This window comes from Crinia signifera, chromosome 7 (assembly GCF_055691185.1).
Source record: "Crinia signifera chromosome 7, ASM5569118v1, whole genome shotgun sequence".
Lineage (NCBI taxonomy): Eukaryota > Metazoa > Chordata > Amphibia > Anura > Myobatrachidae > Crinia > Crinia signifera.
The window spans coordinates 14,396,927-14,469,015 of record NC_139223.1 but is presented as its reverse complement, the minus strand read 5'-3'; the positions used below and the strand labels follow the sequence as shown (position 1 = coordinate 14,469,015).

Genomic DNA, 72,089 nt, shown 5'->3' with positions numbered 1-72,089 from the left:
AACGAGAGATTTGGGGGGTTATTTTAGTTCACTCTGACAAAATCCTTCTTAGATGTACAAAACCATGTGCACTGCAGGTGGGGCGGATTTAAAATGTGCAGAGAGAATTAGATTTGGGAGAGTTATTTTGTTTCTGTGCAGGGTAAATACTGGCTGCTTTATTTTTACACTGCAATATAGATCTCACTTTGAAGTAAAACTCCACCCAAATCTAATTCTCTCTGCACATGTTACATCTGCCCCACCTGCAGTTCACATGGTTTTGTCCATCTAAGAAGGATTTTGTCAGAAAGATGAACTAGAATAAGGCCCTAGGTTCATAATTTGATCAATGCATTTTAGCCTGCAGCCCCCTTCACGGGACCCCACTTTTCAGCAGGTCCTAACACTATCGCTCAAAATGGCTATAATACACATAGCTATCACATCAATGTTTGATACCAGGCATGCTATCTGGTCTTAAGTTCACAGCAGACTATGCTTTTATAGGTGAGCAGTTACCAACACACCGGTCACTAATCATCTAGGGAAATGGTTAACATAAGCTATGGAATCTTAGTTAAAACATGGTGCATGAGAGAATGTGACCACAATAAGACTCATTTAAAAATTAATCTAATAAACAATATATACACTAAACATCGGCACTCACCTTTCCTAGTTTTGGGGTGCCCTATGGCTTGTGACCACATTGTTTAAACAGACATTATAGGGGCTCTGTACACACTAAAGTAACTGATAATAAAAAGTGGAGATTTGGTTAATGAATTGATCAATGCATTTAAGCCTGCAGCCCCCTTCACGGGACCCCACTTTTCTGCAGGTCCTAACACTATCGCTGAAAATGGCTACAATACACATAGCTATCACATCAATGTTTGATTCCAGGCAATGTTTGATTGGAGGGGGCTGCAGGCTTAAATGCATTGATTAATTCATGAACCAGATCTACACAATTTATTATCAGTTAATATAGTTAATGGGCCCCACACACATCACTATGTGTGTAGGGCCCATTAGCGGAGAAAAATCAGTCCATCAAATTATTTTTCTCCCCTTCGGTTATAAAAGTCCGTCAAATCTATCTTTTATTTCCACCGCTGATCGACGAATATGGAGCAGGTGCTGACATATTCTGATGTCAGCGGCCTGCCCCGAACAGGCAATGCCACGCCTGGGGGGTGCTTCCCTGCTCCAGCTCTGTCTCCACCCCCTCTGGAGTGAACAGCCCAGCGAGTATGAGAGTAGCGCAGGAATAGCAGAGTGACAATATGTATATATGGGCGCCATGTTTGCTAACAATATAATTATACCTTTTTCCTTCTATTATAGGGAAGATGTTGAGAGGAGGAAAAACTCCCTACAATGAAGCTTCTGGCCCCTCCTCTGTGTCCGTGGTTGGGGGTTATGGAGCCCCCCCACTCACCAGTCCCTCATTCCTTACCGTCTCATGTTTCCAATGTCATTTTTCTACTTTTATAATTACTGTTACATATAAGATTGGCTGAGGGCACAGACAGGGGAGGCTATGAATAAAATATGGAATTTGGGTTCTCTCCTCTGGCTCTTAATGAAATTTTTATATTTGCGTAATGAAAATATCGGAGAAAAAGATACTGTCGTGACACATAGGGGTAAATTTACTGAGCAAATGGGTACAAATGTACCCATTCAATGTGAAATACGCCCGGGACCCGGTGACCGGCAAATTTTCAACGGCCGAATTTGTCTGATTTGCCATTTTTATGAACAGCAATGTCAGCCGAATTGGTCTGTATGAATGAATACACCATCGATGGGACTCAGCCTTATATAGCCATAGAGTTCTATCTGATCAGCAAATGTACTATCATTCCTACTGGAGAATCCGGCTACGACTTCAGCCGTAATAGTCCTCATTTTCCAGGCGGATTTGGCTGAAGCCTGCACAGATTAGTCATAGGGTCCATCCTCCCGGCAATAACCAGCCCGGGCCTCTTTGTGCGGGTCCCGGTGAAAGTCTCCTCTACAGGCATCTCCTGTAGAAGAGATAATAAATGTCGGCAAGTATGCTCCTAACTGCCATGCTAATGGCTGGGTTTGTAAATTGACAGTTGTGGGCTGATTGGCTAGTGGTTTATCACTCTCCATTTTATCACTTTTCAAGGCTTAGTACATCTCGCCCCATATCCAGCTAGTTTGAAACAGATCAGTCTCCCTGCAAAAATTGATTTCACTTTCAGTTAAGGAGTAAATTGGTCCGTTGAGTGGCCTCTAGTGGTCACTGACGGTACTTCCCTTCATAGGAGGTAAGGAGCCTTTTATATACATAGATGGTCTTAATAATGGTCAGTGTACACAGTAAGCATAATATCAATAATCAGCTGCTGGGAGCAGAGTTATCAGCCGCAGAAACACGACTGATGTGTGAGACTGTTATAGGGATACCATGAACCTGTACACACAGGAACATGAATATGTCATAAGGAGGGGTCTGGCCACAAGTCCCTCATATTGGCCACCCCCTCTGTTTACCAAGGTCCGGCAGAGTTGTCAGTGTCCCTGGCTGTCTATGCTGTCTATGCTGTCTCTTGTACCTTGTACCTGAAACTTTGAAATAACATATCAAATGACTGTTCGGCTTCTGATTGGCTGAGATAGAGCACTCTCAGCCAATCAGCGGATGCTTGGAAGGAGGCCGCTGATTGGCTGTGAGTGCTCTATCTCAGCCAATCAATCAAAAACCTGACAGTCATTTGACACGTTATTTTAAAGTTGTAATAGCCGCCGCTGCCCGTCAGCTGCGGTGCTACAGTGCACACACTGATCAACGACGCCCGCTCCACTGTCACCGGCACCCCCTGCTGTTGCCCTCGCCGGGCACTCATTTCAGAGCCGCTGCTGCCCTGCACTGCACACACTGATGATTACCGCTGCCCACCCCACTGTCACAGGCAAACCCCCCCTGCATTTGGCGCAGAGCCGCTGCTTCCCCCCGCCTGATCCTCACTGGCATAGCCACTGCCCGCCCCTCTGCTCCTCACCGCCCTGCAGCTCCCCTGGTTTTTTTACATGTGATAAATCGCATGTGATTTATCACATGTAAAAAATGGCACATCAAGTGCCAAATTGTATGTGAGCCTCCCGGGGAGCTGCCGGGCGGCTCGCAGGAGAATTGGGTCCGACTTGTCCCTTGGACAAGTCGGCCTAATGTATGGGGGCCCTAACACCGCATAACAAGTCAGGGCTTGAATTATGCTGCTTTCCCACTGCAGACTAGTTTAAAGTACTGGTAATCTTAAATGGTATTTAAAACGGTATTGAGTTTGAAGAAACTCAGGGAGCCCGAGGTGTGCTCCCACCACCACCAGTGCTGTGCCTAAACACGTGCAAAGGGGGCAGCCGTACGAACGTGTGGGCCCTCTCCCAAAGGAGAAAGGCCCCATGGTTCCCCTAACCCCCCTCAACCATAAGGCCGAGGAAGGGAAAAAAGGGATCGGTGGGTCCTCTTCGCCAAAGCTCAGAGAGACCCGCTTTTCCTCCACCCCCGGAAGGGTTTTGGACGGTGGGTCCTCCGCACCCGAAGGTTTGGAGAGACCCGCTTAGGCTTCCCTCCGCCTTGCGGCTCGGGGTTGCCCTCGAGGGGACCGGGACTCTCCCCAAAAGGTGAAGAGTCCCAGCCACGTTTGGGGAACGGAAGGCCTGTTAGGGACAGCCGCACTACCCAAATCAAAAAAACGTGACAAACTAACGAAAAACGTGAAGTGCTCAAAAGTGCAAATCAAAGAAATAAATAAAAAGAGGCCCTAGCCAGAAGGCCGGGGTGGGGGTGTGAAAAATTGTCCTACCCCATCCAAAAGGACGAGGTAAGGACGTGTAGCCTAACCTAGAGGGAAGTGCGCGGTGCAGGTGCCATTCAGTGCATGGTGCTGGACATCACCAGTGCAAATCAGGCACCCCCGGGTTACCCCGGGGGCACAGTGCAGCCTCGGGCTCCAGGCAGCCGACCAATCAGCGTCCGACCAAGTTTTTCTCCGTCTCACCAGCAGGCATTTTCCAGCCCCCGGCATGGGAATGGGTACTCCACTGGGCTTTTCGAAAGACTCCCTTAGGGGCTGCACCCCCCTCGGAAGAGCAATTTACTTAGTCCCAGTGTTTCTCCGCTCCCAGGGTTAAGATACTAGGCTGAGCTTTTCGCTTTGCCCAGGATGGGGGCCAGCCCCAACCTGGACCAATCTACTCGGTCTCAGCTTTTCTCCGCTCCCTGGGAATGGATACTAGACTGAGCCTTTCACTGCTCATCCTTCGGGGGCTACAAACCCCGTCAGGAGAGTCAAACTACTAGGCCCAGTGTTTCTCCCCTCCTCTTACCAGTGGATTTACGGAAACAACACCTCCTACCAAAGGCAGAGGTGAAGATACTCAGTGAGACTTTTCACTGCTCCCGGGAAAAAACAGAGGGGTCCCACACCCTCCGCCCATCAGAGCAGCTACTCAGTCCAACCTTTCTCTATTCTCTGCCAGAGGCCAGTCCATACCCACTGATAAGAACAGATACTACACTTGATCTTAGCCAAAAGGCCGAGGTATTTAAAACGGTATTAGCATTCCCACTGCAGCAGATTACCGTTTTAAATACCATTTAAGTACCATTCCCATTGCAGTGAACCGTGTATAATGTAGAGTGCCTAACCCCCCCCTTCCCCCAGTGTAAAGAGTGCCTAATCCCCCCCCCCCCCGTGTAAATAGTGCCTAACCCCCGTACCTGCCCTGTGCCCCCACCTCCCCTCCCCTTGTACTTACCTGTGGGCAGTGGGGAGGCAGCGGGGGTCATTGCAGGGTCCATGCGGGGTACAGGCAGTCCCAGTGCCTGATGAGACCTAGTAGTTCTCACTTTGCGCATATGTAATGAGTGCACGTGCATACTAATGAGCCGCTCATTACATATGCGCATATGTAATTAGCGGCTCATTAGTATGCACGTGCAAACATTACACATGCACAAAGTGAGAACTACTACCGTAGTTCTCATCAGGCACTGGGACTGCCTGGAGGCTAAATAACGTTTAAGAGGCATTCCCACGGCCTCTTAAACGTTATTTAGCCGTGTAGGACTCTGCTTTGAAAACGGGTTGAAATACCGTTTAACTTTAAACGGTATTTCAACTCTGGCGCTTTCCCACTGCAGCCTTAAACGGTATTTTGCCCTCAAAAATCGGCAATATACCGTTTTAAGGCTGCAGTGGGAAAGGGGCATTAGAGAGTTAAACCATTACTCTGTTGCCATTTGCTCTTGTGCATCTAACAGAGTTTGATACAAATTGTTATTTATTCTATCTATGCAATAGTTCTCTGCATTACCAACTAATGTGCATTTCACATGATCTCTGGTGTTACGTACTTAGCAGCATACAGGTATATCATACTGACAGAAATTTCGGTACTTGTGTAGTTTAACGGCGCCCGATATATCGGATGCGACATCGGCCGATAGATCAGATGTGATATCGGTCGATATATCGATGCGATCCAAAGCGATTTTTGACCTGTTCATAACGCCACTATCCACTACGCATGGAGTTGATTTTATATAGTGTGGCGAGCGCAGTAATCCGCTTCCGCTCGCCACGTTTCAGGCTCGGTGGCTCGCCACACTATATGAAATCAACTAGTGGATAGTGGGGGTATGAACAGGTAAAAAATCGCTTCGGATCGCATCTGAGATATCGGCCGATATCGCATCCGATACATCGGGAGCAGTGAAACTACACAAGTACCGAAATTTCCTGCTACCTACAACCTTTTGATGTTTTATACCATATGCTAAACACAACTACATTAACAGTCTTGATCGAGGAATTTAACCCATGATATAAATACCACCAATTGCCTCTGACGAGCCCTAGGTAATTAAGCTTTTAGCTTCACTAGGCACACATCAACAATTGGTTCCATTTTTGAACCAGCGTATATACAGTATAGCGTATATTTACAAGCTCACTGCAAACTGCAAACTGCAAACTTCCAGTGCGTAGCTCACATATTCCAAAGCTCACTGCAAAGACTGGAAAACAAACGTTGGTTTAATAAAACTGGCCTGAATCGTCCAATATGTTTCTTAAAATACATTTTCAATAAAAGTTATGTTTTATTATATACGCCGTTACACACATTTCAAGAGTGACCCACAAATAGTCTTCTTTTTTTCCTTCAGTCGTTTTCTTTAGTTAAACACAACAATGACCATACAAAGTTTTAAAATCCATGTTTTACCAAGAGAGGATTATAAACATGAGAATTCACACAAGGTAAAATAGCATTTGGAATTTATTGCACAGGCAGCACTTTTATTATCATGTATATTGTGCTGAGTGAGAAAAAAATAAATATCAAAGCAAGTAGCTGCAAACAAACAAATCCAAGATTACAGGCAGCAACATTATTATCAATACTTGCTAATACACACCCTTTGGGTGGAGCATGACACGCCCCCTCAACTGTGCACTGTGCGACATTCTACTCCCAACTAAAGGCCCCCATACACTAGGGCGACTTGTCCTTAGGACAAGTCGCCCCAGACTTCCCCCTGAGCTTCCCCGGCTGCTCCCCGGGGGAGCTTGATTAGATTGGCACTTGATGTGCCATTTTTTACATGTGATAAATCGTCTCGATTTATCACATGTAAAAAACCCGGGGAGCAGGGGGGGGGGGGGGGCTACAGAGCAGGGCTGCTGGTGGGAGCAGGGGGGGCTGGGGACGCTGCGGGGGACACAGGCGGCATAGAGCTGGGCAGAGGGAGCCGGGAGCTGTCAGTGCTAGAAAAAAAAGGCTATACAATGAATGGGCAGCCTGTGATTGGCTGAGCGCTCTCTCAGCCAATTGCTGACTGGCTGAGAGAGCGCTCAGCCAATCACAGGCCGCCCATTCATTGTATGGGCTTTTTTTTTTTATTCCGTACTGACAGCTCCCGGCTCCCCCTGCCCGGCTCTATGCTGCCTGTGTCCCCCGCAGTGTCCCCAGACCCCCCTGCTCCCTCCACCACCGCGCCGCCCCACTAGGTCCCAAGTTGGATGGTCGGACGTGCAGCAGGTCCGACCACCCGACGCAGATCCGATGCGCACAGAACCGCGCATCGGATCTGAGGGGACATCAAAACTAGCCGATTTTGGTCCGATTTCGGCCAGATCCGACTGATCTGGCCGAAATCTGACCAAAATCGGCTAGTGTATGGGGGCCTTAAGGTTTACCTGAAACTCACACTTACCTACTTTTCATTTCTTCTCTCCGGGTTTCTTCAGAGGGACTTCTAGGGGCGTAGCCTGATGTCATCAAGCCCCGCCCCGCTATAGTAATTGCCATGATTTGTGGCTCTTCATGGAGGGGATGGGTCTAAAATGATGCGATTTGCCCCGCCTCCTCTCCAAACTCTCCAGAACTGTGAATTATGGAATTTTGCCCCCGGACGTAGTAGTTGCATGGGGAGGCGGGGGTTCCACCAGCATGCGGGAGGCTTGGCCACCCTTCTGGGGGACAGGGAGGGGAACACGATTTCAGAAGCCTCACGGCCATTCCAGGAGGATAAGCAAGTATGCACACACTGGGAATCATTACATGGTGAGCAGCTGTTATCTGGGAGTGCCAGGGAATACGCAGGTGTGGCCAGGTGTGTGAGGGGAAGTCATGTGACGTCAGCTCCGCCCCTGATCAGCCTGATTCTATCACAGCCGCTGAGTAAGTCCTGGGCTACGCACACACTGCACACACTGGGGAATCATTACATGGTGAGCGGCTGTTATCTGGGAGTGTCAGGTAATACGCAGGTGTGGTCAGGTGTGTGAGTGGAAGTCATGTGACATCAGCTCCGCCCCCGATCAGCCTGATTCTATCACAGCTGCAGAGTAAGTCCTGGGCTATGCACACACTGCACACACTGGGGAATCATTACATGGTGAGCGGCTGTTATCTGGGAGTGTCAGGGATAATGCAGGCGTGGCCAGGTGTGTGAGGGGAAGTCATGTGATGTCAGCTCCGCCCGATCAGCATGATCCTATCACAGCCGCTGAGTAAGTCCTGGGCTATGCACAGACTGCACACACTGGGGAATCATTACATGGTGAGCGGCTGTTATCTGGGAGTGTCAGGTAATACGCAGGCGTGGCCAGGTGTGTGAGGGGAAGTCATGTGACGTCAGCTCCGCCCCGATCAGCCTGATCCTATCACAGCCGCTGAGTAAGTCGTGAGCTACACACAGACTGCACACACTGGGGAATCATTACATGGTGAGCGGCTGTTATCTGGGAGTGTCAGGTAATACGCAGGCGCATACCTCCCAACTTCTGGCTGGAGGAAATAGGGACGCTCGCGCGGCGAAGCCGCGCGAGCGTCCGAAAAGGGGGCGGGGCGTATGCAAATGAGGGCGCGGCTTATGCTAATTAGTCGCGACCTCATTTTCATACGAGAATAGACGCTGTGCGCATGCGCACAGCGTCTATTCTACTAGATTGGGGGGTCTCCCAACTGCCACCCCCCGCAGCGGGACAATGCCTGCCGCGGGTGGGACGTCGGGACAGGACCCGAAAATCGGGACTGTCCCGACGGAATCGTGACAGTTGGGAGGTATGCAGGCGTGGCCAGGTGTGTGAGGGGAAGTCATGTGATGTCAGCTCCGCCCCCGATCAGCCTGATCCTATCACAGCCACTGAGTAAGTCGTGAGCTACGCTCAGACTGCACACACTGGGGAATCATTCCATTTGCAGATTTATCAATGGTGGGATTACACTCTGGCGGTGTTGCTAATTTGCTAATACTAAAATAATGTGAATACACAAATTTTCAAATTTTCTTAGTAAAAATAATGCTAACAAATAGGCCTCACTGTAATGGGTGCGGTTTATTAGATAGACAGTGTCAATAGGCCGAACCCAAAAAGTTGACATGCAATATGTTGACAGGTTAAAAAATCAACTGGGTCATAAAGTCGACACTTGAAAGGTCGACAGGGTGAAAATGTTGATAGGGTCAAAAGGCCGACATGAGTTTTTCACAATTTTTTGTGTCGACATGTGCCCCCAATTAGTGTAACGCGTATCTTTCATGTTTCGCTGCGCTCGGCACACTATTATATTCTCCCGCTATGGCGACATGGATGTTGAAGTAAGAACAAGCCGGTTTTAAAAAATCATGAAAAACTCATGTCGACCGTTTCGTAAAAGGACTCCCGGGGAGTTGCCGGGGCAGTTAATGGCTAGTCGGATGCGATAAATCACGGGTTCTATAAAGCACCTGCCACTGACGGCTGCACATACGATTTATCTTGTGCGCAGCAAATCCCACCTCCGACTCCAAACCAATGCGTGCGGGACTGCGCATCGGGTCAGAGCAGATGTCAAACACATGCCATTTGGCCCGATATCGCCTGATTTCTCGGCCCGATCTGTTGGAATCAGGTGAGATTGTGCCAAATATTACCAGTGTATGGAGGCCTCACCTGCCTTTCCTTGAGAGCCATAAAATCCTGGCATTGTAATATCAGATACTGCCCAGTAGGTGGCAGCACACAACCAGAAAAAACATGTTCTCACACAAGCAATAAATTCAGTTGTATCGGAATTTACACACATTCCAAGCACAAGTGAGAGGTATTCACACTACACAGAGGGGGTCATTCTGGTTGGCTCGGTAAGCTGAGAATGATTTCTCCCGGCTTTGCAAATAAAAGTCAGTTATAACTGATATTTATTTGTGGGCCCCGGGAGGAAGACCGGGCGGGCCGATAATGTCCTGTGGTGCCCTTGGCAGACATTGTTCTGCCCACGTTCCCATGGGCGGCCCCAGTCCCTGCCGCCGTTCGCCACGATCCTTGCGAAACAGCTCGGTGAATATGCCAGTCTCCAAAGCCGTTCGCAAAGGGGACCTGCGCATAATATACCAAACATCGGAACAGGGTCGACTTCGCCATATTCTGAGCCAACCAGTATGACCCCCAGAGCCCCTAATGCAGACGTACTTACCTCCAACCAATCTGGTGCTGGATGGGAGCAACGACAATCAGCAATTTGCTCCCAAACCTCAGAGAATGGACAAATCCGTTGTTCAGATGAAGCGCCCAATGTAATAGGGTGAGAGGGCCCAATGCAATGGAGTGAGAGGGCCCAATGTAATAGGGAGAGAGGGCCCAATGTAATAGGGTGAGAGGGCCCAATGTAATAGGGTGAGAGGGCCCAATGCAATGGAGTGAGAGGGCCCAATGTAATAGGGTGAGAGGGCCCAATGCAATGGAGTGAGAGGGCCCAATGTAATAGGGTGAGAGGGCCCAATGTAATAGGGTGAGAGGGCCCAATGTAATAGGGTGAGAGGGCCCAATGTAATAGGGTGAGAGGGCCCAATGTAATGGGGTGAGAGGGCCCGATGTAATAGGGTGAGAGGGCCCGATGTAATAGGGTGAGAGGGCCCAATGTAATGGGGTGAGAGGGCCCAATGTAATAGGGTGAGAGGGCCCGATGTAATAGGGTGAGAGGGCCCAATGTAATGGGGTGAGAGGGCCCGATGTAATAGGGTGAGAGGGCCCGATGTAATAGGGTGAGAGGGCCCAATGTAATGGGGTGAGAGGGCCCAATGTAATAGGGTGAGAGGGCCCAATGTAATAGGGTGAGAGGGCCCAATGTAATAGGGTGAGAGGGCCCAATGCAATGGAGTGAGAGGGCCCGATGTAATAGGGAGAGAGGGCCCAATGTAATAGGGAGAGAGGGCCCAATGTAATAGGGTGAGAGGGCCCAATGTAATAGGGTGAGAGGGCCCAATGTAATAGGGAGAGAGGGCCCAATGTAATAGGGTGAGAGGGCCCAATGTAATAGGGTGAGAGGGCCCAATGCAATGGAGTGAGAGGGCCCAATGTAATAGGGTGAGAGGGCCCAATTTAATGGGGTGAGAGGGCCCAATGTAATAGGGTGAGAGGGCCCAATGTAATAGGGTGAGAGGGCCCAATGTAATAGGGTGAGAGGGCCCAATGTAATAGGGTGAGAGGGCCCAATGTAATAGGGTGAGAGGGCCCAATGTAATAGGGTGAGAGCGCCCAATGTAATAGGGTGAGAGGGCCCAATGTAATGGAGTGAGAGGGCCCAATGTAATGGGGTGAGAGGGCCCAATGTAATAGGGTGAGAGGGCCCAATGTAATGGAGTGAGAGGGCCCAATGTAATAGGGTGAGAGGGCCCAATGTAATGGAGTGAGAGGGCCCAATGTAATAGGGTGAGAGGGCCCAATGCAATGGAGTGAGAGGGCCCAATGTAATAGGGTGAGAGGGCCCAATTTAATGGGGTGAGAGGGCCCAATGTAATAGGGTGAGAGGGCCCAATGTAATGGAGTGAGAGGGCCCAATGTAATGGGGTGAGAGGGCCCAATGTAATAGGGTGAGAGGGCCCAATGTAATGGAGTGAGAGGGCCCAATGTAATAGGGTGAGAGGGCCCAATGTAATGGAGTGAGAGGGCCCAATGTAATAGGGTGAGAGGGCCCAATGCAATGGAGTGAGAGGGCCCAATGTAATAGGGTGAGAGGGCCCAATTTAATGGGGTGAGAGGGCCCAATGTAATAGGGTGAGAGGGCCCAATGTAATAGGGTGAGAGGGCCCAATGTAATAGGGTGAGAGGGCCCAATGTAATAGGGTGAGAGGGCCCAATGTAATAGGGTGAGAGGGCCCAATGTAATAGGGTGAGAGGGCCCAATGTAATAGGGTGAGAGGGCCCAATCTAATGGGGTGAGAGGGCCCAATGTAATGGGGTGAGAGGGCCCAATGTAATGGGGTGAGAGGGCCCAATGTAATGGGGTGAGAGGGCCCAATGTAATAGGGTGAGAGGGCCCAATGTAATAGGGTGAGAGAATCAGAAAGGGAGAGATTTGGGGAGATTTTTCCCATTTCTTAAAGCAGCAATCATTTACATGGCAAATCCAGATGGATGTTGCCGATGCCACTTAAAAAAAAAAAGGTGAAATCTCTCCCTTCCCGATTCTCCCACATTTGGCCCCCGGGGGTGTATAAATCAAACCGTTCTAACCAACTTCACAGAACAAAACTTTTTGTATTTTTGGGGTATTTAGGTGCAAATTGCTGATTGTCATTTTCTCCCATCCAGTTCCAGATCTCCAGTCCAACCAACCAAAATAAGTCCGATGGTTGGAGGAAAGTTGGGGGGTTATTCAGACCTGCAGACTGCGTATATTCCCTGCCTAACGAGCACGTTAACCCCCCTCCCACGCTGAATGCCCGCTCCCCACGACACGATGCGAGCGGATGTGGACGCTAACACTCCCACTCCCACGCACAGAGGAAAAAACATTCGATGGTCACTCGCCAATGATTTTTACCCCCCTCTGCAGATAAAAGTCAGTCTATCCGGCACGGAGATTGGCGAATTGGAGGGGTGCAGTCATTAGATCTACAGTGTCTAGGTCAACAGTCAGACGGTTGTCCACTATTGGGGGACAGCCAAAAGGTCGACATAGTAAAAAAGTTTTGGTACTTATGTAATATCTGGACTCCCATTTTTCTTATGAGACCGCGTCCCCTCGCGGGGCTCGCTGCGCTCACCACGCTTCGGGCACGGTGGCTCGCTGCGCTCGCCACACTATATAACATCAACTCCATGCGTAGTTGGATAGTAGGGGTATGAAAAAATGGGGTGCATTTAACATGGGAGTCCAGATAATACATAAGTACCAAAGTTTTTTTTTTAATGAGCCGACATGTGTCGACAGGCGGTATTTCATACCCTACATGGTGGGAGAATATAATAGTGTTCTGAGCGTAGCGAGCCAATGCAAAGGGACGCGGTGCACTTAGGCGGTGTCCATACTGACCTATGTTGACATAGACACTAAAAAAAAAAAAAAAAAGTGACCTTTTGACTGTCAACCTTTTTACTGCAGCCCTAGACATTGTAGATCTAATATACCATAACGAATTGGGGGCAGGGGCAGGTGTCATGTGGCGCCAGTGAATTTACCCTTACCACGAGCTTGGACCACTCGCCACTGTAGCAGCACCCTCTTACCAAGGCTCGCCCTAATAGAGCACAGGCACCAGGATACTATTGTCAGATTTATGTAAGGACAGTGTCAGTGGAGTGGACGGAAGCCAGACTGGGATGGGTCCAGCAGTCAGTAAGGCGATCAGGCAGTTGGAGACAATGGGGCAGATGTATCAACCAGCGTTAAGTGCAAAAATGCACTTAACGCTGGTTAATTGGGGGGGATTACGATTTTGCTTATGTATTACTAGCGCACCTAACGTGCGCTAGTGACAGCCCGCCGAGTTACGCTCGGCGGGGCTGTCCCTGCAATTCCCCCCAGGGATTAACGGCCAGGGTGATGTATTAACAGCCTTCAAGGCGTTAATTCGCCCCGGCCGCTTCGCCAGCTCAGGGCTAGCGTTGTCCTCCCCCACTATGGGGACAATGCTAGCCCTGCGTCTGGCTTGGGCTGCGCTGGAGATCTCGCGGTTTTAGCGAGATCTCGCGCATGCCCAGTAAGCCGAGCAGGGGGGGCGACGGCGAGTGCACATGTGCGGGGCGGCGAGGGAGCTGATAAGGAGAGCCGTTAACGCTGGGGATAACGGCTCTCCTTATCGGCATGGGGGATGTTAATACATCTCCCCATAACGAGTGCCCGCTTCTCCTCGTTATTCAGGAGAAGCGGGACGTTATTTCAGAAGCGCAAAGGGGGGGGGGGTTAGTACATCTGCCCCAATGTGGTCAAGGAGTTTGGAGGCAAAGGGAGGAGAGAGATGGGGCAGTAATTGGAGAGAGTGTAAAGAATAGGTGAATAAGAGCCGGCTATGGTGTAGGCAGTGGGTTCTGAAGACTCTACGGCACATTCTCCTATGCCTCAGAACCTGCTGTAGGAGAACCAGCGAATGGTAACGTAACCACCCAACATCCCCGTCCGCCGTGACCAAGAGTTATTCGGGGGGGTCGCAAACTATCACATGTTGCCGCTGCAGAGCAATGATGGCAAAATATTTACCATTAGTGCTTTTTGCCTTGGGGCTTCTGTAAGGTTAGTTCTATAAGTGCGGGGGGTCCTGCAGTATTTACTTTTTGTTATGTTGTATAGTGGAATGGGTTCTGTTTCTATTTATGCTCCTGTTGGCCAGAGGGGGCTTTTGCCCATGTTTAGAGATCCAATTATGGTTGGTATACAGGGGGTCTGTTTGTTCCTCTCTTTATTTTGCGTTCCGTGTGGTGTGATAAGCGTACCGCACTGTGTTATATTATGTACGGTCTGTTCCTGTAGATACGCCTGGCTGGCTCGGCCGGCTATTTGGTGACATTTGTTGCGTTCCATGTGGTGTGTGGAGTGTGCCGCACTGTTATATTATGTACGGTCTGTTCCTGGAAGAAATTACGCTCCCTTGCGGATTATCTCCATTTCAAATTCATTCTTTCCTCCTTCAGCTCTGCCCTTGCTCTGGCCAAGGAATCCTACTTTAAGTCCCTCATCCTTTCCCAATCATCCAATCCCGGCAGGCTCTTCGCCACCTTCAACTCCTTGCTCTCCCCCCCCCCCCCCCCCCTCCTGCAGCTCTTCCGTCCTCCATCGTAGCTGCTGATTTTGCTACCTACTTTGCAAGCAAAATCTCCTCTCTCAGGACTGCCATCACTGCTGCCATGACCTCACCCTCTCCCTCCTCCCCTCCTACATCTCCACTCCCCTCCTTCCAACCCCTGTCCTCATTTTACCCCACCAATGCTGCTGAAGTCCACTCTATCCTTCAATCCGCTTCTCCCTCCACCTGCCCGCTTGATCCTATCCCCTCCAATATTATCCGTCGCCTCAGTCCGTCAGTCTGCTTTCACCTGGCTCACCTCTTTAATCTTTCCCTATCCTCTGGGATCTTCCCTTCCTCCTTCAAACACGCTCTTGTCTCCCCAATTCTCAAAAAAAAACAAATCTGGACCCCACCTCTCCATTAAACTACAGGCCCATCTCCCTCCTCCCTTTTGCCTCCAAGCTACTAGAACGTCTGACCTATAATCATCTCCTAAGCCACCTTACTGCTAACTCCATTCTAGACCCCCTCCAATCCGGGTTCTGCCCTTTACATTCCACTGAAACTGCCCTGACCAAAGTCACTAACGATCTACTATCGGTTAAATCCAAAGGCCTCTTCTCTATCCTCATCCAGCTTGATCTGTCGGCTGCCTTTGACACTGTTGACCACCCTCTCCTGCTCAACACCCTCTGCTCCTTTGGCATCACTGGCACGGTCTTCTCCTGGTTCACCTCATACCTCTCTGATCGCTCTTTCTCCGTCTCCACTCCGAGCTCCTCCTCTTCTACTACCCCGCAGCCAGTCGGTGTTCCCCAAGGGTCAGTCCTTGGCCCTCTCCTCTTCTCCCTCTACACCACCTCTCTGGGCACCCTCATCAGCTCCTATGGTTTTCATTACCACCTTTATGCTGATGATACCCTAATCTATCTCTCCTCCCCCGACTTATCCCCATCACTCCTGTCCAAGGTCTCCGAATGCCTCACGGCCATCTCAGCCTGGATGACCCAACGCTTCCTGAAACTAAACATGGCTAAAACTGAACTTCTAATCTTCCATCCCCCGAACATCCCCTCTTCTCCCACTATCTCCATCAGCATTGGTGAAACCGAGATCACCTCCATCGACCAAACGCGCTGCCTCGTGTCATCATTGACTCCTCCCTCTCTTTCACCCCCCACATTCGTACTCTCTCACAGTCTTGCCGCTTTCACCTACGCAACATCTCACGCATCAGACCATTCCTCTCCACTGACGCGACCAAAATTCTCATTCACTCTCTTGTCATCTCCCGCCTTGACTACTGCAACATCCTTCTCTCTGGGCTACCTCTCACCTGCCTCGCACCTCTCCAATCCATTCTTAACGCTGCTGCTAGGCTCATCTTCCTCTCCCGCCGCTCTACCTCCGCCTCCCCCCTCTGTTTATCTCTTCACTGGCTCCCCATTCCTTTCTGAGTTCTCTTTAAACTCCTCAACACCACCTACAAGGCTCTCTCCTCCTCCACAGCTCCCTACCTCTCTTCACTGATCTCTATCCACACTCCCTCCCGTCCTCTTCGCTCCATCGCTGACCGCCGACTGACCTCTCACCTAATCACCTCCTCCCACTCCCGTGTCCAAGACTTCTCTTGCGCTGCCCCCCTGCACTGGAACAACCTCCCGCCACCCATCAGGCTTTCTGATTCCCTTACCTCCTTCAAGCGCTCCCTCAAAACCCACTTTTTTCGACTAGCCTATCCCTCCTCCTAACCTCTTTTGATCCTCCTATCCTGCCTCCGTTCCCCTCCATTCCTACTTATCCTATTGTTTTTCGTTCGTCCACCCACCTATTTTTAGTCTGTTAACTCTTATGAGTAGGGTCCTCCTTCCTCACGTACTCTCCCTACCTCATTACCTCACCTGTGCTCCTGTCCTGTTCTTCCCTTCCTCTACTTCATCTTCAGTCTCCTCGACAATTTTGACACCTACTTCTGAACTGATGCTGATTTTAGTTCTACCAGCTATACCCCTATTTATACTGTATTTTTCAACAAACCCTGTACGTTACCTTGTAATTTGTTTTTTGTTTGCTATGTATGGCGCTGCGGACACTTTGCGGCGCCTTATAAATAAACGTACTACTACTACTATATATGCCTGGCTGGCTCGGCCGGCTATTTGGTGACATTCGTTGCGTTCCGTGTGGTGTGATGAGCATGCCGAACTGTGTTATATTATGTACGGTCTGTTCCTGTATATAAGCCTGGCTGCCTCGGCCGGCTATTTGGTGTCTTTCGTTGCGTTCCGTGTGGTGTGTGGAGTGTGCCGCACTGTGTTATATTATGTATGGTCTGTTCCTGTAGATACATCTGGCTGCCTCGGCCGGCTATTTGGTGACATTCGTTGCGTTCCATGTGGTGTGTGGAGTGCGCCGCACTGTGTTATATTATGTATGGTCTGTTCCTGTAGATACGCCTGGCTGGCTCGGCCGGCTATTTGGTGACATTCGCTGCGTTCCGTGTGGTGTGTGGAGTGTGCCGCACTGTGTTATATTATGAATGGGCTGTTCCTGTAGATACGCCTGGCTGGCTCGGCCGGCTATTTGGTGACATTCGTTGCGTTCCGTGTGCTGTGTGGAGTGTGCCGCACTGTGTTATATTATGTACGGCCTGTTCCTATAGATACACCTGGCTGCCTCAGCCGGCTATTTGGTGACATTCGTTGTGTTCTGTGTGGTGTGTGGAGCGTGCCGCACTGTGTTATATTATGTATGGTCTGTTCCTGTAGATACGCCTGGCTGGCTCGGCCGGCTATTTGGTGACATTCGCTGTGTGGAGTGTGGTGTGTGGAGTGTGCTGCACTGTGTTATATTATGTATTGTCTGTTCCTGTAGATACGCCTGGCTGGCTCGGCCGGCAATTTGGTGACATTCGTTGCGTTCCGTATGGTGTGTGGAGTGTGCTGCACTGTGTTATATTATGTACGGGTCAGTTCTTGTAGATACGCCTGGCTGGATCGGCCGGCTATTTGGTGACATTCGCTGCGTTCTGTGTGGTGTATGGAGTGTGCCGTACTGTGTTATATTATGTACGGCCTGTTCCTGTAGATACGCCTGGCTGGCTCGGCCGGCTATTTGGTGACATTCGTTGCGTTCCGTGTGGTGTGTGGAGTGTGCCGCACTGTTTTATATTATGTACGGTCTGTTCCTGTAGATACACCTGGCTGGCTCGGCCGGCTATTTGGTGACATTCGCTGCGTTCCGTGTGGTGTGTGGAGCGTGCCGCACTGTGTTATATTATGTACGGTCTGTTCCTGTAGATACACCTGGCTGGCTCGGCCGGCTATTTGGTGACATTCGTTGTGTTCCGTGTGGTGTGTGGAGTGTGCCGCAGTGTGTTATATTATGTACGGTCTGTTCCTGTAGATACACCTGGCTGGCTCGGATGGTTATTTGGTGACATTCGTTGCGTTCCGTGTGGTGTGTGGAGTGTGCCGCACTGTGTTATATTATGTACGGGCTGTTCCTGTAGATACGTCTGGCTGCCTCAGCCGGCAATTTGGTGACATTCGTTGTGTTCCGTGTGGTGTGTGGAGTGTGCCGCACTGTGTTATATTATGTATGGTCTGTTCCTGTAGATACACCTGGCTGGCTCGGCCGGCTATTTGGTGACATTCGTTGCGTTCCGTGTGGTGTGTGGAGTGCGCCGCACTGTGTTATATTATGTACGGCCTGTTCCTGTAGATACGCCTGGCTGGCTCGGCCGGCTATTTGGTGACATTCGCTGCGTTCCGTGTGGTGTGATGAGTGTGCTGCACTGTGTTATATTATGTATGGTCTGTTCCTGTAGATACGTCTGGCTGGCTCGGCCGGCTATTTGGTGACATTCGTTGTGTTCCGTGTGGTGTGTGGAGTGTGCCGCACTGTGTTATATTGTGTACGGTCTGTTCCGGTAGATACACCTGGCTGGCTCGGATGGCTATTTGGTGACATTCGTTGCGTTCCGTGTGGTGTGTGGAGTGTGCCGCACTGTGTTATATTATGAATGGGCTGTTCCTGTAGATACGCCTGGCTGCCTCGGCCGGCTATTTGGTGACATTCGTTGCGTTCCGTGTGCTGTGTGGAGTGTGCCGCACTGTGTTATATTATGTATGGTCTGTTCCTGTAGATACACCTGGCTGCCTCAGCCGGCTATTTGGTGACATTCATTGCGTTCCGTGTGGTGAGCGTGCTGCACTGTGTTATATTATGTACGGTCTGTTCCTGTAGATACGCCTGGCTGGCTCGGCCGGCTATTTGGTGACATTCGTTGTGTTCCGTGTGGTGTGTGGAGTGTGCCGCACTGTGTTATATTATGTATGGTCTGTTCCTGTAGATACACCTGGCTGCCTCAGCCGGCTATTTGGTGACATTCATTGCGTTCCGTGTGGTGAGCGTGCTGCACTGTGTTATATTATGTACGGTCTGTTCCTGTAGATACACCTGGCTGGCTCGGCCGGCTATTTGGTGACATTCGGTGTGTTCCGTTTGGTGTGTGGAGTGTGCCGCACTGTGTTATATTATGTACGGTCTGTTCCTGTAGATACGCCTGGCTGGCTCGACCGGCTATTTGGTGACATTCGTTGCGTTCCGTGTGGTGTGTGCCGCACTGTATTATATTATGTATGGTCTGTTCCTGTAGATACGCCTGGCTGGCTCGGCCGGCTATTTGGTGACATTCGTTGTGTTCCGTGTGGTGTGTGGAGTGTGCCGCACTGTGTTATATTATGTACGGTCTGTTCCGGTAGATACACCTGGCTGGCTCGGATGGCTATTTGGTGACATTCGTTGCGTTCCGTGTGGTGTGTGGAGTGTGCCGCACTGTGTTATATTATGAATGGGCTGTTCCTGTAGATACGCCTGGCTGGCTCGGCCGGCTATTTGGTGACATTCGTTGCGTTCCATGTGGTGTGTGGAGTGTGCCGCAGTGTGTTATATTATGTACGGCCTGTTCCTGTAGATACGCCTGGCTGCCTCGGCCGGCTATTTGGTGACATTCGTTGCGTTCCGTGTGCTGTGTGGAGTGTGCCGCACTGTGTTATATTATGTACGGGCTGTTCCTGTAGATACACCTGGCTGACTCGGCCGGCTATTAGGTGACATTCGCTGCGTTCCGTGTGGTGTGTGGAGTGTGCCGCAATGTGTTATTTTATGTACGGTCTGTTCCTGTAGATACGCCTGGCTACCTCAGCCGGCTATTTGGTGACATTCGTTGTGTTCTGTGTGGTGTGATGAGCATGCCGCACTGTGTTATATTATGTACGGCCTGTTCCTGTAGATACGCCTGGCTGCCTCGGCCGGCTATTAGGTGACATTCGTTGCGTTCCGTGTGGTGTGTGGAGTGTGCCGCACTGTGTTATATTATGTATGGTCTGTTCCTGTAGATACACCTGGCTGGCTCGGCCGGCTATTTGGTGACATTCGTTGTGTTCCGTGTGGTGTGTGGAGTGTGCCGCACTGTGTTATATTATGTACGGTCTGTTCCGGTAGATACACCTGGCTGGCTCGGATGGCTATTTGGTGACATTCGTTGCGTTCCGTGTGGTGTGTGGAGTGTGCTGCACTGTGTTATATTATGTACGGTCTGTTCCGGTAGATACACCTGGCTGGCTCGGCCGGCTATTTGGTGACATTCGTTGTGTTCCGTGTGGTGTGTGGAGTGTGCCGCACTGTGTTATATTATGTATGGTCTGTTCCTGTAGATACACCTGGCTGGCTCGGCCGGCTATTTGGTGACATTCGTTGCGTTCCGTGTGGTGTGATGAGTGTGCCGCACTGTGTTATATTATGTACGGGCTGTTCCTGTAGATGCACCTGGCTGGCTTGGCCGGCTATTTGGTGACATTTGCTGCGTTCCGTGTGGTGTGTGGAGTGTGCCGCACTGTGTTATATTATGTACGGCCTGTTCCTGTAGATACGCCTGGCTGGCTCGGCCGGCTATTTGGTGACATTCGTTGCGTTCCGTGTGGTGTGTGAAGTTTGCCGCACTGTGTTATATTATGTATGGTCTGTTCCTGTAGATACGCCTGGCTGGCTCGGCCGGCTATTTGGTGACATTCGCTGCGTTCCGTGTGGTGTGTGGAGTGTGCCGCACTGTGTTATATTATGTACGGCCTGTTCCTGTAGATACGCCTGGCTGGCTCGGCCGGCTATTTGGTGACATTCGTTGCGTTCCGTGTGGTGTGTGAAGTTTGCCGCACTGTGTTATATTATGTATGGTCTGTTCCTGTAGATACGCCTGGCTGGCTCGGCCGGCTATTTGGTGACATTCGCTGCGTTCCGTGTGGTGTGTGGAGTGTGCCGCACTGTGTTATATTATGTATGGTCTGTTCCTGTAGATACACCTGGCTGGCTCGGCCGGCTATTTGGTGACATTCGTTGTGTTCCGTGTGGTGTGTGGAGTGTGCCGCACTGTGTTATATTATGTACGGTCTGTTCCGGTAGATACACCTGGCTGGCTCGGATGGCTATTTGGTGACATTCGTTGCGTTCCGTGTGGTGTGTGGAGTGTGCCGCACTGTGTTAAATTATGTACGGGCTGTTCCTGTAGATACGCCTGGCTGGCTCGGCCGGCTATTAGGTGGCATTCGTTGCGTTCCGTGTGGTGTGTGGAGTGTGCCGCACTGTGTTATATTATGTACGGGCTGTTCCTGTAGATGCACCTGGCTGGCTTGGCCGGCTATTTGGTGACATTCGTTGTGTTCCGTGTGGTGTGTGGAGTGTGCCGCACTGTGTTATATTATGTATGGTCTGTTCCGGTAGATACACCTGGCTGGCTCGGATGGCTATTTGGTGACATTCGTTGCGTTCCGTGTGGTGTGTGGAGTGTGCCGCACTGTGTTATATTATGTACGGGCTGTTCCTGTAGATACGCCTGGCTGGCTCGGCCGGCTATTAGGTGGCATTCGTTGCGTTCCGTGTGGTGTGTGGAGTGTGCCGCACTGTGTTATATTATGTACGGGCTGTTCCTGTAGATGCACCTGGCTGGCTTGGCCGGCTATTTGGTGACATTCGTTGCGTTCCGTGTGGTGTGATGAGCGTGCCGCACTGTGTTATATTATGTACGGCCTGTTTCTGTAGATACGCCTGGCTGGCTCGGCCGGCTATTTGGTGACATTCGTTGCTTTGCCTGTATGACTTACATACTGACCTGGAACGTGAGAGGAATTAATGATCAGCTAATAAGCGCTCGCTGGTTCTGAAGCAGCTGAGACATTACCGCTCAGAGATTATCTGTGTTAGGGGCCCATTGATCAAAGTATATTTGTGGTAGCAACAAATATTAAGTGCCCCCCCTTATAAAGTAGGGACATCAGCAGGAACCTCCAATACCCACTGTGATCCCTCCACAGCCGCATCCCCTATAGGTTTCTATGGGGTATGTGCTTCTGCCTAATTTACTGAAATCGGGAATGCGGATATAGGCCCCCGAAGCTACCACCATCTAAAAATGGGCTACTCTTGGCAGAAGGTCCCCCCCTCGGATGTGGCCGCGGTGCATTGAAGTCCAGCTCAGCCCACAGACACCTGGCAGATGACACCGCAGGGACCTTCTGAAGCCCCTGTCCCTGCCTGTGCTGAGCTATAGCACCGATGGGATTGCATATTTCAGTGTGATCCTTGGTGGTAAGATCCCTCCCGGCCAGTACAGATGGGCGGGGATCCGCACTGGAGCATGGTAGAGTGGCTACTTTGCCGATAATCTAGGTGCAGCTTCTAGCGATGTCTTGGGCGCATTTAGAGCTTTCATAAGGGGGTCGCTTTTGAAAAGAACGGAGGAGGTGAAGTTATTCTACAGGATAACAGATTTGGAGCTCAGTGCCAAGCCCTTGAGAAGGCCTATATGGATGATAAGTTGGATACCTCTAGGATAGCCTGGTTGACTGCCCAAGATAATCCTGGTTCTGACAATATTTAGGCACAGAAGTCACTGGGCACTCAGCGGATACGATACAGCTTCCCAGGTCCCTGAATCCCCATATAGAGATAACTGGCGTCAATCACGGATATTTCAACAGCAATAAAAGTCGCCGCTCACCGTCACTTTAACATTGTAATGCAACCTGCAAATTCCTGACAACAATGTTGACAACTTGAATTGAAACATTGAGGTAACAGTTTGTGACGAGTTTTATTGCTGTTGAAATATCTCTGAGTGCGGCGAGTTATTTCTATCTACCCTCTCTCTATGGGGCCCCACGCGCACGCATATACCTGCTTAGCACTGCGGTGCAGAGCTGGAGGAGAGAGTTAGGAAAGGTGAGAGGGGAGGGGGCTAGATGGGGAGAGGGGGTCTCCTGCATTCTACATCTGCGACATTGATGCACCCAAACTATGTAATGGTACGGGATTATGTATTACAATTCTCGAAAAAATGTCAACGGAGCTGCCGTTCCCACAGGATCAACACATTCCTACAGATCTGCCATTTAAACGTAAGGGTTTTCAATTCCCCCTGAAACTAGCATTTGCCATATACCACACCACAGTGGCAAACTCTGAGGGAAGTAGAGAGAACGGAAGCTCAGCACTCACCGGAGTGAGCTTACTCACCTTTATACATAACTAATGGGGTTTTGTTCATAGATGAATGGTTTTAAGCTTGAGACCAACATCCAGGGACAGGAGTCAGGGTGTCACGACTCAGGGTTTGAGACATACTTATCTCCGCTCCAGGTCATACTTGCCGACTTTGGCATACTCCTTTCCAGGAGAAGCCCGGAGAGGAGTGAAAGGGGGCGGGTAGAGACTTGGTTTTGGGGGCGGGGCACAGGTGATGTCATCAAGCCCCGCCCCCATGACGGGCTGAAGCCTCAATTTGCGGGTCCGTGGGTGGGGGGAGGGGCTATAAATGACGCGAAATGCCGCAAATCATTTAGCCCCGCCCCCTCCCCGCGGACCCGCGAAAGTCATCGTTTTTAGACCGCGGGGAGAGGGGGAGCCGGGGCTGTAGGGAAATGCGGGAGACTTGCCCCCCTTCCCGGGGGACCGGGAGGGGGACCCGATTTGCGGGACCCTCCCGGCCATTCCGGGAGGGTAGGCAAGTATGCTCCAGGTGCTTGGCCAGACTTGCTCAGAGACAATCTTCCAGGTCAGCGCTGCGGCATCCCGGTGTCCGGCTGGTGCCGGGTGCACACGGTCAGCATCTCCCGCAATATCACCTCAACAGGCACTGCTGAACACAGCCTGTGGCCTTGTTGTTCACAAACTCCCAGCGCTGGCCCTTCTCTCTGTTACAGGCCTCAGGCCTTTCCACATGCTCACCAAACATCATTTGTGTCTCCAACATAGGAGCGGCCATATTGGTTTGATTCACAGGAGTTCACCAGCCAATCTGGGAATGGTTATTCTGACATCATCCTGCAACAGCCAATCAATTACGCTCCGCCTATATATACCCTGAGACTGGAGCCAGAAGTCAGTCAGTACAATGATGTCCTATGAGTAGCAGCTCTCCTAGTACTTCTGCTAATTCAGCACCTGCAGCATTCCACTCTGCCTGCATCCTGACTCCCTCTAGTGTCCAGTCCAGGACATTGCACCCACTATCAGAATCCCTGGTTTTCTGATTATCGTCTACACCTGTTGGTCTATCTACTGCCTTGCTTCATCCTCACTACAGCTTTCAAGTCAGCAGTCAGAGAGACTAACATCAATATCTGCACTAAATACAGATACCTGCTGTTATTGTCATCTGTGAACCTCTCCTGTGGTGACCATAGTGATACCCAGTGCGTACTTACCTGCAGTGACCTTACTCAGCAGTCCTCGTCCTTGTTCTATTCAATCTGAGCCTATTCATACTTACCAGTTACTCCCTGGCTCATTCAGTCTTCCAGGGACTCCGTCTTCCCCTGTGAGGGTTCCTCCACAGACTCAGTACTCTCTATGCAGTCTAAGTTTATTAAAGAACCCAGCTTTCGTTTCACCCCAGCTTCAGTCCAGTCACCCCCCAGATGCGACACAGGGTGGGCGAGATTTAAACCGGGTAGTAAATAATATTTTCAGTATAATTATGATGTGAAAGCAGTTGTCAAAAAGCTAGGTGGGCTTGCTGTGAAATAGGGTCTCTTGATGTTGGGCTGCAAACATTAATGCATTGATCATTCCTTGACCCAAAACTTCAATGGGTCCTGGGGTACGGATGTAAGAGAGAAGGGAGGGTTCCTTCCACAAGGCCCTAATAGCAGGATAATTAGTAACAGTACCTGCACCTGTAAGAGGCTGAAATAAGCTGTGTCAGGGTTTGGCTCAGAGCCTCACTACTTGGAGATATGGGGCGCAGGACTGTTCTGAGACACTGTGATTACTGGCTGTAAGTACTGTGCATATACCTGTGTTTGTGGTGGGGCACCAAGGCCCACCATCCGAAGAGAGGGAACCTGGTATGTTTAGTTAGTGCCCAGACAACTAGGATTTATGTTTATATTTTGTTTCATGTAGCGACTCCTAAATGCATGAAAATCCTGGACTGATGGTGTTTTCCTGGCTGCTGTGTGTTTGGAGGTTCCCCCAATACCACAAGGGCGCACCCCTACCCTGATCTCCTCACAATAAAATAACAAAAAATATTGCCTACCTGACCCTCTCCTGCCAGCACCTGTGGTGACACCTTTCTTATCAGTTACCTAGCTCCCCACAGGTGCTGGTAATCATACATTATCCATACCTCCCAGCATGCCCCTCTCCAGGAGGACACAATGCTCTGCTCCTGGCCTTCCCTGGTAATGAAGAATTGCCAGCACCTGTGGTGACACCTTTCTTATCAATGACCTAGCTCCCCACAGGTGCTGGCAATCATACATTATCCATACCTCCCAGCATGCCCCTCTCCAGGAGGACACAATGCTCTGCTCCTGGGCTTCCCTGGTAATGTATGATTGCCAGCACCTGTGGTGACACCTTTCTTATCGATGACCTAGCTCCCCACAGGTGCTGGCAATCATACATTATCCATACCTCCCAGCATGCCCCTCTCCAGGAGGACACAATGCTCTGCTCCTGGGCTTCCCTGGTAATGTATGATTGCCAGCACCTGTGGTGACACCTTTCTTATCAATGACCTAGCTCCCCACAGGTGCTGGCAATCATACATTACCAGGGAAGATAAGGAACAGAGCATTTTCTCCCTCATGGAGAGGGTCAGGTAGGCAACCCTGATATAATAAATGATAATAATTATAAAGAGGAAGGAATGTTGAACAGATCCATTGGTACATCACTGGTAAGAATAGAACAAAAATGGATTCTTCTTTCCTTCTTCTTCTTCCATTTATAACGGATCGTGGTTACAGCTGACAGTGGCGCTGGGAGGGGGGGCTGCTGGCGGCTATTTCTCAGTACTGGGCGCTGCAACTAGAGTAACATTGTTTAAAAATAATTCCAAATGTTGGGAAAGAGGAAGGGGTTAAATAAAAGTCAGGCCAAGCTGTCAGAGACGTATCCTGCCCCCATGTAACACACAGCATGACTGTAGGCGATACGGTAATCCTCTCCACACGCTCACTTCCTGGCTGGGACTAACAATCTCCAAGCATCGCTATGTCTGTCTCTGCCCAGCGGCTCTCCCCTGCACCCACTACTCTCATAGTATGGCATCATGTCTTTCCCCCAGTAACCCATTCATAGGCTCTCCATTCACCTCAGGCATCCAGTTACCCCCCCCCCCCACGGCACCCCCACGCACCTCAGGCTGCCAGTTACCCCCCCCCCCACTGCACCTCAGGCAGCCAGCTATCCCCCCACCGCACCTCAGGCATCCAGTTACCCCACCCCCACCCCCGCACCCCCACGCACCTCAGGCATCCAGTTACCCTCCCCCCCACCGCACCCCCACGCACCTCAGGCAGCCAGTTACCCCCCCACTGCACCTCAGGCAGCCAGCTATCCCCCCACCGCACCTCAGGCATCCAGTTAACCCCCCCCCCCCGCACCCCCACGCACCTCAGGCATCCAGTTACCCTCCCCCCCACCGCACCCCCACGCACCTCAGGCAGCCAGTTACCCCCCCTACTGCAACTCAGGCAGCCACCTATCCCCCCACCGCAACTCAGGCATCCAGTTACCCCCCCACCGCACCTCCACACACCTCAGGCAGCCAGTAAACCCCCCCCCCCTACTGCACCTCAGGCATCCAGTTACCCCCCCACCACACCCCCACACACCTCAGGCAGCCGGTAAGCCCCCCCCCCCCCCCCTACTGCACCTCAGGCGCCAGTTACCCCCCCTACTGCACCTCAGGCAGCCAGCTATCCCCCCACCGCACCTCAGGCATCCAGTTTACCCCCAACGCACCCCCACGCACCTCAGGCAGCCAGTAACCCCCCCTACTGCACCTCAGGCATCCAGTTACCCCTCCCCACTGCACCCCCATGCACCTCAGGCATCCAGTTACCCCCACTACTGCACCTCAGGCAGCCAGTTACCCCCCCCCACCGCACCCCCACGCACCTCAGGCATCCAGTTACCCCCACTACTGCACCTCAGGCAGCCAGTTACCCCCCCCCACCGCACCCCCACGCACCTCAGGCAGCCAGTAACCCCCCCCCTCCCCCCGCCTTCTGCACCTCAGGCAGACAGTTACCCCACTACTGCATTCATCCCATGGGGATCCGGTCTCCTCGTTACGTCTGGTGCATTTCTAGGTTTGTCTTGTTAGATCTCAGAGGTGCCGCCTGCACAAGTTACTGTAAATGTCAGCTCTTGGAGTCCATATGGAACTATGCCAGGTGCGGAGGCCTCCTGTTCTGGAGAACCCTCAGGTGGCTGGCATTGCAGCCAGACTCGCAGGGGGAGGGGGAAGGGGGACATCACAGAGAAGAAACTTCCAGGGAATTTGTTAGTATGCCAGAAGGGGAGGGGTGAGACAGGAAGGGAGCAGGCAGACAGCACTGGGGGAGAGACACTTGTGGAGCTGCTGCTGCTGCTGGGATGGAGGTCTTAGCAGGTAGGTTATGTGCAGTATATAACGCAGCCTGTAATGTCACGTGTGTATATAATATACATGTATGTGTTATATGATACACAGCAGGTTATGTGACCCTGATACCACATCAATTAGGGGATTAGGAGACAATCGTTTGACTTTGGAAAAAATATTTGTTGTGCTGAAAGTTTACGTAACTTGTGATTTGATGATGTGGAACTACAAGTCTCAGCATGCCTTGTCAACCAGATAGCCACTTACCTCTTTAGGACATTGTCGCTGATGACAGAAGTGACTGCTGTCTAGTTATTTGGGCTGGTGACAGCTGGGGGCGGTGACCTTGCTGGGTTTATAATCGGGCAGAGAGAAGGCGAGAGCGGCAGTGCGAGAAGGCGAGTAGGGCAGTATGGGGAGGGCAGAGGGGCGGTGCAAGAGGGGCAGTATGGGGAGGGCAGAGGGGCAGTACAGGGAGGGCAGAGAGGCAGCACAGCTTGCTGCACTCACCATGCTGAGGGCTCGGGGGCTTGCTGCACTCACCACAGTTTCTATTCTCCCTCTATGGGGGTCATGGACCCTCCCACAAGGGAGAACAGCCCCTGTCAGGCTCTTAACAGTTGGTATTCTGATGTAAAACAACTAAAAAAGTCAAATAAAAAATGTAGGCTCATAGCAACCAATAAAATTCTGCTTAATGCATATATGTAGAAAAAAATACCTAGAATCCCATTTAATTTTTTGGGAAGTTATAATAAATGAGGGCTCCCGGCAATGGACGCGCGAGTGTCCGAGCCAGCCACCAGATACGGGTATCTGGCGCGCTAGCAGCGCAGATAGGTATATCATACCCCAACATGTACGTACACACACAGACATTCTAGGGTTAATTTTGTTGGGAGCCAATAAGCCTACCAGAATATTTTTGGATTGTGGGAGGAAACCAGTGTACCCGGAGTAAACCCACGCAAGTACGGGGAGAATATACAAACTCCACACAGTTAGAGCCATGGTGAGGATCGAACCCATGACCTCAGCGCTGTGAGACAGTAATGCTAACCACTACACCATCCATACTGCCCCATATATATAACACATGGTGGGGATAGAACCCATGACCTCAGCGCTGTGAGGCAGTAATGCTAACCATTACACCATCCGTACTGCCCCGTATATATAACACATGGTGGGAATAGAACCCATGACCTCAGAGCTGTGAGGCAGTAATGCTAACCATTACACCGTCCTTACTGCCCCGTATATAGAACACATGGTGGGAATAGAACCCATGACCTCAGCGATGTGAGGCAGTAATGCTAACCATTACACCGTCCGTACTGCCCCGTATATATAACACATGGTGGGGATAGAACCCATGACCTCAGTGCTGTGAGGCAGCAATGCTAACCATTACACCATCCGTACTGCCCCGTATATATAACACATGGTGGGGATAGAACCCATGACCTCAGCGCTGTGAGGCAGTAATGTAACCATTACACCATCCATACTGCCCCGTATATATAACACATGGTGGGAATAGAACCCATGACCTCAGCGCTGTGAGGCAGTTATGCTAACCATTACACCGTCTTCTGTACTGCCCCGTATATATAACACATGGTGGGGATAGAACCCATGACCTCAGCGCTGTGAGGCAGTAATGCTAACCATTACACCATACATACTTCCCCGTATATATAACACATGGTGGGAATAGAACCCATTGCCTCAGTGCTGTGAGGCAGTAATGCTAACCATTACACCGTCCATACTGCAGTAATGCTAACCATTACACCGTCCATTACCGCTGTGAGGCAGTAATACACCATCATTACACCACCCGTACTGCCATTACACCGTCCATACTGCCCCGTATATATAACACATGGTGGGAATAGAACCCATGACCTCAGCGCTGTGAGGCAGTAATGCTAACCATTACACCATCCGTACTGCCCCGTATATATAACACATGGTGGGAATAGAACCCATGACCTCGGCGCTGTGAGGCAGTAATGCTAACCATTACACCATCCGTACTGCCCCGTATATATAACACATGGTGGGAATAGAACCCATGACCTCAGTGCCGTGAGGCAGTAATGCTAACCATTACACCATCCGTACTGCCCCGTATATATAACACATGGTGGGGATAGAACCCATGACCTCAGCGCTGTGAGGCAGTAATGCTAACCATTACACCGTCCATACTGCCCTGTATATATAACACATGGTGGGGATAGAACCCATGACCTCAGCGCTGTGAGGCAGTAATGCGTTGGACACGGTCCCCAATCAGTACACTGACACGGTCTCTGGCGCCAGAGCCGTGTGTGTCCCTGCCTGTTCTAGATCCACATGAGCGAGGGAGTGCACACAGGCACACCTCAGACTCAGCTCTGCGGTTGGAACGCAGGTTGTGGAACTACTGGCTCCAGCAAGCCTAACAGCAGCGCTGAAACGGCATCACATCCGTGTTCAAGCGCGTGCTGGTGGCTGCACTAAGTGAGCCTCAGGACTATTGTGATACATTGTATATGATAAAGTTACAAACCTGACTTATCCACATTACATGACTTTGGTAATATAAACAAGTCTTCCGTGCCACACTATATCTATTATAAATAATAACGGTGATAACGGGTAGTGGGGTCCCGCTAGGTGAGGATTCTTATCCTTTTTAAAAATCACTATTTGTTGTCTTATGTGTTGTCCAGTCCTTTTTATATCTTCGCAACTATTTTAAATGAACTCAATAAAAGTGATGTTTTACTAAGTATTATTTCTCTAGGTGCACCAAGAAAAGGCACTCTTTTCTGTCCTCCTTAAAACAGTAATGCTAACCATTACACCATCCGTGCTGCCCCGTATACTGTATATAACACATGGTGGGAATAGAACCCATGACCCCAGTGCTGTGAGGCAGTAATGTAACCATTACACCATCCGTACTGCCCCGTATATATAACACATGGTGGATATAGAACCCATGACCTCAGTGCTGTGAGGCAGTAATGTAACCATTACACCGTCCGTACTGCCCCGTATATATAACACATGGTGGGGATAGAACCCATGACCTCAGCGCTGTGAGGCAGTAATGCTAACCATTACACCATCCGTGCTGCCCCGTATACTGTATATAACACATGGTGGGAATAGAACCCATGACCCCAGTGCTGTGAGGCAGTAATGTAACCATTACACCATCCGTACTGCCCCGTATATATAACACATGGTGGATATAGAACCCATGACCTCAGTGCTGTGAGGCAGTAATGTAACCATTACACCGTCCGTACTGCCCCGTATATATAACACATGGTGGGGATAGAACCCATGACCTCAGTGCTGTGAGGCAGTAATGTAACCATTACACCATCCGTACTGCCCCGTATATATAACACATGGTGGATATAGAACCCATGACCTCAGTGCTGTGAGGCAGTAATACTAACCATTACACCGTCCATACTGCCCTGTATATATAACACATGGTGGGGCTAGAACCCATGAACTCAGCACTGTGAGGCAGTAATACACCATCATTACACCACCCGTACTGCCCCGTATATATAACACATGGTGGGGATAGAACCCATGATCTCAGTGCTGTGAGGCAGTAATGTAACCATTACACCATCCGTACTGCCCCGTATATATAACACATGGTGGGGATAGAACCCATGACCTCAGTGCTGTGAGGCAGTAATGCTAACCACTACACCGTCCGTAGTGCCCCAAATATATAACACATGGTGGGGATAGTACCCATGACCTCAGTGCTGTGAGGCAGTAATGCTAACCATTACACCATCCGTACTGCCCCGTATATATAACACATGGTGGGAATAGAACCCATGACCTCAGTGCTGTGTGGCAGTAATGTAACCATTACACCGTCCATACTGCCCCATATATATAACACATGGTGGGGATAGAACCCATGACCTCAGTGCTGTGAGGCAGTAATGCTAACCATTACACCATCGGTACTGCCCCGTATATATAACACATGGTGGGGATAGAACCCATGACCTCAGTGCTGTGAGGCAGTAATGTAACCATTACACCGTCCGTACTGCCCCGTATATATAACACATGGTTTGCGGAAGCGTCCTTCTTTCTCCTCCACACAGGTTGGGCTAGGGATGGACATCAGAAGACCACCATCAAATGATAGCTGGGCATCCACCATCGAGCTTTCAATGTGACATTCACTGACCATCGTATGTAAAGAATTGGACAGAAAAAAAACATTCATATGATTGGCGCATGTGCTAAAAAAAGCCCTCTTGTGTGCATGGGCAAACATCTTCAGCATGACCACACATGCGCAGAAGCACTGCAGCGTGGCTGGCTGGGGGGGCGGCACCATCGGAACACCATCGAATGTTTACCAGATTTATTTAGCACCATCTGGGAGATGTAACAACACAAAATTATATATATGAGGGAGAGAGAGAGATATCGGCACCACTAATATCATTAACGATATTGGCAGTGCGGCTGCACGAATGACTGGGGCAAAAATCGCATAATGTACAGTATTCCAAGCTTTTGCTCTATAACAATGCACTTGCCGATGCCGGGTCCCCCCGTCTGCATTGACGTACTGGGCCATGCGTCGGCTAATATATACTTTCTTGTACATTCATACCACATGAATAACAATGGATAAATGTATCATAGCAATAGTCCAATAGGGCAATTATATTAAGCTCCCGTCTTTATGTTATGGATAATTGGTAGTTGCCAAGAGCAACTGTTCTTGGATTATGATAGTTACTGGTTACTGCCAGATGGGAAATCAACAGTGAGGTCACTGGGGAGTAATGAAGCTCTCAGCTGTGTAATATTCCCCCCATCATGGTAATAAGGGGGCGGGGCCACACCCTTCCCACCTTGTCTATATTGCCCGGTATTCTGCTGATTATTGTATCCGAGCATTTCACTTTCCACACTGCCCACAGACGCTGTATTATCTGGTGACACAGTCCTAATATGTAATCTATATAACGTTCCCACAATTCATCTACACCCGGCGGGTTGGGACAATGGCCTCTGTAGTTTATCAGATGTATTAAGCCTGGTAAAGTGATAAAGCAGTAATAAAATGGAAGGTGATAACGCACCAGCCAATCAGCTCCTAACTATCATTTTTCAAATACCGCTGGTGCATTATCACCCTCCATTTTATTACTGCTTTATCACTTTACAAGGTAATATTACATATGCCCCATTGTGAGGTTGCAGTGATAACCAGGGGGGGGCTCCTGAGGTGACGGCTGCAGAGCAGTTCATAATTCAAATAGGGGAGGTCCACCAACTGCCACTCCAAACTGGCTCACTGGTAGTTGGTGTGGATCCCCTATTTGAATTTTGGACTGTGCTGCAGCCCTTCCGCAGGAGCCACCACTGGTGATAACTGCTGTTCTGCATTGCTGTAAGATGTGTTATCACTGCAATTTAACATTGCTGCACCTGCCAGAGATCTCCTGTGTTAGCGAGGGGGGGTGTTCACTGCCCAGTAACAGGCCAACATGATTCACTCCCTATCACTTCCCCCTATGTACAGCAGTCTCCAGTTATTGGCTCCAGGAGATGTCCCACAGGTGTCAGGTGTCTTACTGTAATGTCATCTGTGTCACTGCTAAGCCCTGTTTGCATTCCCTGCGTTCCTAATTATTATAGCACCTACTCTATGCAGCACTGTGCAGTCACAGAATATTCACCACGTTGCTACCGGTTACATAATTCCCTCTCGCAGGTAAACACACGCACATCTGGTATCTGGCCAGACTGCCGACGTAGCATATTAATGCACAATTTAGGGTTAGGTTAAAGAGTGAAAAATGCTGCATGGACATTTGACTGTCAACATAAAGATCATGTCGATGTTCTCAGTGTTGACATTCTGAACATCAATATATATAATACCATATTATTATACAATATTCACAGTACTGGACAGGCAGTATACTAGTCACAAAGTAAACCCTAATATTCCCGATATACAGTAACTATAATACGACGCAGCAACACAAAGCAAGAACTGCCCTGCATGTGCGCGCTTGCATGCTGAGGGGAATCTAGGACCCAGCGCTGCAGGGCAGGAATGGCAGCCACACGTACCACAGTGATACGGTTTTACGGTGCTGTAGGAAGACTCATTTGACTTCCCCTTGACTGCAATATCCCTACTAGCACATGACAAACCATTCCAGGATGGGATCCCTTTGCCTGCCTCTCCTCAGGCAGACGGAGCGGTGGGTGTGACGTACCGGTGTTTCGGTGGTAAACACCTGGTGGATGGTTACATAACCTCTCAGGAATCTGCTCTAGCCAGGGACATAATTGGGAGGTGTTGATGTTGTAATAATGGCTCCATTATCTCTCTGACAGTCTGTCTGCTCCACTGACTGAGCTGTAGCTGGAACCGGCTGCTGACTTATTGAAGCGCTCTCTGATCGTGTATTTCCCCTGTATATAAATATTAATGAATGATCGTGCTACATTCACCTGTTGGTAAGAAGGCCGCCCTACTTCATGTAACATCCGTCTCCTCTTCTTGCCAGTGGACCGCCAGTCCAGCTTTCTGAGCATCCAGCTGGAACAAGATGGGAAGAAGGCCAAGCAACAGGCGTACCTTCTGGTGTCCTTGGCCAGGATACAGGCAGCCAGCCTAGAGAGAGACTATGTAAGTGCCAACTGGGGTCAGACACAGATACAATGAGGGGGGAGGGAGGCTGGTTTTTGGTTTCTGGACATTTACCTTCATTTTACTATGCAAAACACTAGAGAAGAGCCTTGAAATCACTAAGGGGAGGAGGCAGGGTTGGACTGGCCCATAGGGGTACAGGAAGAACCTATTGTTTGAGAACCCTCCCCCGCCTCTGGGGACCAGGTCCCAGACTGTGCACTTGAATTATACAGTATGATAGGAAGACCAAGTAGTATGTAGTATTTACTTGGGATAATCTTCCTCTCGTATGTCCATATCCGCTTGTTGACTCTTCTATATTGTGGAAGTCTAGGTACACACACGCCATTTTGTGATAGTATGGCCGCCATTTTGGTTCGCAGAGTTGCGCAAATAAAGTTTCCATACCCGAGTATGTGTGACAATGTGGACCAGAAGAGTAGACATACTATCACACATAAATTCATAATAACACACTTACACGAAATGAAATATAGTTAAAAGGTTTAGAACGCCACACATAGCTTAGTTAGCCCTGCACACACCTGTCTATATCGTGTTTAGTACCGTTCCGCTCAGTTCATTATGCGAAGTATTCCGGTCATTGCGAATATGTCGCAATGTACATTGCCCGATAGATATGGACATAATCCATATTCCAGAGACAGTTTCTGTTGTAAGTAGTTAACAAAGGAAACTAGCTCAAACCGGTTCTTATCCTTGCTGACGCCGAAACCACCAAACAAAGGACTCTTAAAGTTCACTCCCCTGCACCTGGTCAGACCAGGTACAGCGTCTAACCTCCAATCACAGTGGACCGGACATATGATCTCTGACCAATGAGAATGGCCTTTGACCTCCCCCTTCTGACCCTATAAGATAGGCGACCCGGAGCAGGCTCGGTCTCTTCGGCACATCTACTTTCCCTGGACCTTCCTACCGGACTATCGCTCATTCCTGAACGATAGTGAGCTCTGACCGGACTGCGCTTCGCATACTAGATGACCACGGTAAACGGTTGCATTTCACGGTATTTATTCTTAAAGTATTGTTGGCTGATTGTGTCTTGTATTATTGTATTCTTTCCCCTTAGCAGAGTTTGTTAGTATTCATTGTTAGTAGATTGTATCACTTGTTATACCTGTTTATTCTTATTTCTGTAACCCCCTTTTGTCCATTAGGGACTTTAATACAACCTTTTATATGGAGTTCTAACCTCCTTACTTCTATTCAGTGGTCGTGTCTGGTTATTCGCATAATAGCGATAAGGTACATTGCGGACTCTGTCCTTTAAAGTATATTCGCAGAATTAGAGACAAAGTCCTGCGAAGGGATCTCTTATCAAGGTATTGGTTCTTAAGTGTGTAACATACAATTAAAAGGTACGCTACGCTGCGCTACGTTTTGTTCGCACGTAGCTAGGTATAAAGGGTAAGCAGGTTACGGACACATTACGTAACCTGCGCTTTTCACATATTGTATCTCTGGTAATAATCATATCGCCATTAACAATATGTCTTCTACTCTTCCCACAGCTCAGTCATCAAGGCCCGCCCTACTCAGTGAATGGCCGTGTTCCGCAGATAAAACTTGACGGTCTGCCCAGTCTAGATCAAGATGCGCTCCCTTCATCCCCCTGGAGGCGCTTAACCTTGGCTCTCGCGGCTTTCTCCTCGTTGAGTGGATGGTTTGCATCAGTTCGTCTCTGGCAACAATCCCTCAACCCTCAAGCACGGGACCTCCTCCATCTCCTGGAGGTGTCTGGGAGTAATTGTAAAGCAATAACTTCTAACCTGGCTGGCCTCCTTGTACTACAGGATGTCTCATCTCCACCTCCGACAACACTTACCGCCGTTTATAAGCAGAAGGCCGCTGGCTACATGGTGTGCAAGTGTTTTACCGAATGGCTTGGCCAAACCGAGAGAGACTTGGTGATTGTGTTAGCAGAGAGTTCGGTGTAGGACTTCTCCTGGCATGGATGTCACCTAGCCTTTAGTCAGACAGTTGTTGATGATACTACTTTAGATTCTGCTTCTGTGTGGACTGTTACAGTAGATCTCTGAATATAAAGAATGTCTCGTATTGGATAAATGTCATCCCGAAGAGGTAGGACGAAGGTGGCCACATTGCTGTAGGGGGTTATATGGACGAACTTCTTCTTCTTCAGGTTATATTTTGTAGAAACTCCCAACGCCAGATTAACAAGCCAAACTAGTACTGTCAATGTACGTCTCCTCCGAGATGACTCTAGACATGGACATCTGTTCAATTTTCTATTACAATCAATCTCTATTGCAACTTGATCCTTTTTAATCCCGTGATCACCTGTCCTCTCCCATCGTCTCTTTTTTACCACACTCACTCATACAGTCCTTTATTGAAGGCACACATTTCAAATACTCTCATACTGTACTTCCCATACAGGAGCAAATAAGGCCATGAGTAAGGTGTCTGACTGCAATATGGAAGGCCATGCGTTCGAATTCTGGGTATGAAAATATTTTGAAATGTGTGCTTTAAATAAAGGAGGATGTATTGGGCATGACTGCCAAGAAATGTGTGATGTGAAATAAAGGATGATGTAACTAAATGACAAAGAGCCCTCAAATGAAGTGTATAAATGATAGGGGTTAGACAATGGCTTTTCAGGCCAAGGGCATTAGAATCCCTGTCCATACTGTAATTCTAATACGGGTGTGAGAGTCACTCGCTAGTTTCCTCTGTATTAGAGTTGCCGGCTGCTGTGGACCAATGGGAGTAAAGGTCACAGTGTGCATATAAAAATGCACGTATGTATGTTACAATGCTTATATATTACCTTATTGATTTAAGGTTACCCAAGAGGAATTTTTGCTTTATCGTTAATGAACTTCTGGCTTGTTTATAGAGCAATAACTTTGGTTTGGGAACCTGTTACCTCCTGGTCCTCCTCCATGCACATTGAATGTGAAGGTTCCGTGAATGAGGGTATGACCGAACGATCACCTCCCTCCCCCTCTCAGTGATTGTATGGGTGTGGGTCATTTGGTCTACAATAAGATGGTCGACATGCTGAAAGGTTGACTTGGGACAAGGTCGACATGGGTTTAGGTCCACAGGTCATTAGGTCGACATGAGTTTAGGTCGACAATGAAAAGGTTGACATAGGGTTTTTCACTGTTTTTTACGCCGAATGTCGACACAGTCGATATGAACACTGAAACGTAGCACCGCATCCCCTCGCATGGCCCGCTGTGCTCACCATGCTTCGGGCACGGTGCCTCGCTACATTCGGCACACTATTTTATTCTCCCTCCACGCCCTAGTGGATGGTAGATCATGAAATACCGCCTGTCGGCACATGTCGGCTCCAAAAACAGTAATAAAAAGTCATGTCGACCTTGCCCATGTTGACCTAATGTTTGTGTCGACCTAAAGCCATGTCGACCTAATGACCTGTAAACCTAGACCCATGTTGACCTTTGAGCATGTCGACCTAATGGTATTGACCCAATGCTTGTCGACCATCTTGCTGTAGACATAGAAACATAGAAACATAGAATTTGACGGCAGATAAGAACCATTTGGCCCATCTAGTCTGCCCCTTTTTTACCCTTCAGGTAAACTCAACCCTTTTTAATCCTTATTTCTTTGTAAGAATATTCATATGCCTATCCCAAGCATGTTTAAATTGTTCTACTGTCTTAGCCTCTACCACCTCTGATGGGAGGCTATTCCACTTATCCACTACCCTTTCTGTGAAGTAATTCTTTCTAACATTTCCCCTGAACCTACCTCCCTCCAGTTTCAGTGCATGTCCTCGTGTTCTATTACTTGTTTTCCTTTGAAGAAAATTTCCCACCTGTACTATGTTAAAACCCTTGATATATTTGAAGATTTCTATCATGTCCCCCCTTTCCCTTCTCTGCTCCAAACTATACATGTTAAGATCTTTTAGTCTATCCAGGTAAGTTTTGTGATGTAGGCCATGAACCATTTTAGTTGCCCTTCTTTGTACACTCTCCAATGTATTTATATCCTTCTGAAGATATGGCCTCCAGAACTGGACACAGTATTCCAGATGAGGTCGTACCAATGACCTATAAAGTGGCATTATTACGTCTTTTTTTCTACTACTGATTCCTCTCCCTATGCAACTAAGCATCTGACTAGCCTTCCTCATTGCTTTGTTACATTGCCTCCCTGCCTTTAAGTCACTTGAAATAGTGACTCCTAGATCTCTTTTCTCCTCAGTAGTTTCCATTATAGTACTGTATATGTTAACACCTTGATACTATATTGAGCCTTTGGGTTTTTGAGTCCCAAGTGCATAATTTTGCATTTTTTAGCATTAAACTGTAGTTGCCATTCTCTTGACCAATTCTCAAGTTTACTTAGATCATCAGTCATTTGATTTACCCCTCCTGGTGTGTCTACTCTGTTGCATATCTTTGTATCATCTGCAAAAAGGCATACTTTCCCTTCAATACCATTTGCAATGTCACTAACAAAGATATTAAAGAGCACTGGTCCAAGTACAGATCCCTGGGGTACTCCACTGGTAACATGTCCCTCCATAGAATGCACTCCATTTACGACAACTGTCTGTTTCCTATCCTGCAACCAGGTTCTTATCCATTTAATGACATAATGACCGTATCCCGATTGTATTTCTAGGAAAACTTTATATATATATTTTGTAAATCTGCTTTAATCTAGATACTTTTATAAAGAACTTTTTATTAAAATGTGCTGAAAATATAAGGAATGTCAGTGGTTATTTGTTATGTGCCGCGTAAGACCATGTATGTCTGCAATCTGTTCAGTAGCCATACAATCTCTTATATACTTAGCCAGATCTGTCACTCAGCCCCTGTGTATATAATGTTCCCGCCCAGCGGGATAAACAAACACGCCCCCCCTAGGGAAAAGAAACCACCACCCCCTTGACATCACCTCCCCCCGCCCAGCCAGGGCTACCAGTACACGCCCACCGTCCACCATTACTCCAAAGCCACCAGTTGAGCGGCAGGTCTGGTCGCAACCCCCCCTCCCCTCTGCCAGCACCCCCATCCCCCACTCCCGCGATTCACAGGCCCCCCATGCCCTCCCCACCCACGCTTCGCGGCACACACCCCCCCCCCGCGATTCACGCCACACACACACACCCCTCCCGCGATTCGCGGACCCTCCCGCAATTCGCAGCAACCCCCTGCGACCCCCCTCCCATGATTCACACCCCCCCAGCCCCCCTCCCGCGATTTGCGGAACCCCGCCCGCGAATTGCGGACACCTGCGACCCCCCTCCCGCGAGTCTAGACACACACACACCCCCCCGCACCACCCCTCCCGCGATTCACGACACCCCCCGCGCCCCTCCAACGGTTCACGGCATCCCCGCGCCCCATCCCACGATTCACGGACCACCGCAACCCCCCTTCAGTGGTTCACGGACCCCCGCAACCCCCCCTTCCGCGATTCACTGACCCCCACAACCCCCTCCGGCGATTCACGCCCCCCCCTTCCCGCGATTCACGCCCCCCTCCGCGATTTGTGGACCCCCTCCCGCAACTGGCGGACCCCCGCGCCCCCCCCTTCCACCAATTCCACCCCCCCAGCGGACCCCCGCGACCCCGCTCCCGCATTTCACGTACCCCCGTGAGAATGGGGGATCCTGTACCGCCACAAGCAGGTGCCGCCCCTATGTGGGAAATCCGGCCCTGGCTGCTGCGCTGCAGGTTCCCCCACTGCCAGTAGTGTCCCCACGGTCCTCTGCACCAGCGCCACAACTTTTATCAATGTCTTGCCCACATACCACTATTATACAGCCTCCTGCTCTCATGCACCCCCTTACTCCCTCCCAGTGGGAGGAGACGCTCACCCACTGCCGGGAGCTGCATACTGTCCCCCACCCTCCTCCAGTTCTAGGGATGCCCATCGACCATCAATGATTTCAAATCATCGATGGTTTATGGCCGATGTTGAATACTTTTGCCATCGATGTGGGAGGACCAGATGGTTTCCCTACATCGATGGCAAAGGAGAACCGATCAAGTTTCAAAATTTTTGGAGGTATGCATTCAATCTAATACACACTACATACATACAGACACACACAGCATACATACATACATACATACATAGACACCCAAACACAGCATACAACACACACACACACTGCATGCATACATACATACATACATACACACATACATACACACCCAAACACAGCATACAACACACACACACACACACACACTGCATACATACATACATACATACATACATACACACACACAACATACATACATACATACATACATACACACCCAAACACAGCATACATACACACACACACACACACACAAAACACACACAGCATACATACATACATACATACATACATACATAGACACCCAAACACAGCATACATACACACACACACACACACACACACAAAACACACACAGCATACATACATACATACATACATACATACATACATACATAGACACCCAAACACAGCATACAACACACAACACACACTGCATACACTGCATACATACAACATTCATGCATGCATACATACAATACACACACACACACAGCATACTTACACACATGTGAAGAATAGATGCACACAACACACACTCACTACATACATACAACAGACCCTCCAACATCTGAAAAGCAAAAACCGGTACAAATTCGGAAAGGGGTGTGGCCATTAGTAAAGAGCTGTGGCTGTGCCCCTTTTCTTATGCTTACAATGGGCAGTTGGAGACTGGGCTGCACAGCCAGTTTGGGCCCTACCTTTGGGCTGCACAGCCAGTTCTTTTGAGGCAGGGGCCAAGGAGGCTGAAGGGGTAGGAAGGGGAGGGTCAGTGGTAGAAAGCTATGGCATGTTTGAGGGTGTGGCCAGCGTGTTTGTGTCCGTGTAGCCACGCCCCCTGCCGTGCAATGCCTGCATTTCAGGTATTGCACAGCGGGGGATGGGGCTACAATGTCAGGAGGCTTGCCTACCTTTCCGGGGGGGGGGGGGTGACACCCAATTTCATCATTCCGAGGCCGGTTCCGAGTAGCGCTCTGAGATTCCCGCCTGACTCGGGTCCGCCCGCGTGGTCAGAACGTCATCTCCCGGCGAAGGCTTTAAATAGCGGCTGCTGCGCCCGCCATCTTCACTCCAGTCTAGTAGTGGGTTGGGAGAGGGTGTGTTGGTGCTGCTGCTGGGGCTTAAACTTGAGCTTGACCTTGACAGCAATATTTTTTATTCGCTGGTGCTGTCTCTCAGTGCTGTTGTGTAGTCTAACTGTATACTAGTAGTACTACTGTCTCCTCTGTGCGGTCTACCACTGGTGTGCTGTGCTGTAATTATTTTATTCGCTGGGGCTGTCTCCCTCAGTGCTGCTGTGTACTCTGTTCTCCTCTCTGCTTAGGAGAACAGTCTAACTGTGTACCTGTAGTACTACTGTCTCCTCTGTGCTGGGGCCTACCTCTGGTGCTGTGCTGTCATATATATTATATGAATAATTAATTATATTATATATAGTCCACTGGTGCTGCCTGCACTGAATCTGCCAGTATTATTTAGTTACTCAGTCCACTGTTGCCACTGACAGTGCTACTGCCTAGTACATACTAGGCTGCTATATCTAATTAAATAAAAAAATAATACTTGTGCTGTGTGGGACTGTAAAAAAATAATTCCATGCTGCTGGTGCACTGACGTGTGCCACTGAGTGCCACTGAGTGCCACTGCCAAGCAGAACCTAATATAAAATTAATTATTATAAATTCTGCTGGTGCACTGCATAAAGCTACTGGTGGTGTGTAATATAACTACCTTTTGTGGTGACCACTGGCAGTGCTACTGCCTGCCTGCCTACCTACCTAGTCGTTTATTTTCCCTACCTACTAGGCTGCTATATTGTTAATACTTAATTTATTTAATTATATGGCAGATATTCAATGCTTTCACGGGGGGAAGGCAGCGAATCCTGTGTAGGATTCTCTGCACATTCCCCCCAATTCTCCCTGTAGGGAGATTCGCTGCTCAGCCTCCTGTCCGCCCTATTCAACTTGCCTGGGGCTCTCCGTCCCTGCGAGCGAATAGGGGGCGAATCAGGAGACCGGGCGGGCGGCAAACGACAGGGCGGAGGGCGGGCGGTGATAAAATGGATTTCGATTATATTAATTGTTGCATCAGTGTAAAAACATTTCTTCTAAAAAACCAGCAAGGACATTGTTCTATTCCTGTCAGAAGTCATATGGCTATCCAAAGATATCCCAGTATACATTGCACTGCGACAGTGGAACCTATTACCTCAACAGACTAAGGGGCAGATTTATTAAGCTTGGAGAAGAGATAAACTGGAGCTAAAGCGGAGAAAAGGTAAAAGGAGATAAAGCACCAGCCAATCAACTCCCAACTGTCTTTTTCAAACACAGCTGATTGGCTGGTGCTTTATCTCCTTTTACCTTTTCTCCGCTTTATCTCCAGTTTATCTCTTCTCCAAGCTTAATAAATCTGCCCCTAAAGGAGAAACGCACAAGAATACCTCCCATATATGAATGTGTTTTGAAATAGTAGCTAGTTAGCATGTTCCCTTATACGTGTATTCCCTATTTTGAATGTCGCCCAGTCAGCAGGTTAAAGGTATATAACTGTTAAGGGAATAAGCCCTGACCACCATTCTTTCCCACAGCATCTTGTGGTTAGGTGGTCGGGTGTTTGTATCCAGAGAAATAAACACGTCACAGACTTTGCAAAGGAATCCTGTTCATTCTCGATTCTTCAGTTGGTGACCCCCGACGTCCGCATCCTTCTCCATACCTGACTTCCAACAAGGATAGGTAAGCAAAATATCTTTATATATTTTTGCTGATTTAATGTTGAAGTCATGGTAAGGGAGGTTTGGTGTATGGACGGCAGGTGAAGCACGTCTACTTACTTATATGTATGTGTGTCTACATATATAACTATATATCTATATATATATGGATATGTGTACACACTATATATATATATATATGTACAGAGATTCATGTGACGTGGGTTATTTTTCCTAAAAATTAAGCTTATTACTGTTACTAACAATATATAGGTTATAGTCTGTTAATAAGGAAGAGATAAATAGATATCACAGTGCGGGATGTCATTGTGATTTAAACGTAAGTATTGGGACTCTTGTGTCTTAAACAGAGGCTAACGTTTTATAAGGGTTTACATTGAACACTAAGATTGAGTTTTAGACAGTTCATACAGCCTATGAAACCTTAATCCACGGTTCATAATAATTCCGAGCAAGAGACGTCTTGCTCAGATAGTGAACGGGATTGTTCTGAATACAGTTATTCAGAAATTATTTATTACCAGATAAACATCACAGCCTATTTTAATATATTGTAGTAACAAATGGGAAACAGTAATAATAACAAGGAGACAGATCCAATACAAAAATGCAATTTAGATAAATCCATTACAAAAAGCATTAAAGCTAAACTTAAAAAAAATTAGGCATTAAAATAGCTGATTTAAGGGAAAATAGTCCTCTTGTATTAATGATACAGAAAGGTGGCCCCATGATGATAAATTATTTGGATAATTGGTGCAAAATCACCAGGATCAGACACCCTAAAATTCCAGATAATTGGTGGCCACCTGAGGGTACATTTGATCCTTTAAAAATAGCCAGTTTACGTGAAATACTTTTAGCTGAAGGACATTGGCGAGAGGCTGAATGTCTTGCTGCATGGCAAAACAATAGCTGATCAACATGCTAAACTAACCTTGGTAACGCCCCCACCATATAATGTAATCTGAGAAAGTAAAAATGTTTAACCCCTTCCCGACATATGACGTATATATACGTCATATGTCGGTTGGGGGTGAATCAAGCCAGCTCACGGAGTGAGCTGGCTTGATAGAGAGCAGGTAATGGCTGTATATTACAGCCATGTCCCTGCTCTCACGGCCACGAGCGGCGAGTTCGCCGATCGCGGCCGTTTAACCCTTTAAGCACCGCGGGCAAAGCGCCCGCAGTGCTTAAATAGCTGATCGGAGGGGGGGCGCCCCCCTCCGGCGCCGATCGGGGCCCCCCGCAGCGCGATCGGAGGGTGCCGATCGGTTGCCATGGTAGCCAGGGGTCTAATGTAGACCCCTGTGCTGTCCGTGTATTCATACCTATTACATCCTGCCTCAGGCAGGATGTAATAGGAAGTGAAAAAAATCACTACGTTCAGCCATAGAGCTCTATGGCTGAACCTAGTACAGGCGATCGCGCCCCCTAGTGGTCAAGTACACTAGGGGGCCTTGTAGTAAAAGTAAAAAAAAAAAAAAAAAAAAGTTTAAAAATAAAAAAAAAATAATAAAATATTAAAAGTTCAAATCACCCCCCTTTCCCCATTTCCCAAATAAAAATAAATAAATAATAAAAAAAATAAACATATTTGGTATCGCCGCGTTCCTAAAAGTCCGATCTATTAAAATATAACATTAGTTATCCCGCACGGTTAAAGGCGTAAACGGAAAATAATCCCCAACGCCAAAACTACGCTTTTTGGTCGCATCGCCTACCCAAAAAAAAAATAGCTAAAAGAGATCAGAAAGTCGCCCATATCCCATAATGGTATTAATTAAAAAGTACACTTCAGCCCGCAAAAAATGAGCCCTCACCCAGGTCCGTAGGTGGAAAAATAAAAAAGTTATAAGCCGCAGAACATGGCGACGCGACGCAAATTCGAAAAACCGTAACATTTTCTATTTTTTTTTTAGTGGTAAAATGTAACGAAAACTATATAAGTTTGGTATCACCGGAATCGTAACGACCCATAGAATAAAGATAACCCATCATTTTAAACGAACTATGAACTCCAAAAAAACCGTAACCAGCGCAAAATTGTGGAATTGCGTTTTTTTTTTTTTTTTACCCCACATTGAATTATTTCCTGATTCCCCAGAATATTATACGGTATAGTAAATGGTACCATTAGAAAGTACAACTTGTCCCGCAAAAAAAAAGCCCTCATGTGTCTATATAGCCGGAAAATTAAAAAAGTTACGCTTATTTGAACACAAGGAGGAAAAAAAAAAAAAAATTACCTTAAAAGGCAATGTCGGGAAGGGGTTAATACACTTTATGTTTGAAAGTCTGCAATTTGGTAAAATGGGAAAATGTATCCTGGCCAGGAAAATACATTTATATCTTTATTCCGTTTTTTCCCTTTATTACCAATGAACAGAGTCAAATGTATTGCGTTACACTCATGAGCTCAAAAGTAACGAACTAAAATTATCTGAGAAATCTTGACATAAGTTTATGTCATGTGTCTAAAGTCAGCTGTAATGTTTCATGTGAATGCCTAATTATTACGTGTGCAATTGTGTGCTCTGCATTTGGTGAATTTTACTACTAAAGTGTATTTGAACATTCAGTAAATACAGTATTTACCATTTGTGCATGTTAAAGATTGAGGATTTAACCAAGTGCATGGGAGACTTGGAAGGTCACGAAAGGTCACGTAGCTGCTCTATGTTTAACACGCAGTGTGTGTAAAAGTGACTGTCTTTTTGTGTTCAATGAATGTGACCTCTATAACAGCTGCTATTGCAGTGAGCTAGCTACAAGAATCATTCTTTAAGATCAAAGCGCTACCTTTAAAAGTGTCTTTTTCTTTTTTCTTTTAGAAATCTGATCAGTATTTAATTTGTATGTTTCATTTGTTTTTGAAACCATTGTGTGACAGTAACTTTGTTTTGTTTTTTGTCTCCTCAGTAGCAAGTTTAAAATACAATCTGGCTTTGCCTTTTTAAAGAAGCAAACTTAGTACAGCTACATTATGTTTGTATATGAGATATTTCTTAATTTTTTTTGGTTATTTGTACTATACTTTTTTTCTTTAAAGCAAGAAAATATGTTGATATATATACACATACACTAACATACATTATGAGTACATGTAATAAGAACTCAGTGGTTTTTTTGGGGGGGGGGGGGGGACCTGATACTTCTTACCATGACATCACTTGGAAGTTCAGTGGTATATTTTTAAACCATCACTAGTGTAATGACTTAGTATACAGATTGCTTAGAATGTAAAAACAGAACACTGATACCTTACTGGAACATTGTTACAAGCCACAGAGTGGCTCATTCCTGTTTTGGGATTTTGTTGAATTTTTATGTTCTGTGTTTAGTTTGTATGTTCTCTCCAGATAAGCTTTCTGGGTTTTGCCTTATTCACTTGTCATTGTTCTTGTATCTGTGGGCACAGCTGCTCAGGTGTAGCTTGTGTGCTCATTGGTGAACTTTATAGTCTGTTTTGTATCATTTGTGGGTTAAGTAAGTTTTCCGATTATCACCTCATAGCCTCCACTAGTGCCTTGTCTCCAACATAAATCCATGCTGCAACGGAGTTTGGGTGGACCTAATTCACCCTTACAGCCGGGGCGGCTGCAGGTGAAGACTAGTAGCTCGCAGGCACCAGTGGACCACTATGGGGAGATAATATAATATTATTATTATTATTTTATGTATAAGGCGCCACAAGTGTTTTGCAGCGCCATTAAAAGGGCTCCGTCTAGGGTTCAGACTAAGTAGAGCTGTTGAAAAATCACTACCAATCACAGCTTCACAGTTAGTTTGTAATACTTCCTAACAAACATTGATACTTGAAATTATGTCATAGCCTATATTGACAACTGTGGTATGCAATCTCTTGATTAATTGGTTTATAACTATGCTAGTGGATTAATCTTTTTCCATAGTATGAATAATGCCCAAGTTTCGCAATTATTTTCTCCTTTATAATTATATGGTTAATTACACGCTAATTGTTTTTAAAAATATGTTTCTTAAGTGTTTTGTTTGCTCTATGGGCGAACCATTTTGCAAACAAACAGGGGATATATGTAATAAATATATTTTTAGTTTTATATTGACATAACTGCTGCTCTGCAGTTTTCAATGTTTTACCTTGTTATACAATAACCATGCAAATTCAAAAAAATGGTTATTTACATAACACCAATGGAAAAATTAATGTCTAAGTGTCATTTAATAAGTATATATGCCTTGATAAGATTCCTTGTATGGGCTGCAAATGCAATATACAGTATTTTAGTGCAAAGATAATCTATTTTTGGTGTTTCAAGTTAGGTTATGCTGTGGTTTTACTACCTCAGTCGCAGAAGCACAATTCAGGTTGAAGTCAACTTCTTACAGACCTGCCAGCCAGAGCAAGGGTTAATTCTGTGCTCATCCCAGATTAGCATAACATCTGCACCACTGACATCCACATTTTGGGGCTTATCATGTGTGAGACATTATTGATTATATGTTATTAAATGTTTTATAGATAAAATCCAAAATACGTAAATTATGAAGTTACATCTACAAAATAGTCAGACAGAAAAGATTTGCCTTATGCTACCTCATAGAAAACATCTAGACTGCTATTGGGTATAAAATAGTAAGTACTGTATTTGCACTGTACAGAGACAATTATTAAAAGTTATTAAGTAATAATAGTATCCATTATGAAATAGAAAATGGATAATCTGCTGATATAAGGATTGCAGAAGTATTTTACATAAAATCTATTGTGTGAAACATTATCCTATGGTCAAAAAGGTAGTTTTATATGTACTAAAGAAATATTGTCTTATTTCAGAGCAACTATTGGTAAGTGTGGGAATTGTGACCTGTTCACAGACTACACCTCAGGACAATAGTGTGTGCCATGGAGATCACATGTGCTCACATTGATAGGGCAGGCCAAGAACCCAAGTTGGGTTTCCATCATAACAGATGGAAGTTAGAATGGAGAACCACAACCGTGCACACACAGTAAGTGGAATACTTATTTAGGGTCTTTGAAGAAGATCTGAGGTAAGAGCCATTACTTAAGCACTTTGGAACTCCATGCTCTAAATAAAAAATAAAAAATACATGTAGAAAAGGCTGTCCAATCACGTTCTCTCCATAGCTGATGCTTGGATCCTGGCTGTGAGCTTTGGATATTAGGTTCAAGTTTCCTGGTATTACCAATAGCTTCTCTAGTCTGTGTTTATTGCACATAGCTAGGGGTACTGACGTAGATAATGTTACACAAAATTAGATTTACTATAGATATAGACTAAATTTCTATAGTTTGAGAAATTATATTGTCTCAATCACATCAAGTGATTATAAGTACAATGGCCTTATTGTCTCTGGAGTGCAACATACTACTGACATTGAATGAAAAACATCTTTGAATAGGAAAAAAACCTTAACTATTCGATATTATAAGTGAATTCATGATTTAAGGTTCAACGAAGAGAAAAGTAATTTAAAGCTAATGACACTGGTTTAATGTGTATAATAGTCTAAGATATTAGTCGACAGTCTATCATATTCGTATTGTTCCTACATACTGATAATATTACTAATATCCATTGATTGACTATATAATTGATACAATGATGAAAAGATAGGGTGATAATTAACAATTATATTTTCACTTACACTTAGCTGAACATATGGTATCCATAAGAAAGATGATCAGTTATAGAGATAATTCTATATTTTTGAGACCGATAATTAATAACGGTGTTATACCTATTAAGGGATCCAAAACGAAATCCCGGCGGTCGGGATCCCGGCGGTCGGAATCCCGACACTGGAATCCCGACCGCCGAAATCCTGACATGGGGGGGACGTGGATCGCTTGCCACGCAGCGGGCCCGGTGCCTCGCTACGCTCGGCACGCTATTTTATTCTCCCTCTATGGGTGTCGTGGACACCCACAGAGGGAGAAAGATTTGGGATTTCGGCGGTCGGGATTCCAGTGTCGGGATTCTGAACGCCGGGATCCCGACCGCCGGCAAATTGACTGCATCCCCTATTAAGGGATGAAGCTGATTCTAGAAAAAGAATAATGCATCGGTTTATTCTAAGTAAGATTCTAATAAAATGGTTTATGAATCAAGACAATAGGTATTGGGATATATATGCTTATATTGTGCATCCCTCAAGTGTTGAAATGCTTCCGTTTGTGTGGAAAGAAAATAAATGCAACAGTCACTAATGCGTTCTCTTCTAAGACTGCAGATATCCGTATGATGACAGTGACTAGTCCACCGCCTACTGAAACGTACGCAGCCTTTATTGAAAGACAAAATGGACTCAGAAATGATTTCTAAATTGCTGCAAAAAGTGGGGACTGATAAAATGGATTTCGATTATATTAATTTTTGCATCAGTGTAAAAACATTTCGGTACTTATGTAATATCTGGGCTCCCATTTTTCTTATGAGACCGCGTCCCCTCGCGGGGCTCGCTGCGCTCGCCACGCTTCGGGCATGGTGGCTCGCTACGCTCGCCACACTATATAAAATCAACTCCATGCGTAGTTGGATAGTAGGGGTATGAAAAAATGGGGTGCATTTAACATGGGAGCCCAGATAATACATAAGTACCAACATTTCTTCTAAAAAACCAGCAAGGACATTGTTCTATTCCTGTCAGAAGTCATATGGCGATCCAAAGATATCCCAGTATACATTGGACTGCGACAGTGGAACCTATTACCTCAACAGACTAAAGGAGAAAGGCACAAGAATACCTCCCATATATGAATGTGTTTTGAAATAGTAGCTAGTTAGCATGTTCCCTTATACATGTATTCCCTATTTTGAATGTCGCCCAGCCAGCAGGTTAAAGGTATATAACTGTTAAGGGAATAAGCCCTGACCACCATTCTTTCCCACAGCATCTTGTGGTTAGGTGGTCGGGTGTTTGTATCCAGAGAAATAAACACGTCACAGACTTTGCAAAGGAATCCTGTTCATTCTCGATTCTTCAGCGGTGATAGACAGGGCGCAGAGCGGGAGTATGCACAGCGCTGAACTCCCTCCCGCCCTTGTTTAGCGCTCACCTCCTGGCTCTGCTCCACAGCCGGGGAAAGCTCCCCGGAGCCAGGAGGCAGAAATAGGACGGTGGGCGGCGAATGTGACAGGGCGGAGGGCGGGCGGCGACTACTGCCGGGGAGCTGAGGGACGGCTGCAGGCAGGGAGATGGAAGCCTCCCTGCCTGCGCCGGACACTGTGGGGGGGAAGGAGGGCTGGGGGGGACACAGGGAGAGCCCCACAGAGCTGGCAGGGGGCTGTGTTCGGGAGCCGCTACACACTGGTCCCGATCGTGCATGTGTATTGATCGGGATTAGGGATGTGCACCGGCCACTTTTCGGGTTTTGGGTTCTGATTACCTTGAGGTTTTGGGTTCTAATAGGTTTTGGCAAAACACCTCCTAAGTGTTTTGTGTTTGGATTTTTTGGGTTTTGGGTTCTGATATTTTGTTAAGACAGCATAAAAACTGCTAAAATCGCAGAATTTTGTTTTTTATTTTTTGCTCCTACGCTATATTAACCTCAATAACATTCATTTCCACTCATTTCCAGTCTATTCTGAACCGCTCACACCTTTTTTAGGGCAAAAGGTTGCACCGAGGTAGCTGAATAACTATGATAAGCCACACAAGTGTGCGGCACAAATACTAGACTGATATGGCACACTTAGCATCCCCTCTAGGCTGATACTGCACACCTAGAATTACCCCTGGACTGATATGGCACAGGTAGCATCACCCCTGGACTGATACGGCACATTTAGCATCACCCATGGACTGATATGGCACACTTAGCATCGCCCCTAGTCTGATACGGCACACCTAGCATCACCCCTGGACTGATATGGCACACTTAGCATCCCCCCTAGTCTGATACGGCACACTTAGCATCCCCCCTAGTCTGATACGGCACACCTAGCATCACCCCTGGACTGATATGGCACGTTTAGCATTAGCCCTGGACTAATACAGCACACTTGGCAGCACCCCATGAATTATACGGCAGACTTGGCTCACCCCAGGAATTATTTGGCACAGATGGTGGCACCCCTGACCTGATACAGCACACATGGAATTATACGGCACAGATGGCGGCACCCCTGGACTGATACGGCACACATGACGGCAGGCATGGAATTATACGGCAGACAAATTCCTGCAGTAAAAATAAAAAAATTGTATTCTTTTATTTATAAAAAAGAGCAACACACCTTACTTAGCAACACCCCATGAAATATACAGCACTCTTGGCTTACCCCTGGACTACAGCGCAATTAACAGCCCTGAAGTAAAAAATAAAAAACACCTTATTTTTATTTTCATTCATGGTCTGATATGGGACACATGGGGCACCCCTGGAATTATATGGCACATATGCGGGCACCCCAGGACTGATACAGGACACATGGGGGCACCCATGGAATTATATGGCACACATGCGGGCACCCCTGGACTGATACAGGACACAAGGGGGCACCCATAGAATTATAAGGCACACATGCGGGCACCCCTGGACTGATACAGCACACATGTGGGCACCCCTGGACAAATACAGCACACATGTGGGCACCCCTGGATGGATACAGTACATATGCAGGCACCCCTGGACTGATACAGCACACATGTGGGCACCCCTGGACAAATACAGCACACATGTGGGCACCCCTGGATGGATACAGTACACATGCGGGCACCCCTGGACTGATACAGCACACATGTGGGCACCCCTGGATTGATACAGCACACATGTAAGCACCCCTGGATGGATACAGTACAAATGTGGGCACCCTGAACTGATGCAGCACACATGCGGGCACCCTGGACGGATGCAGCACACATGCGGGCACCCTGGACTGATGTAGCACACATGCAGCCACCCTGGACTTATACTGTGCACTGGCAGCAGTCATTTAAAAAAAAATTTTTTTTGCTTAATTAAAATAATGTAGCCCCCTCTGTAGCACTAGCAGCAGCCCCCTATGCATAAATCACCCCCCCCCCCCCCAACATTTCATCCCCCCCAGCATGTTTCCCCAGCAGCTCAGCTCAGCAGACACCACGGACACATCCGTGCTGTCTGAAACCTGTTTGAAAATGGCGCCGACCGCCAGGAACTATATATCCCCAGGTCTCGCGAGAATCCGACTGCGGGAAGATGACGTCCGGCCTCGTTTTGAACTCAGAAAAATGGCGGCGACCATCGAACTCCCAGGATCCGGCCTAGGATCAGGTAAGTCCGTGGGGGTTCGGATCTCTAGGATCTGAACCCGCTCATCTCTAATCGGGATCAGTGTGCAGTGAATATATGAATATTAATGAGCGGCTCCCGGCTCGGCCCCCTGCTGGTGAATGTGTAAAAAATATATATATTGTTTAAAAAAAAAAAATATATATATATATATACAGTATATATTCATGTGCTGCAAGCACATGAATTAAAATAGCATGCCCCTTCACAGGAAAAAAAAATCAGATTTTTTGACACCAAAATAAAAATAAAAAATGCTTTATTTAAGATCATATTCCAGTTCTCCAGAAAAAGATGACGAATGTAAAATGGAGAATCCGGGGAAAATCACTGGAGAAAGCAGTTCTCCACTTCAGCATTGAATACACTCTCGGCGAATTCCACTAAAAACCCCAATGAAAACCACTGGCGAATCGCGGAGAATCACAAACAGAGAATTGTGTCCATTGAATAGGGCAAATTGTTTTTCTAGTGAGAAAATTCTCCGTAAACCTGGGGAATTGCCTGATTCCCCAGAAAATATGGCGAATCAGAGGCATTGAATACTGGCCTTAGTCCACTGGTGCTGCCTGCACTGAATACTGTGAATACATACCTCCCAACTGTCACGATTACAGCGGGACAGTCCCGATTTTCGGGTCCTGTCCCGCTGTCCCACCCACGGCAGGCATTGTCCTGCTGCGGGGGGTGGCAGTTGGGAGACCCCCCAATCTAATAGAATAGACACTGTGCGCATGCGCACAGCGTCTACTCTCGTATGAAAATGAGGTTGCGGCTAATTAGCATAAGCCGCACCCTCATTTGCATACGCCCGCCCCCTTTTCGGGCGAAGCCGCGCGAGTGTCCCTATTTCCCCAACACAGAAGTTGGGAGGTATGTGAATAGAGGTTGCCAGTATTATTTACTCAGTCCACTGTTGCCACTAAGTGTACCTACCTACCTAGTAGTACAACTACATACTAGGCTGCTATATCTAATTGAATTAAAAAATAATACTTGTGCTGTGTGGGACTGTAAAAAATTATTCCATGCTGCTGGTGCACTGACGTGCACTGAGTGCCACTGCCAAGCAGTACCTAATATAAAATTAATTATTATATAAATTCTGCTGGTGCACTGCATAAAGCTACTGGTGGTGTGTAATATAATAACTACCTTTTGTGGTGACCACTGGCAGTGCTACTGCCTGCCTGCCTACCTACCTAGTACCTAGTAGTTTATTTTCTCTACCTACTAGGCTGCTATATTATTAATAATTAATTGAATTATATATAGTCCACTGGTGCTGCCTGCACTGAATACTGTGAATAGAGGTTGCCAGTATTATTTACTCAGCCCACTGTTGCCACTGGCAGTGTTGCTGCCTAAGTGTACCTACCTAGTAGTACAACTACATACTAGGCTGCTATATCTAATTTAATTAAAAAAAATAATAATACTTGTGCTGTGTGGGACTGTAAAAAATAATTCCATGCTGCTGGTGCACTGACGTGTGCCACTGAGTGCCACTGCCAAGCAGTACCTAATAATAAAATGAATTATTATAAATCAATGCGACACAACAGCTCAGCAATAGTGCAGGAGGCAGTGTGGTGTGCTGTGCCTGGGGCGCCCCTAATAAAGGTCACTAATTTAACTCATACATGACAGCTGTGTAAAACTTAATTATGCACAATAACGGGAGCCTACAAGGCTCAACTACAGTACCTGTGGCTGCCGAGACTTCCCCTTAACTCTGGCATATTACAGCAGTACAGAACGGGTGGTGTATGAGTTAAATGAGTGACCTTTATTAGGGGCGCCCCAGGCACAGCACACCACACTGCCTCCTGCACTGTTGCTGAGCTGTTGTGTCGCATTGATGCCTGTCTTGATAAAGGACTGTGTCCAGTCCGAAACGTCGACCTATTGTATGCTGTGATGGTGATGTATTAAACCACTTATCTCTGTTGAACTATTGGAGTGTGCTCTCTCGGCTGATTTATCTCACGATTGGCCCTCAGACTTATATATGGTACACGTGTGGTACCTTAAGTGAAGCACCCCACCGCTTATTATCCTTATTGGGACTGCGGACCTGCCTGCTTTTTATATATATATATATATATATATATATATATATATATATATATATATATATATATATATATATTCTATGGAAACCCATTTATTTATATATGCAAAGTATACTTAATTTATTCAGGTGTGGCTATGAACGGCAGCCATTTTAGGATAACTAACCTTTGTGTCCACCATTTTAGATACAGCCACATGTAACACAAAGGAACCTTAACACACTGGGCCTCAAGATGCCGCAAGGCAACCAAACATAAACTGACTGTACATTCATAATTTCTATCCACAACATTACTCCAAATTACCACTAACCGGCATCATGCTCTACTCACAATCCTGAATATAACTTGCACATTCATCAAACACACTAAACCTACAGCATACACGATTTGAATATTAAGCTACAATGTATTCTCTGAATAGGGCACCTAAATGGCACTATACAATCCAAGGCCTTGCAATACCAAAATCCATCACATGGCTTTAATATCTATGTTCAAACACACAAGGCCGTAACTACGGAAGTTAACTTATTGCAATGCACACTGTTCCTGAGCTCATCAGGAACAGCAGCTGTACCAGTCTGTCTACACAAAGCCATACTGTAAGCCCAAGCTTGAGCACCATACTTGCCTACCTTTGAAAACTAGTTTCAGGGAGATTATCATTGGTAGTAGAATTTTACACAGTGCCCCATTGAGGGGGCGTGTCATGCTGCACCCAAAGGGCGTGTCTAGCTCCATATATGGAGAGATTGTGAAAAGAGATTGTGAACGTGGCACCTAGAAGCGTGGGTGTGTACTGCTACATCTGAGAGGAATCTATTACAATGACTTATATCCAAATGTAGATGAGCCCCAAAGCAGTTAGTAACAGATACTATACTTGGTACAGTGCTGGGAAATGGTGCTGATGATTCAATGTAAATGTATCTGTTTCTCATTCCTTTTTTCCCCCAAAAATTTAACAGTGTAATGTGGTCTAGGTGAAATGAGGGAGATTGCTAGACTAATGAGGGAGAGAGGGAGATTGCTGCTATTTGAGGGAGTCTCCTGCAGAATGCAGGAGGGTAGGCAACTATGTTGAGCACATGTTAACAAAGAAAATCCAGGCCTCATTCTGAACACTTGGTAACAGCAACAAACCTGCTCAGATCAATCTTATCACTAAACCTTATCATTCCAAATACCAAACTACATGTTGATCAATCATCTACCAACTGCTGCTGCATGTAGCTATTGTGAAACACAATTACAATCCATGATTATGCCTTAGGCCAAGCACATGGCAGAAGGCAGGTAGGCCTCAGTTTATGGCCTAACAATCTTGTATGATACAGGATAGTATCTCAGTCTAACAAGTAAAACATATCCTCTCTTAACAGATCAAAACATCACACTTCCATTCATAACAGGGATCTCTCTCCATTCTTCCAGAGTCAACACACCACCATACCTCCCAACCATAGGTGAATCTAGAATTATGGTAATGGGTGGTCCCAGATCCAGACACAACAACAGCGGGACCTTTGCGCGGTGTAGCCGCGCAGCAAAAAGAGGGCGTGGTCTCATGTGAAGGAGGCGTGGCATCACAAAAAGGGGTGTGGTATTACACTTTAGACCATACACAGTAATGCCCTTTACACATTTTAGCAAACTCCGTAATACCCATTACACATAAAGCCACACGCCGTAATGCCAATTACACATAAGGCCACACACCATAATGCCCATTACACATTGTGCCACACATCATGATGCCCATTACATACTATATAACAAACCGTAATGCCCATTACATATTTGCCACATAAGTGCTGCTTACCTACGTGCTCATTGCTAGGAGGTTCTTGCTTGATGGCACCATAGTACCCATTACACATGATGCTGCACACCATAGTACCCATTACACATGATGCCGCACACCATAGTACCCATTACACATGATGCCGCACACCATAGTACCGGACCTGCCTGCTTTTTATATATATATATATATATATATATATATATATATATATATATATATATATATATATATATATATTCTATGGAAACCCATTTATTTATATATGCAAAGTATACTTAATTTATTCAGGTGTGGCTATGAACGGCAGCCATTTTAGGATAACTAACCTTTGTGTCCACCATTTTAGATACAGCCACATGTAACACAAAGGAACCTTAACACACTGGGCCTCAAGATGCCGCAAGGCAACCAAACATAAACTGACTGTACATTCATAATTTCTATCCACAACATTACTCCAAATTACCACTAACCGGCATCATGCTCTACTCACAATCCTGAATATAACTTGCACATTCATCAAACACACTAAACCTACAGCATACACGATTTGAATATTAAGCTACAATGTATTTTCTGAATAGGGCACCTAAATGGCACTATACAATCCAAGGCCTTGCAATACCAAAATCCATCACATGGCTTTAATATCTATGTTCAAACACACAAGGCCGTAACTACGGAAGTTAACTTATTGCAATGCACACTGTTCCTGAGCTCATCAGGAACAGCAGCTGTACCAGTCTGTCTACACAAAGCCATACTGTAAGCCCAAGCTTGAGCACCATACTTGCCTACCTTTGAAAACTAGTTTCAGGGAGATTATCATTGGTAGTAGAATTTTACACAGTGCCCCATTGAGGGGGCGTGTCATGCTGCACCCAAAGGGCGTGTCTAGCTCCATATATGGAGAGATTGTGAAAAGAGATTGTGAACGTGGCACCTAGAAGCGTGGGTGTGTACTGCTACATCTGAGAGGAATCTATTACAATGACTTATATCCAAATGTAGATGAGCCCCAAAGCAGTTAGTAACAGATACTATACTTGGTACAGTGCTGGGAAATGGTGCTGATGATTCAATGTAAATGTATCTGTTTCTCATTCCTTTTTTCCCCCAAAAATTTAACAGTGTAATGTGGTCTAGGTGAAATGAGGGAGATTGCTAGACTAATGAGGGAGAGAGGGAGATTGCTGCTATTTGAGGGAGTCTCCTGCAGAATGCAGGAGGGTAGGCAACTATGTTGAGCACATGTTAACAAAGAAAATCCAGGCCTCATTCTGAACACTTGGTAACAGCAACAAACCTGCTCAGATCAATCTTATCACTAAACCTTATCATTCCAAATACCAAACTACATGTTGATCAATCATCTACCAACTGCTGCTGCATGTAGCTATTGTGAAACACAATTACAATCCATGATTATGCCTTAGGCCAAGCACATGGCAGAAGGCAGGTAGGCCTCAGTTTATGGCCTAACAATCTTGTATGATACAGGATAGTATCTCAGTCTAACAAGTAAAACATATCCTCTCTTAACAGATCAAAACATCACACTTCCATTCATAACAGGGATCTCTCTCCATTCTTCCAGAGTCAACACACCACCATACCTCCCAACCATAGGTGAATCTAGAATTATGGTAATGGGTGGTCCCAGATCCAGACACAACAACAGCGGGACCTTTGCGCGGTGTAGCCGCGCAGCAAAAAGAGGGCGTGGTCTCATGTGAAGGAGGCGTGGCATCACAAAAAGGGGTGTGGTATTACACTTTAGACCATACACAGTAATGCCCTTTACACATTTTAGCAAACTCCGTAATACCCATTACACATAAAGCCACACGCCGTAATGCCAATTACACATAAGGCCACACACCATAATGCCCATTACACATTGTGCCACACATCATGATGCCCATTACATACTATATAACAAACCGTAATGCCCATTACATATTTGCCACATAAGTGCTGCTTACCTACGTGCTCATTGCTAGGGGGTTCTTGCTTGATGGCACCATAGTACCCATTACACATGATGCTGCACACCATAGTACCCATTACACATGATGCCGCACACCATAGTACCCATTACACATGATGCCGCACACCATAGTACCCATTACACATGATGCAGCACACATAATGTCTCTTACACATGATGCTGCACACATAATGCCCCTTACACATGATGCTGCACACATAATGCCCCTTACACATGATGCTGCACACCGTAATGCCCCTTACACATTAAGCCACACATTATGCGTAATGCCCCCACATACCGCCACTTGTAGCGTCCCTTAAGCAATGCCCCCAAAAGTGCCACTTACTGTAAATTTTTATATGAGCCTTCTCTGCTGCTGCAGGGAAAGATGGAGAGCGGTGCAGCTGCTTCTATGGGGAGAGGAGCAGAGCGCAGCGCAGAGCACGCTCCCACTCCCCTCCTGGTGTCCCCTCTAGCCGAGTGGACATTTGAAATATTGTGTGCGCTGTTGTTGTGCGTGACGTCGGGGGAGCACGCTGGGCGCCGGCACCACATGATTAAAGGGGGGGAGCGGGCTGAGGTGAAAGCGGGGAGAAGAATTGGAGCGGAAGCTGCAGGGGAGACAGTCATTGACAGCTGGGCAGAGAGCAGGAGGCTGCCCGGCTGTATTCAGAGCACTGCATGTCACGGCTGTTTTAAATAATACCCCTTTCACAACAGAAAATGCAGGGATTTACCCGGGAATGTGGTACCAGGATCATGCAGGGACATTCCCAGGCTGACCCCTTATACACCAGCCTAGTCCCTGCATTTTCTGGTGTGAGGGGAAGAGACAACCACTCCTCTCTCCCTACCCCCCTTTAACCAACCAGCTATATCTTCGGAACCAACTGACCCATTTACATGAGACCAGTATCATATTGAAGAACTTTTGAGTTGGCTTCGAATAATTTTGGTCCCGTGAAACTGGGCTGTTTGGTTCAAGAGAAATCTGCCCTCAAAGAACATAAACAGTCATGAAATTACATTTAAGAAATGAAAAAAAAAAAACGGTTTAACCTCAATATCCCTGGAACCAATTAACCCATATGGATCCAGCCTGGTATCAGATTGAAGGCCCAGCGATTTTGGGTTCGACTGAGATCAACCTCGAGCTTCTGGCATGCCGAAGGGGGAACTGGCAGCCGTTGAACTGGGTCGGAATTAGCGGGTCCCATGTTATCCTATAGGGAAAAACGTTCCAGCTTTGCCTGGCAGTATCTCCGGTTTCCAAGGGGCTAGAGACACGTGGCTGGGCTAGCTGGAAAGCTTCATCCCTCAGCTACAAAATGGGCTAATGGGTGGTCCTGTGCACCCCCAGACCACCCCCTAGATTCGCCTATGCTCCCAACTTCTGTGTTGGGGAAATAGGGACGTATGCAAATGAGGGTGCGGCTTATGCTAAATAGCCGCAACCTCATTTTCATACAAGAATAGACGCTGTATGCATGCGCACAGCGTCTATTCTATTAGATTGGGGGGTCTCCCAACTGCCACCCCTCGCAGCGGGACAATGCCTGCCGCGGGTGGGACAGCGGGACAGGACCCGAAAATCGGGACTGTCCCGCTGTAATCGTGACAGTTGGGAGGTATGCACCACTAAAACGGAAATTCATCTTTCAGTCTAAAACGGCCCCAGTGCTACAGTGCTCACCATTGTATCCAAATATACCAAAGCAAGTTCTAACCAGCAGATCTTAAACTCAGACACAAGCTTCCTTTATTTAGTAATTTTCCCTTATCTAAGCTAAACATTATTGGAAGTTAACTGCTCCTAACTTTCTAACCATAATCCATTTTCCATAGCCATGAGTCCAATAACGCAATTCAATTAACTATACATGTATACTTAGCACATTTTGGTATCCTGGCGTGGTGCACTCCATAGTAACAAGCCTGTTCAAAGTTTCAACAGCAACTAACTTTGGGCGGGATGCTGGTATAATCGCGGCGAATGTGCATACTTACCGCAAGGTGACCGTCACTACTTCGCGGCGTTTCCGCTCTTCTCATCTCCATATGCTGTAAGAATTCAGTTACCGCAATCTGTTTGCGGTAACTGACCCCTGCGCGATCTCCGTCGTTTTTAGTCTAGTGCGCATGCGCCCGCTGTGTGCATAGCGGACATGCGCACTGGGCACCTTCCTGGACGCTGCTCAGCTAGAAGTGCGCGTCTTGCATAATTGTGTCAGGGCAGCCATTTCACTCGGGGACAAGTAAGTTTCCTATGTATTATGGCGCCCAAATATTTGTGAAACGGGTCATCGTGTGGTATGGGTCACCATGGTTTAAATGTATGTATGTGTACATTTGTTCTATTACCGCTGGCCTCTCCGCCAGCCAAGGGAGGCGAGTTACCACACAGCTTGTACTAGCGCGGCGGATGTAACAGCATAGGGTGCGCGCGCTTCTCCTGCACAACCCTATGGGGAGAGCAGCGCGCACCGATAACATCAAGAATGCGGAAGTGCTGAGAGAAGCACTGATCCGCCTGAGGATATAACATACAGCGGCGCAGAAAAACACCCGGGGCCGCGGCGGTGAGTCATATAGCATCCCGCCCTTTGGGCGGGATGCTATATAGCAGAAATGCGGTAAAAACCCCGTTTTCGGGGTTTCTACCGCATTTCTATATGCTATATGGCGCCTCCGCAGTGTCAGCGCTGCGGAGGGAATCGCCAGCTAAAGCTGGCGAATCCCTGCAGAAGCCTATGGGCTTCTTACCGCAGCGCTGTTTGAGGGATCCGTCACGGATCCCTCCCAGCGTGCCCTGCGGCCGGCGCCGGGGTCTGCGCATGCGCAGATGGACTCCCGGGTCACAGACCCGGAAGTCCAGTGCCGGCACCGCATCGCAAGGGACAGCTCTTACCGCAAGAGCTGTCCCTTGCATGAATAACGGCATATGTTATAGCATATGCCGTTATTAAAAATGCGATGTCCGGCGAAGGGGGGCCGCGGATGTTATAACATCCCGCCCTTTGTGTTTTTGCTTTACTCTCCAAGAGAGCTCTCTAGGGGGAGGGGGGATCCATTGTCTCCTCCCAGGACCATTCATTCACATTCTACCAATAGCCTGCAGACACGCCCCTTGTTACTGTATTTTGAAAACTATAATATAAACTTATAACTTGTATAAACTGTGAGTGCAACGTGATATGGAGTTCTAATAACTGTCATCTGATGGCTACTATTATTCCAATCAGTTTAAGACCAAACATGATATATGAGATCAAATATGTAAATTAATATGCGATATTTTCCTGACATGAGAAAAAATAATATTTATCTCAGACTATATTGATGTGGTGGGCATGGTTAAAATCCTAATTATGGAAATTATATGCTGGGGAAAAATGGACTTCGACAATATATATATATATATATATATACACACACACACACACACAGGGGCGTCAACAGCAGTGTAGACCCCTGGGCATAACAATGTATTGGGGCCCCTACCGATCCTCCAGGGGGGTGGGGGAAGCTTTGATGTCCCACGGGTGGTAGGGGGTGATATATCAACCACTCAGCATGTAGGGCCTGGATCAGTAATTTCCACTAATTACCCCTTTACTGCACAGATGGGAGATGGGGTGGGAGAAGGGGTCATTGGACTGAATGAAGGGGCCCTGATACATAACTTCCAGGGTGGTAGAGGATGTTTAATATGCAGAGGAGGGGTGTATAGTGGAGTGGGCTTATTATTCACAATTTTCTGGTGGATGAACAACTTGCTTGACTGCAGATATCTCCAGTTCCCAGAAATAGATTTCTTAGATTTTAATGGCATTAAAAACTAGAGAATCCCACCTACCAAATGGTATTGGGGACTAGAGGATCAGAGTTCAGGAGGCAGAGCAATCTGCCAACGAGTATATAAAACTACATACCAGGTGTGTGGAGCTGGAGCAGTAACCAGCTGCTGGAAGGCTGATATCTCTGGTTCTGGGAACAGTAGAGACAAGCTACTAGTGTCCATCAAAGGGTCCCAGCTTTTGGAATCACCAGGCTTGGATTGGGACCAGTGCTTTGAAGTCAGATATCTCCGGTTCCCAAGGGCCGATTTTAAAATTCTTGTACCCATGGAAAGAGGGGACCCTCAGCTATCAGCCTAGGGCCCTTAGACTCCTGGTGGGGTTTCTGGGTACTCAGAAACCCCCCCTGCGTGCGCTACTGAGTGGGGCTGCATGAGATCTGGCTGGTGGTGGGACTCACCACCAGCTCCGTGCAGCACAGTCACACAGTGGGTCCTCTTTCCCTCCTACACAGCGCAGCCTGGCAGGCAGCAGCGCGTCCTCCTCTCTCTCCCCCTACACAGAGCGGCTATGCGGAGCAGCGGGTCCTGTTCTCATCCCTGTCACGGAGCGGGTCCTCTTCTCCTCCCTGTCACGGAGCGGGTCCTTTCTCCCTGCTGCCAGCACAGAGCGGCTCCTGGCAGCAGCCGCATCAGCAATATTCTTCACCGCGACCATGAAGCGGCTCCTGGCAGCAGCGGGAAAGCTTTCCCCCTCCTGCCACCAGCACCTGCCGGGCAGCTGCACCTCTCTCCTCATTTACGCTGGCATGAACCAGTGGCTGCAAGCTATTTTTAAATAGCACAAGCCGCCGGGCCCCATAGCAGCTGCATCCCTTGCACCCTCGGTAGGTATGCCACTGCCTGCCCAGTCATGGATGAACTTCTGACCTGGACCCAGTAGCGCACGCAGGGGGGGTTTTTGAGTACCCAGAAACCCCCCAGGAGTCTAAGGACCTTAGGCTGAAAGCTGAGGGTCCCCTCTTTCCACGAGTATAAGAATTTAAAAAATCGGCCCTTGGGAACCGGGGATATCTGACTTCAAAATAGTGGTACCCATCCAAGTCAATAATTACTCTTCCCAGTCAGATAATTCTGGTTCTGTCTGACTTAGGGCAGTATTCAATGAGAAAAGTTCTCTGTGTTTTGTGGAGAACTTGTGCTTTGTTCGCCTTGGATGGAGCATTTTGCTCTCCAAAAGCGAGCAACCCTATTCAATGTGAAATATTCTCCGGGCAGTATTCAATGAGAAAAGTTCTCCGTGTTTTGTGGAGAATTTGTGCTTTGTTCGCCTTGGATGGAGCATTTTGCTCTCCAAAAGCGAGCAACCCTATTCACAATGTGAAAGGTTCTCCGTCTTTTTAAGTGATTTTCTCCGTCTCTCTCCGTGTAGCAATTCTCCATCTTTTGATGGAGAGCTGGAATGTGAACTTTTGAACGTAAAGGTTTTTTTTTTAAATTTTGGTGTCAAAAAATCAGGTTTTTTTTCTGTGAAGGGGCATGTTATTTTTATTCATGTGCTTATAGCACATGAATATATATTTAATTTTAAAAAAAAATATTTTTTTACATTTTTTTTTTTTTTGGACACTAGTAGCTTGTCTCTACTTTTCCCAAAACCATAGATATCAGCCTTCCAGCAGCTGGTTACTGCTCCAGCACCACACACCTGGTATGTAGTTTTATATACTCATTGGCAGATTTCTCTGCCTCCTGATCTCTGACCCCCTAGTGCCCAGTACCATTTGGTAGGTGGGATTCTCTAGTTTTTAAGTCCATTAAAATCTAAGAAATCTATTTCCGGGAACTGGAGATATCTGCAGTCAAGCAAGCTGTCCTCCCACCAGAAAATTAGGAACAATAAGCCCACTCCACTATACACCCCTCCTCTGCGTATTAAACATCCTCTACCACCCTGGAAGTTATGTATCAGGGCCCCTTCATTCAGCCCAATGCCCCCTTCTCCCACCCCATCTCCCACCATAGTAAAGGGGTAATTAGTGGAAATTACTGATCCAGGCCCTACATGCTGAGCGGTTGATATAATACCCCCTACCACCCGCGGGACATCAAAGCTTCCCCCACCCCTACCACTGGAGGATCGGTAGGGGCCCTAATACATTGCTATGCCCAGGGGTCTACACTGCTGTTATATATATATATATATATATATATATATATATATATATATATATGTGTGTGTGTGTGTGTGTGTGTGTGTTTGTGTGTGTGTGTGTGTGTGTGTGTGTGTATATATATATATAATAATAATAATAATAATTATTATTATTATTATTTATATACATTTGGTCTATCTATAATACTTTAACTGACCCAGCATATATACTGGGTCACCTAAGTGTCCATCTCCGTGCTTTGCTCTGCCCCTCTGGAAACCCCCTTCTGAAAATCCTGCGTTTGCCCCTGGGACCGTTACGGAGCATTGAGGTGACCCCCGGGTTAGTGTATGACGCAGTAACACAGCGATGTTGGCCGTGGGTCAGAGGGGTGTTGGCGACAGAACACATGTACATTCGGTAAGACCTGGCCAGAGAGGAGCTGATAACACAGAGATGCGCAGATAGTGGGTGTCAGGGAATTTGATAAGTGGCCAACAGCAATGCCGGGAATGTTGGAAGGATGAGTCGTGTGAGGGAGGGCATTCCACAGAGAGTCCGGTAATGACGGGGATAGCCAGTAAGAGGTCTGACCACAGCAGCCTTCTGCCTGCCTGTACGATACAGTGTAGTGGTGGGAGATATATGTATGCAGGAGGCAGGGAGGGCATGATGTACAGGCTTGCAGTGCCGGGCTTAGACCATTACAGATCAGGATCGACACAGTACAGAGGAGGCCGAGATCCAAATGATCCATTTATTTTCCAAGAGATCTGGTATAAAGACAGGGGGCCTAGCAGTGACCCTTGCAGCCAAGGGCGTTGGTTATTGTGGCTGCGTTGGTTGCACAATGCAGTGCTGGTCATATCCCAGCGGTCCTCTCCCATTACATCACTGAGGATGGGGTTACACAGAGTATTGCTGGGCACAGAACCTGGTGTGTGGGAGTAGTGCGCGATGATCCATCCTGCAAACTGCTCCTTCACCCTGTGATTAGGAATTAGGGATAGCCATCGACCATAGGTATGGCCATCGACTATCGATGTTCCCAAAACATTGATAGTTGGGACCTAGTGCTCGATGTTTTGGGCATCGATAGTGGATGGTCGAATAGTTTTATGCCATCGATGGATGGCTTCCGATGCTAAAAGTTGGGGCGCAGCATCATTCCGTCCAGCGGCGTCGCAGCGGGCGGCCCGCCCCGCCGGGAGGTGCGCGCTTGCGCAAAAGAAACCTAAACTGGATTGATGGCTAAAGTTTCTTCTGCGCATGCGTGCGGATCCCGGTCAGGCAGGCTGCCCGCAACGACCCTTCCTGTTGCTCTGTGCATGCGCGGCTAAGCGATGGCAGGAACCACCGATGGTGTGAGGTAGAATGGTTTATAGCCATCGATGGTTCCTGCTCTAGAAGCCATCGATGGCAACCATCAATGGGGGATGTGCCGATGGCCATCCCTAATCGACCATTGTTGGTTCAAAATCATTCATGGTTTATGGCCGATGTTGAATACTTTTGTTATTGATGGGGGAGAACCAGATGGTTTCCCTACATCGATGGCACAGCAAAAACAATGCCCCCTCCTCCCCCCACACCCCGAAGGTGCTGCGACATGGAGCATAACCCTGCCCCCACATACTGATTGTCCTATGGGTCAGTCAGTCAAAGAGAATCAATAGCTGAAATTATCAATGGTTGTCGATCATGTAGTATTTAACTATTGATGGTCGGTTTCTGAATTGCTATCGATGACTATCCCTACTAGAAATCGGCTTGCTGCAGGCATCATCAGGACTGTCCATCCCCCAGTCAGACCACGCTAGTCTATCCTGCAGCATGTGACCCTACGGATTGCAGGGGTCATCAGGACTGCCCATCCCCCAGTCAGACCATGCTAGTCTATCCTGCAGCATGTGACCCTACGGATTGCAGGGGTCATCAGGACTGGGCATCCCCCAGTCAGACCACGCTAGTCTATCCTGCAGCATGTGACCCTACGGATTGCAGGGGTCATCAGGACTGGGCATCCCCCAGTCAGTCCAAGCTAGTCTATCCTGCAGCATGTGACCCTACGGATTGCAGGGGTCATCAGGACTGGGCATCCCCCAGTCAGACCAAGCTAGTCTATCCTGCAGCATGTGACCCTACGGATTGCAGGGGTCATCAGGACTGGGCATCCCCCAGTCAGACCAAGCTAGTCTATCCTGCAGCATGTGACCCTACGGATTGCAGGGGTCATCAGGACTGGGCATCCCCCAGTCAGACCAAGCTAGTCTATCCTGCAGCATGTGACCCTACGGATTGCAGGGGTCATCAGGACTGGGCATCCCCCAGTCAGACCAAGCTAGTCTATCCTGCAGCATGTGACCCTACGGATTGCAGGGGTCATCAGGACTGGGCATCCCCCAGTCAGACCAAGCTAGTCTATCCTGCAGCATGTGACCCTACGGATTGCAGGGGTCATCAGGACTGGGCATCCCCCAGTCAGACCAAGCTAGTCTATCCTGCAGCATGTGACCCTACGGATTGCAGGGGTCATCAGGACTGGGCATCCCCCAGTCAGACCAAGCTAGTCTATCCTGCAGCATGTGACCCTACAGATTGCAGGGGTCATCAGGACTGGGCATCCCCCAGTCAGACCACGCTAGTCTATCCTGCAGCATGTGACCCTATGGATTGCAGGGGTCATCAGGACTGGGCATCCCCCAGTCAGACCACGCTAGTCTATCCTGCAGCATGTGACCCTATGGATTGCAGGGGTCATCAGGACTGCGCATCTCCCAGTCAGACCACGCTAGTCTATCCTGCAGCATGTGACCCTACGGATTGCAGGGGTCATCAGGACTGCCCATCCCCCAGTCAGACCACGCTAGTCTATCCTGCAGCATGTGACCCTACGGATTGCAGGGGTCATCAGGACTGGGCATCCCCCAGTCAGACCAAGCTAGTCTATCCTGCAGCATGTGACCCTACGGATTGCAGGGGTCATCAGGACTGCGCATCCCCCAGTCAGACCACGCTAGTCTATCCTGCAGCATGTGACCCTACGGATTGCAGGGGTCATCAGGACTGGGCATCCCCCAGTCAGACCACGCTAGTCTATCCTGCAGCATGTGACCCTATAGATTGCAGGGGTCATCAGGACTGGGCATCCCCCAGTCAGACCAAGCTAGTCTATCCTGCAGCATGTGACCCTACGGATTGCAGGGGTCATCAGGACTGCGCATCCCCCAGTCAGACCACGCTAGTCTATCCTGCAGCATGTGACCCTACGGATTGCAGGGGTCATCAGGACTGGGCATCCCCCAGTCAGACCACGCTAGTCTATCCTGCAGCATGTGACCCTATGGATTGCAGGGGTCATCAGGACTGGGCATCCCCCAGTCAGACCATGCTAGTCTATCCTGCAGCATGTGACCCTATGGATTGCAGGGGTCATCAGGACTGGGCATCCCCCAGTCAGACCATGCTAGTCTATCCTGCAGCATGTGACCCTATGGATTGCAGGGGTCATCAGGACTGCGCATCCCCCAGTCAGACCACGCTAGTCTATCCTGCAGCATGTGACCCTACAGATTGCAGGGGTCATCAGGACTGGGCATCCCCCAGTCAGACCACGCTAGTCTATCCTGCAGCATGTGACCCTACGGATTGCAGGGGTCATCAGGACTGGGCATCCCCCAGTCAGACCATGCTAGTCTATCCTGCAGCATGTGACCCTACGGATTGCAGGGGTCATCAGGACTGCGCATCCCCCAGTCAGACCACGCTAGTCTATCCTGCAGCATGTGACCCTATGGATTGCAGGGGTCATCAGGACTGCCCATCCCCCGGTCAGACCATGCTAGTCTATCCTGCAGCATGTGACCCTATGGATTGCAGGGATTGTGAGGTTATCAGACTCACAGTAAGACTGTAATTATTATATTTTATTGTGTCTGTACCCCGTTGTTCTCCATATATGTCTTTATTCCCCATATGTGTGTATTTCCAGAACCATAGTATTAGCCTGTATATCAGAGGATGTTGCCCATATATGGTCAGACAGGAAATATCCAGGGCTGACGTGTATAATTTCACCAGGAGTGCTTTATTGTGGCAGAGGAAGAGGTGATTGATCACGGGCTCCTGGACACCACAGCATGGAGACCAGTGTCGCAGGGTGGCTGATGAAAGGCACCGCCTCCCACAGCCTAGGGAAGAAGCTGCTCAGTGTTCTATCCAGGGGGAGGTTATCCCCAAAGTGAAGGAAGTGGGGCCTCTGAGCCAGGCACCCAGGAGGAGCTGCACTACAGCTTCCCTTTTGCTGAGGTGGAAGATGGAGAATTATTATCCTGCTTCCAGGGGAACTATGAAGACTGCGTCCAAGAGGAGATCACCATGGTTAGAGAAGTATTCGCCAACATCCAGGCCATAAGAATACTAGTCACAGATGACATCTTGTTTCAGGCTGCCCAGCATATTCAGCTGGGGAAGGAGGTTATCCAGGAGGAGGTGTGCGCAGAAGTAGCTGCAGGTGAGAGACTGGTTTTTGAGGGGGCAGTGCTGGCACAGGACCAGCTTGCCCTGCAGCCACCAGCGGAATTGTTTCTGATGGATGGTCACTCCTCAGTCCTGGGCATTGAGACCACATCCTGTATTGAAATTTGCCATCCCCTTAGTTTGGGTTTGAGGGAGGAAGGACTGGACATAATAGCGGAAGTGCCAGGGCTAGAACCCCAACATTGGACTGCCTTTTGGCAGCTGTTCCTTGTGCAAGAGGGGGAGGTGGAAAGTGCTCCCTGCCCCATTGTGCCAGAGGCAAAGGTATTAGTACACCCTATAGGTGTGCCCGGTGTAAAAGTTTACAATGCTGGGGGGGGGGGTACCCAGCATCTGAAGAAAGGGAATTGCTAAATCCCTTGTTAGTTACAATGTATAACTTAGATTGTAATATTGCCCTTGCTGGTTCTGCAAACCAGCCGCCTTTTACAAGATGGGTTTGGTATGATGTCACTCTGTGGGACGCAGGTGGTACATCCAAATCCCAGATTCTCTGCTCTGCATCCCACTGCTCCAGGTTGTTAATGGTTCCTGAACAACTGGGTACAGGGACGAAATAGTAGGGGAAGGAATGTGAGGTTATCAGACCCACAGTAAGACTGTAATTATTATATTTTATTATGTGTAGTGAATAATGTACTTTTTAGTCTGTCTGTACCATGTTGTTCTCCATATATGTCTTTAATCCCCATATGTGTGTATTTCCAGAACCATAGTATTAGACTGTATATCAGAGGATGTTGCCCAAATATGGTCAGACAGGAAATATCCAGGGCTGAAGTGTATAATTTCACCAACTTCCACAGGGCGTAATCAGGACATAACCAAATTACCTTGTGATTGTTCCTCCTTATTTACACTCCTGTGTGCCTTTCTGGACTTTAGTAGACACGTGGAACCGGACCCAGCAGGTGGGCAGCAGCAGATGGACAGCTGTAGCTGGGAGGTGGGATATACCTGATTCTTGAATCCACCAATCCGGACCTCGGCCAAACGGAATCGGTACATCTGTCAGAATGAACTAGGTCTGCAGTCATTAGGTCGACCCCACTAGGTCGACTGGCAGGAAGGTCGACCTGACTTAAGGTCGACATGGGCCAAGGTCGACATGACTTAAGGTCGAATTTGCATAAAGGTAAACATGAGGAAGGTCGACTGGTCATAAGGTCGACATGGGTTTTTCACTGTTTTTTATCCGAATGTCGACACAGTCGACATGGACACAGTTGGCAATGAGAATCGGACCCTCGCATCGCTTGCAATGCTTCGGGCACGGTGGCTCGCTTCGCTCGCCACAGCTTTAATAACCTCCTCGACATGTCGGCACATGTCGGCTCAAAAAAACAGTGAAAAACCCCGTCGACCTTATGACCAGTCGACCTTCCTCATGTCGACGTTTATGCAAATTCGACCTTAAGTCATGTCGACCTTGGCCCATGTCGACCTTAAGTCAGGTCGACCTTCCTGCCAGTCAACCTAATGACTGTAGACCTAAGTTCATTCTAATAGATGACCGCATCCCGGACAAACCCACAGATGGTTCAAGCACCGTGGGAAATGACTTGCACACAAGGCAGCTGAATGTTAGTCACTGGCCTGGGCTAAGAGGTAATACTCTGCCTAGGGATCTTGTGGGACGGTATACAGGTTTCCTGCACTATCACGGCTGTGTGGTATATGTGATAGGGTTGCGAGGGGGATCCCTGTGGAATTCGGAGGACTAATCTACTATCACTGCTGTGTGGATAAGCAAAGTTTTGCTCTGTGGGATTGGGTTGGAACGGTGAAGCTACAAGGACTGCCATTTTGGACTGCTACCTGGATGTTTGCCTCTTGTTCCTGTCTTTATCTACTTGTGTGCGCTGTGGAAAAATAAACTGTATTTTGGTTTAATCTGCTCGGTGTCTGAGTGATTGGGGGACCTTGTATCCTCACAGGGGTCATCAGGACTGCGCATCGAAATCAGACCATGCTAGTATATCCTGCAGCATGTGACCCTACGGATTGCAGGGGTCATCAGGACTGCACATCCCCCAGTCAGACCACGCTAGTCTATCCTGCAGCATGTGACCCTATGGATTGCAGGGGTTATCAGGACTGCGCATCCCCCGGTCAGACCACGCTAGTCTATCCTGCAGCATGTGACCCTATGGATTGCAGGGGTTATCAGGACTGCGCATCTCCCAGTCAGACCACGCTAGTCTATCCTGCAGCATGTGACCCTATGGATTGCAGGGGTTATCAGGACTGCGCATCCCCCAGTCAGACCACGCTAGTCTATCCTGCAGCATGTGACCCTATGGATTGCAGGGGTCATCAGGACTGCGCATCCCCCAGTCAGACCACACTAGTCTATCCTGCAGCATGTGACCCTATGGATTGCAGGGGTCATCAGGACTGCCCATCCCCCAGTCAGATCACGCTAGTCTATCCTGCAGCATTTGACCCTATGGATTGCAGGGGTCATCAGGACTGCGCATCTCCCAGTCAGACCACGCTAGTCTATCCTGCAGCATGTGACCCTATGGATTGCAGGGGTCATCAGGACTGGGCATCCCCCAGTCAGACCACGCTAGTCTATCCTGCAGCATGTGACCCTATGGATTGCAGGGGTCATCAGGACTGCCCATCCCCCAGTCAGACCAAGCTAGTCTATCCTGCAGCATGTGACCCTACGGATTGCAGGGGTCATCAGGACTGGGCATCCCCCAGTCAGACCACGCTAGTCTATCCTGCAGCATGTGACCCTATGGATTGCAGGGGTCATCAGGACTGCCCATCCCCCAGTCAGACCACGCTAGTCTATCCTGCAGCAGGTGACTCTATGGATTACAGGGGTCATCAGGACTGCGCATCTCCCAGTCAGACCACGCTAGTCTATCCTGCAGCATGTGACCCTACGGATTGCAGGGGTCATCAGGACTGCGCATCTCCCAGTCAGACCACACTAGTCTATCCCGCAGCATGTGACCCTACGGATTGCAGGGGTCCGCTAGTCTATCCTGCAGCATGTGACCCTACGGATTGCAGGATGCATACACACCCATAGGGGCAGGGTAGCCGCAGCAAAGAAGTCACAATAGCGGCATGTTAGTGTAGAAGGGAAACCCCTGAATGTCCTGACATTACAATGCATCGTTCTACTTGTAAAGCGAGAGAAGATAAGCCGCCCCTATTTGACTTTTGAATGTGCTGCAGCCCCCCTGGTCGTGACCGATGTTGCAGGGGGGATACATAGCTGCATCCTCCAATACAGACACCTGCTGCTGTAATACACCATGGTGCCGAATTACTAACAGCTTCATGTCCCAGAACACTGTTCCGTTGCCATGATACATAATTACGACGCAGCCGATCGCCATGACGCAGATGGCCAATCACAAGCTGAGGTTCCTCCAGGGGCAACAGCGGATATCCCACACCTCAGCAAGGGTATCCT

At 47.9% G+C, this 72,089-nt stretch overlaps 2 protein-coding genes and 1 pseudogene across 2 annotated transcripts in view; 2 read left to right on the top strand and 1 right to left on the bottom strand.

Moving 5' to 3' along the window:
• Nucleotides 1–1,557, top strand: part of LOC146021370 (NACHT, LRR and PYD domains-containing protein 4-like) — a 10,952-nt gene extending 9,395 nt beyond the window's left edge. Inside the window, exon 2 of the mRNA XM_083155156.1 lies at nucleotides 1,333–1,557. Within this exon, the coding sequence (XP_083011282.1) occupies nucleotides 1,333–1,369 (37 nt within the window). The 3' untranslated portion in view covers nucleotides 1,370–1,557. The remainder of the gene's footprint in view (nucleotides 1–1,332) is intronic.
• A 2,879-nt stretch (nucleotides 1,558–4,436) lies between these two features.
• Nucleotides 4,437–4,569, bottom strand: LOC146025475 (U2 spliceosomal RNA; annotated as a pseudogene).
• A 22,834-nt stretch (nucleotides 4,570–27,403) lies between these two features.
• Nucleotides 27,404–38,904, top strand: LOC146019804 (cardiotrophin-2-like). The gene is made up of 3 exons (XM_083152370.1): nucleotides 27,404–27,485; nucleotides 34,043–34,164; nucleotides 35,703–38,904. Exons 1-3 carry the CDS (start codon nucleotides 27,470–27,472, stop codon nucleotides 36,126–36,128), a joined length of 564 nt encoding a protein of 187 aa, XP_083008496.1. The 5' UTR covers nucleotides 27,404–27,469; the 3' UTR covers nucleotides 36,129–38,904.
• The last annotated feature ends 33,185 nt before the right edge of the window (nucleotides 38,905–72,089 follow it).

Bases quoted from the DNA above. Each gene is read 5' to 3' on its own strand.
- LOC146019804 (XM_083152370.1), top strand. The intron at 34,165-35,702 runs GTAAGTGCCAAC...CTCTTCCCACAG, and splicing joins CCAGCCTAGAGAGAGACTAT to CTCAGTCATCAAGGCCCGCC.